General features: G+C 36.5%; 7 protein-coding genes and 1 long non-coding RNA gene across 15 annotated transcripts in view; 5 read left to right on the top strand and 3 right to left on the bottom strand.

Moving 5' to 3' along the window:
* The first annotated feature begins 8,099 nt into the window (after nt 1-8,099).
* Nucleotides 8,100-11,513, top strand: LOC125575062 (SMR domain-containing protein At5g58720-like). Of its 8 annotated transcripts, none has more exons than XM_048747049.1 (11): nt 8,100-9,035; nt 9,167-9,192; nt 9,308-9,394; nt 9,494-9,567; nt 9,842-10,110; nt 10,365-10,441; nt 10,526-10,582; nt 10,669-10,736; nt 10,833-10,939; nt 11,022-11,092; nt 11,244-11,513. In XM_048747049.1, exons 1-11 carry the CDS (start codon nt 8,426-8,428, stop codon nt 11,367-11,369), a joined length of 1,572 nt encoding a protein of 523 aa, XP_048603006.1. In that variant the 5' UTR covers nt 8,100-8,425; the 3' UTR covers nt 11,370-11,513. The 8 variants fall into 8 exon arrangements, with proteins under 8 accessions (XP_048603006.1, XP_048603007.1, XP_048603005.1 ...); XM_048747050.1 differs by having other exon boundaries at nt 9,497-9,567; XM_048747048.1 differs by having other exon boundaries at nt 10,365-10,582.
* Nucleotides 11,514-16,105: 4,592 nt separating this feature from the next.
* Nucleotides 16,106-17,393, top strand: LOC125582142. Its single transcript, XM_048748670.1, has 2 exons — nt 16,106-17,305; nt 17,361-17,393. The coding sequence occupies exons 1-2, from the start codon at nt 16,106-16,108 to the stop codon at nt 17,391-17,393; spliced, it is 1,233 nt and encodes a 410-aa protein (XP_048604627.1).
* A 2,922-nt stretch (nt 17,394-20,315) lies between these two features.
* Nucleotides 20,316-28,840, top strand: LOC106388063 (phosphoinositide phospholipase C 4). The gene is made up of 9 exons (XM_048747052.1): nt 20,316-20,840; nt 26,523-26,716; nt 26,795-26,930; nt 27,007-27,246; nt 27,325-27,563; nt 27,657-27,774; nt 28,028-28,180; nt 28,262-28,348; nt 28,423-28,840. The coding sequence occupies exons 1-9, from the start codon at nt 20,526-20,528 to the stop codon at nt 28,714-28,716; spliced, it is 1,776 nt and encodes a 591-aa protein (XP_048603009.1). The 5' UTR covers nt 20,316-20,525; the 3' UTR covers nt 28,717-28,840.
* A 1,764-nt stretch (nt 28,841-30,604) lies between these two features.
* LOC125581497 (U-box domain-containing protein 4-like) lies at nt 30,605-32,133 on the top strand. The gene has a single exon (XM_048747053.1). The coding sequence runs from the start codon at nt 30,888-30,890 to the stop codon at nt 31,950-31,952; it is 1,065 nt and encodes a 354-aa protein (XP_048603010.1). The 5' UTR covers nt 30,605-30,887; the 3' UTR covers nt 31,953-32,133.
* A 305-nt stretch (nt 32,134-32,438) lies between these two features.
* LOC106407942 lies at nt 32,439-33,047 on the bottom strand. Its single transcript, XM_013848785.2, has one exon. The coding sequence runs from the start codon at nt 33,045-33,047 to the stop codon at nt 32,439-32,441; it is 609 nt and encodes a 202-aa protein (XP_013704239.2).
* Nucleotides 33,048-35,399: 2,352 nt separating this feature from the next.
* Nucleotides 35,400-38,650, top strand: LOC106388090 (phosphoinositide phospholipase C 1-like). The gene is made up of 8 exons (XM_013828079.3): nt 35,400-36,301; nt 36,420-36,616; nt 36,694-36,829; nt 36,903-37,079; nt 37,318-37,644; nt 37,724-37,879; nt 37,984-38,070; nt 38,192-38,650. The coding sequence occupies exons 1-8, from the start codon at nt 35,996-35,998 to the stop codon at nt 38,489-38,491; spliced, it is 1,686 nt and encodes a 561-aa protein (XP_013683533.2). The 5' UTR covers nt 35,400-35,995; the 3' UTR covers nt 38,492-38,650.
* A 2,033-nt stretch (nt 38,651-40,683) lies between these two features.
* Nucleotides 40,684-43,552, bottom strand: LOC106388105 (gibberellin 2-beta-dioxygenase 6-like). The gene is made up of 3 exons (XM_013828095.3): nt 42,887-43,552; nt 41,238-41,568; nt 40,684-41,144 (listed from the first exon to the last, which is right to left on the bottom strand). Exons 1-3 carry the CDS (start codon nt 43,360-43,362, stop codon nt 40,905-40,907), a joined length of 1,047 nt encoding a protein of 348 aa, XP_013683549.2. The 5' UTR covers nt 43,363-43,552; the 3' UTR covers nt 40,684-40,904.
* A 26,528-nt stretch (nt 43,553-70,080) lies between these two features.
* LOC111202545 overlaps nt 70,081-71,076 on the bottom strand; it is a 4,145-nt gene continuing 3,149 nt past the window's right edge. Inside the window, exon 3 of the long non-coding RNA XR_002655443.2 lies at nt 70,081-71,076. This exon is cut by the window's right edge and continues 339 nt beyond it. This is a non-coding gene — a long non-coding RNA (uncharacterized LOC111202545).

The following is a 71,076-nucleotide window of genomic DNA, read 5'->3' on the forward strand; positions in this document are numbered from 1 at the left end:
GTATTTTACAAAACGATTTTTGTATATAAATTTGATTTTTTGGATTTACAAAATCTTTTTGTATATAAATTCGATTTTTTGGATTTTACAAAACATTTTTAATATCTATAAAACTTTTTTTGTGATTAAAAACTATTATTTGGGATTTAAAAAAATAATATATATATATATATATATATATATATATATTATTAAAACTATTTTTTTTAATTATTTAACTATTTTTAATTTATTAAAACTATTTTTTGTTTATTAGAACTATTTTTATATATTTATTAAATATTTTTAATATCTATAAATCTTTTTTTTCTGATTAAAAACTATTATTTGGGATTTTTTTTTTAAATTAATTTATATATTTCTGTATTTATTAAATATATTTTTTTAATTTACAGGTCTCATGATGATCAGACCCGGCCTCGACAGCGTCGTGGTCGTGGTGGTACGGGGAGCCAGTCTCGGGATTCCAGCCATTTTCAGGATTCTCCTTCGCCCCACAGCTCCAACCATACATCTCCCTCTGCTGCACCCGCTCCTGCTCCTCCGGGTCCTCCGGGAGTGATGAGTGTTGCGGAGTTGGTTCAACAGCCCGGTCGTGACCATCTTCCGTATCTCACTCCTTATCCACATGGACGGGGTCAAACATGGTAATTAAACATTTTTTTTCTTTAAATTTGGATTCATTATTAACCGTTTGTTCTTTTTATTAGGTTCAACCGATCCGGGAACGGGATCAGCGCATGGATCAACCGTATGATGTACTCGGCCCTCGACAGGGGACATCCGACTTTCACTCACTTCCCTACCGACAAGCAGCATCTGTGGTTTCGTCAGTTTGCGGTAAGTATTCTAATTTTTTACTTATATTTTTAATCTTTAATATAAATTTTCTACTAATTGTGTTTTTTTTTCAGCAAGAGTTCAACTGGAATTCCGATGAGACGCTCTTTATCTATAACCACTTCGTCCATAAAGTTATGGACAACTATGGGAAGCAGATCCACGAGTGGAAGAAGAAGTGGGAAATCAATAAGGTTCGATTTAATTTATTAAACAATTTTTTAATTTATTAAACTATTATTTTATTTATTAAACTATTTTCTTTTTTTTTTTATTAAAAGGTCCCAAAGTCGATGAACGACACGGTCTGGAAGGAGTTGTGTGCGCATTGGGATAAGGAAGAGACGAAAGAAACTTCTTCCACCAACTCCACCAACCGCAGGAGCGACCGTAAAAGGAAGGACATCTACAAGCATAACTTGGGTGCTCAATCTATTGCCACTCTGGGAGATCGCATGGTAAGTTCAACCGCTTTTTCTTCAATTATTTGAGTTTCAGAATTTTAATTTATTGTGCATTTCTTCTAATTTCTAATGTTTTTTTAATTTATGTTTTTTTCAAGGCGGAAGAAAATGATGGCGAGCCGGTTGATGATCTCGCCCTAATGAGGAGGGCGTATACCAACAAGAAGACCGGCCAGATTGATGACGGTCTTGTGAGGGACGTGGTCGACCTGGTCCAAACTCAGGTGGTAGACGAAGTGTCTCAGCTTCAAACCGAGGATGACGCTTCGACCAACTTGTCCCGGTTTCGAATCAACGAAATCGTTGAATCGGTAAGTTCTTTTTTTTAAAGTTCAATTTATTTATTTCTTGATTTTTATTTTATCATCAATTTATATTATTTAAATTTGCCTATTTATATTTCAGTCGGTTCCAAAGAAGAAGGGACGTTTGGTCGGTTTGGGTCGTCGCTCCCGGTCGGCTGCTCCTTCTTCTGCACCACCGCCATTTGTTGATCCAGAAGTTCTTACGGCTCAGCTGAAGGACAAGGATGATCGGATATCTGCGTTGGAGACCCAGATGGCAGCTCAACAGGCGGGCTATGAGACACAGAAGAGGCTGAACGAGCAGATGATGGAGATGATGAAGAGGATGTACCCGAAAGAGGTGTTCCCGAACATTCAAGACTCGTAGTTTTTTTTTTTTTTTTACCAAAAACTCGGAATGTTTTATTTTTATTTGTAGAACTTTGAATTATCTAATATGTTTTCAGTTTTAATTTTAATTTTATATTTTCGAATTTAAATTTCACAAATTTTATTTTTTTTAAAAAAAAAAAAAAATTTAAAAAATTATTTTTTTCGAAATTCCGAGGAAAAGCACCCTCGGAAATTTCCGACGACCTTTTCCTCGGAAAAAGTCGTCGGAATTTTATAAAATAATCCGAGGGAATGTTCCTCGGAATTTTCCGAGGGACCACGTTCCTCGGAAATTTCCGAGGGCCACTTTCCTCGGAAATTTCCGAGGGCCACGTTCCTCGGAAATTTCCGAGGGCTACGTTCCTCGGAAATTTCCGAGGGCCACGTTCCGAGGAAGTCCTCCCTCGGTATATTCCGAGGAACTTTCCGACGATCTAGTGGTCCTCGGAGTTTCCTCGGAAATTCATTTCCTCGGAATTCCGTCGGAAATTTCCGAGGGATTTCCGAGGAAAAATGAATTTCCGAGGAGTTATTTCCGAGGACTTTTTTCGTCGGTATGTCGTCGGAATAGCATTATTCCGACGACATACCGACGATTTTTTTCCTCAGTATGCCGATGTTTTCTTGTAGTGAAAGGCAGAATCCTAGGAGAGATTTTGCTTTAATAGCATATATATATTACTCAAACATCATAAATAAATATTCAGACATGTGCTAACATTGCGTTTGCCTTGTAATGTAAGTACAGAGTAATTGGTTGCAAGATTTGTTCATATGGACTTGGCAAAGCACCTTTCTATTGTAAGTTGCAACATGATGGTCGGTAACCTGATGCTCAATGTCATACTGGTCAATGAAACTTGAAAGTAATATACTGTTTAATAAGATACTAGATTAAGTTATTTGGGGCTTCCTCTCCTCACTAAAAGGATGGGAGCTCAGGATTATCAACCCCTGCTCGAGCAGATCAGGAACCGCATCAATCTATGGACCAATCGTTTCCTCTCGATGGCTGGTCGTTTCCAACTAATATGTTCGGTTCTCATGAGTATCATCAACTTCTGGATGTCCTCATTTCGATTACCAGGAGAATGCCTCAAGGAAATTGATCGCATCTGCTCTGCTTTCTTGTGGTCAGGACCTACTTTGAATCCTAGAAAGTCTAAGATATCATGGGAGGTAGTTTGTACGCCAAAGAGAGAAGGGGGTTGGGCTTAAGGCCGCTAAAAGAAGTAAACATGGTCAGCTGTTTGAAGCTTGTGTGGCGTTTAACTTCACAGCAATCCTCATTATGGGCTCAGTGGGTCCGGGACAATCTGTTCCAAACTGGAAACTTCTGGACTGTGAAGGAAAATTCTTCTTTGGGATCCTGGATGTGGCGAAAATTGTTGAAGTACAGAGACAAAGCAAAGGCTTTTCACCGGATGAATGTGCAGAATGGACTATCAACATCATTTTGGTATGACACTTGGACAGACATGGGACGTTTAATCGATTTGGTGGGAACGAGGGGATGCATTGAGATGGGTATTAGAGCCACAGCTACAGTAGCATCCGCGATAGCACAACGCAAACGAACTCACCGGGTCGATCTCTATAACTTGTTTGAGACGGCTTTGGAGAATCAAAGACACAAAATGTCAGACAGAGCAGATGTCTCCTTATGGCAATACAGTGAAGACAACCATCGGCCAGTTTTCAATACCAAAAGAACCTGGAACCTCATTCGGCAAGTCCACCCCGAGGTCCAATGGCATTCTGGGATTTGGTTTCAACATGCGACCCCAAAATATGCTTTCTGCACCTAGTTAGCTACTCACAATAGACTAACTACAGGTGATCGTATGGCTGCTTGGAACAGTGGTATTAACCCTTTATGCATCTTCTGCAATCAAGCGATAGAAACTCGTGATCACATTTCTTTCGACTGTGCGTTCTCTACGGAAGTGTGGTCCCTCTTAATGAAAGGGCTTCTACGTTCTTTTTTCACTACGGATTGGGGTGCGCTACTCCAACTAACAACGGACACAACACTGGACATGAAGTCCAGATTTTTGATGCGGTATACTCTGCAAGCCTCGGTTCATTCGGTATGGAGGGAGAGAAATGATCGACGTCATGGGGCCACGCCTATGAATCCTACCTCGTTGGTTAAGATGATTGACAGGCAGATTCGTAACTGGTGTATGACAGTAACAGCTACGGGCCACAAAAAGTATGAAGCTTTGTTGCAATGCTGGTTTGCTTCAAGGGAGTAAGCTCTGTTTTTTCAAACATTTTGATCTTTCTGAGTTTTCATGTAAGAGTCAGTAAAACAGACACACTTGATGTACAAAAGTTAGTTTTCTTTGAATAAATTTTACAAATATTCAAAAAAAAAAAAAAAAGATACAAGATTAAGATTCACGCATTGCGCGGAATGAGCATTATATATATATATATATATATATATATATATATATATATATATATATATATATATATATATATATATATATATATATATATATATATATATATATTATTTTATGTATTAGATGTTTTTACAAATTATAAAATAATAAATATATATTGAATAATTAAAAGTCAGTAACTATTACATATATAATTAAATTGGTGCAAACATATAAACAAATTTTATTAATCCAAACAATATTGTTCTATTTGATAGGATATATAATTACATTTAAATGATATTAACATACATAGTATATTTTTAAAATTAATGTATATTAAATGATATTTTCTACTCATATGATATTTTGATCATTTGTATATTTTATAGAAAAAAACTTAAAATTACTGATAACAAAATTTTCATTGTGGGATTAATATTTTTATTAATTTATAATTTAAAAAAAAATAAGTTATCAATGTTTGTTCAAAGTTTTTATCAAAAAAAAAAATTCAAAGTAAATTCTGAAATTAAATATTTATGTATCTTATATGGTATATATTTTAATTTAAAATGATATATATATATATATATATATTAATAATTAATTAAATTAGAATTTTATATGATTTTGTAATCATTTTTATTTTGTCATAACAAAAATTTTAAACCATGGATCACAAAATTTTAATGTGAGACTTTTAACAGTTTTCGTAATTTAGAGTCGTTTTTAAAAATTAAAAATCTAATATATACAGAAAAATCTAAATTTTATTATATGGTTAATGTGGTTGTTTAATTTATTTTAATAATTTAAAATTAAACAAATATAATAGAAGATACACTATTTTTTTATCAAATCTTTATTATTCAAATAGTAATTGTAATATATACTTTAGCCGCATTAGGCAATTCCATAATTTTTATGTAAGGAAATAATAAAGAACAATAATAATGTATTTATGGTTACTTTAATAAAAAAAAAACTTATTATATAATTAGATGGACCAAACTATTTTTCTAATGATTCTAAAAATCATCTTAGTAATGACAAATGGCTACAAAAAGAAGTAATATTTTTCAATTAATATATAGGGGATAACTATTGATACAACTACCAATATGTTATGAGAAGTGTTTTTGTTTGTTTGTTGAACTGTTGGTGTAGTTCTTGAGATATATACATTTATTAATTGCTGCAAATAAATACATAAGTAGTATTTCATGTTTGATAAAAGTATAGAAGTAAATTTTTAAAGATGTCTACATTTATTAGCTAACAACATAGTTGATAGTTCCATAATTATAACATATTATATTTTGAAATTCATTCATGACCATTATGATTAACTAACACACCCTGGGAAACAATAAAATCGTGGAAAATCTTAATAAGTAATACACAAATTCACTTTCAATAATTTTTTTTTTAAATAGTGAAAAAAATAGAATATGGAGTCTACCTAAAAAAATCTATTTCTTGAATAGTGAGGAAACCATGTAAACATTATTTTTCCTGGTGTATGTACGTTTCCAACCTTTTCTACCTCTTAAACTCCAGATATGAGCAAAAGGAAGTTCTTGTGACGATTATTAGTGAAAAATCATGAAAATATGAAACTTGTGTTTACGAAAATGAAAGTTATGAGAGTTTTTAGATAAAAGGGGAGAGGAAATGAAGATTTGTTGGTGTAAGATGGAAATTAGAATGCTTCTTAAGCTCCAAAATAGTTGTTCATGTTGGTTAGATAAATTGATAATGACATTGTTATAAATAAGAAAAAATGTGTAAGGCATTGTTTTTTTTGATTTTTTGTCAGTTTTCAAACAAAAGACATTAAATTATAATGACATTTTTGTAAATAATAAAAATATATATGAGAAGATTATGGCAAAGTATTGTTGAGAAAACAAACATCAAACAACTTAGTTTTGCATCTATACTATTAAAAGGAAAGAAGTACTAAAAAATCTACTTACAAAAGGTTGTTGGACCTACTTATTAACTATTTATTAAATTTTGGTCCTATCTTTATTTTCTCTTACTATATAAATACTTTACATAATTTAAATGAACTCATTTATTACTCTCCATAATATATTATATAATTACTCAAAATCCCCATAAATATAGGACATATGACTCTAACATGTTTGACATGTTTAACATGTATAATATCTTTACGTGAATTGGAAGTTAAAAGCCTTAATGTCAACTATTCAACTATGAAACATTGATTTAATTAATTACATGCAATCAATTATTAAGATTTGATTTTATATTCTTACATGAATTAAATGATTACTCTTATTATAAAGAAAATCAAATGGGTCTAAACGGGTTAGAAATTTAAATGGAATTAGTCAAAAAGACATGTTTAAACATGCCATGTTTCTTTATTTTACAAATTCTAACAATGCATATGATACGTTTTTATTGAATTTTCACAAATGTAAAATATTCCGCGCTTTAAATATCGGATAATTTGGGTTGTTTGGATAAAAATATAGGATAATTTTCTCTGTTCGGTTTTTATTCTTCAGTTTCAGAGATATATGATATGCTTGGTTATTTATGAAATTCAGTTTAATTTTGGTTTTGTTTTTTTTAATTTGGTAAAGTTCGGTTCACCTGGGTAAATGTGTCCAGGCCTATACATTATTTTATATAAAAATCTATTCAAAAGAATTTATTTAATTTTGAAAATAATCTCGCACTTTCCAAGCGCGGATCAGAATCTAGTTTAACTTTAATTCTTGAGTCATTTTTGCAAAATTATCTTTAAATAAAACGAAAGAAAGTTGAATTAAATCCCTTATATATTAATTGAGAAACATTACAGCATTGTTTTGTAGGCACGTGTCACCGTGAGGATGAAATTAAGAATTCTTAGAGAAATAGGTTGATCCATCTTAATTTATATTATATTTTTTATTAAACTAACTATTAAATTGATAAATAGTGTACAAAAGAATATTCTCGCAATTTCCTTAAATAAAAGCTACATAATTACCTAATATGATTAGCGTATTATGAATAATAAATACTTAATAACATTTTTTGTATCTTAGCTCTTTTTTTTAATTTTATATGATTAAAAATATTAAACAATCACATTAACTATATAATAAAAAAATTAAAAAAAAAAATAAATGTTATATTTTGAATTTTTAAACCGACTATAAATTACTAAAAACGTTAAATATTTCACACTAAAATTTTGTGATCAATGGTTTAACTTTCTGGTAATAACAAGATACAAATGATCATAAATCATATGAATATGAAGTCTCATTCATACGATTAAACTATATAGCATAGAAAAATATTTAAATATGACAATTTCTAAATTTGTATTGAAACCTTCTTATTTTAATTTTAAAATTTGCATTCAAAATATCGAAGATTACAAATTTGCACATTAAAATATATTATATATCTATGTCCATGTCATTGAACTTTAGTTATATACCATATAAAATAAATAAAATGATTGTTTTGATTTATTTACCCAAAAAATATCGTAAATAAACAAGATGTATTATTTTGATTTATTTCTTTACTCTAATTTAATTATATACATTAAATGAATACAGATAAATAATAATTTTATATATAACATTCATTCGCGTAACATAAACTTTTGTGTTTTTTGTACTTTTCCGTTTTTGATTGGTCAAAACTTTTCTAATAAAGCTGCAGAAAAATCAAACTTTCGGAAAAGTCAATTGGTTCACGAAAAGAAAACCGGTTAGCATGTACACAATCATTAAGCAAACCGGCCAACGTGTGAAAGCAAAGGGTGGTCACACAAAAGCGCGTGGTAGTAGATATGGCGATTCCAATTCCCAATCAAATCGGGAAGACGAAGAAGTTCCTCTGATATTGGCATACGAATCTCTGAATCGTGATTCTCGGCTCCATTCATCTTTCCCCCACTCTCTCTCTCCGACGCTTCTCGTCGGAAACTAGGGATTCAGTTTATTCTCCAGATCCGGAGAGAGACTTCCGATTTCGCGGACGGCGTTGATTCGATTTTCGTGCGATAATGAAGCACAAGAGCCAGCAGCAGAAGAGGAAGAAGAAGAGGTCTTCCGGCGGTGGAGCGGCGGCGTCAGACGGGAACAAAAAAGACGTGGAGGAAGAAGAGAGGAAGGACGTTGGAGGAGAATCAGAAAAAGTCGAAAAGCAAAATATCGATTCGTTGATGGAAGCCTTCTGCTCCGTTTCGGTGGAGGAAGCGACGGCTGCTTATAGAGAAGCGGGAGGAGATCTGAACAGAGCAGCGGACGTTTTGTCGAATCTGGTGGATGATGATCCGTCCACGATCTCGGTCGCGAGCGGGTCCTCGGGTCAGGAGACCGGGTCTACCTCTGAGTACGGGGCTGGGTCAAGCTCGAGCTGCGGGGAGGATTTGACGAGAGAGAGGTGGTTTAAGGGAGGGAAGCAGAATAGAGTTATTGCTGCCACGGGGATGGTGTCTTCTGTGATTGCAAAGGATTACTTGAAGAAGAAAGAGTTTCCTTTGGCTGAAAGGTCTTATGAGGTTTGTGGGAACGGGAAGAAAGCTGGGGATAGAGAGAAAGCTGAACAGTTTCTGAGTTCAATGCTTGGAGATGATTGTGAGCTTAGCATGGCTGTTGTTAGAGATGTCCTCTGTGAGTATTGCTCTTCAGTTGCTTCTTACGTTTATCTTTGTCCAACAGTGCTGTGATATGGAAATAGCTGAGAAATTGTTATGAAGAGAGACAAAATTGACATGAAAGTCTCTGTTTTTTTTTTTTTGCAGGTCAATGTGGCTACGATGTTGACATGGTAAGTCTCCTTTCAGGTCTTCAAACTTACATGGGGCAGTATTGGACATGCCCCTGATGTATGCTGATATTGACCCGACGGTTTAGTTTAAAGCTTAATATTCTTTTCTTATTAGGCCTTGAATGTCTTGCTTGACATGTCTTCTTCATCAACTGATGATTCTCTAAGTGGTAGATGTTCCGGCATAGGATTCAGCGATAGTGTAAGTGATTAGTTTTTTTTTTTTTCGGCTTTCTTCACAGATCTGTTTATTATGTATTTGTACACAATAGAATAAAGTGCAATCTTCTGATATATTTAGCAGCCGGCCGAGTCATCATTTGATATTGATACTTCCGAAAGTGAACCAAGTTTCTGGGGAGGCTATAGTCAAAGGTTATTGCTTCTCATTAGTTTTGGAGTTTATTCACACATTGTTACAGCATAACTGGTTCCTTGCAATTTTTCTTTGGTCATCCTTTATTTTGTCTTTTCATCTTCTACAAAAGCACAAGAGAGGAACTATTTCACGGTGGAGGGTTCAGTTCATGAAACATACCATGTTTAAAATTACTTCTGAGACAGCTAAAATATTCAATATAACTGCTTTTGTTCAACATTTTTGGAAGAAGTGGTAACTTAGAATATGGCTTGTTTTTGCTCATGGTAGGGATTACTCGAAAGCTCTCATGAGTTCTGCAGATCCTTTTGCAACTAGCCAAGGAAGTTCTGCAGATCCTTTTGCTACTAGCTACGGAAGTTCTGATTCTGAGCCTTGTCTTCCTCAAAAGGTGTTGGAGTCTCTGTTCAACATTCCCCGGAGTCCTAAACACGAACCAAAGGCGATGAATTGGAGAAATGTCGCAAAGAAAATGCAATCACTTGGTAGCATTGATGGTTCTTCTTCTAGTGGAGAAGGGTCTCAGCCTAATACTTTAGGTATCTTACTATGGTTTCTTGATTTTTGTATCCTGCGTATTTGGCTGCAAATCACAGGCTGATTTTGCTATGAGTTTGCAGGCTCCGAGCTTCTGATGTATGTTGTTTTACCCGATGAAACACTTAGCAATTTTGCTATGGTGTCATTGGGAAAAACATCTGAGGTCTTGACTTGTTTGTGTCGCTCGCAACTCTTGAATTAATCTTTCTTACTCGCAAATTGTTGTACCAATGAACTCATATATGTATTGCAGTGAAGGATGATGGATATCATGAACTTAGAAAAGGTGCAAATGACCAGTGGAATGTGACTAAGTCCTACTATCAAAAAGTTAGTTTTACATGTTTCCATATCTCTAGCAATGGTGGACGCCTTAACAAAACACCATCTAATGAATTTGTTACTTGGTCGAAGGCTGCAGAAGCATATTCGAAAGGAGGGAGGGCTCATGCGGCTTACCTTTCTGAGAAGGTGCACCTCATGGTTTATTATGTTTCATACTATTAGGGAAACGTTTTTTGGAAGTGAGATATAAACTTGTGTCCTTTTTCTCGTAGGGGAGAGCAGCATCTAAACTAGCTCAACGGGCAGATGAGAGGGCAAGCAAAGATATATTCGTTGCGAGGTTAGCTGTTTTAAGGCATTATGGGAGTAATGCTGATACGCTTTCACCTTTCATCTTGTTGTGGACTAAGCCATCGTTGCATCTATATAAATGCAGAAACAAGGGCATAGAGAATGTGATAACCATTGATCTGCATGGTCAGCACGTTAAACAAGCAATGAAGCTCTTGAAGATGCATCTCTTACTCGGATCATATGTCCCTTGTAAGTGTACTGGGTAAAATAAACTACAAGTTATAAAACCTGAGATGTTCCTTTCGCTTCTAACAATTGTGAAATGAACCAGCCATCCAGACACTACGAGTGATCACAGGATGTGGGTCTCATGGGTTTGGGAAGTCAAAAGTGAAACAATCGGTAAGTTTATTCAACACCCTGTCACATTTGAACTAAATGGTATGCAAACTCTAAAATGAATATACGCAAATGATATCAGACCCGATTGATTGTGTGCACAAAACCAAGAATCTAGTGTTGCAGTTACAGTATAGTGATTATTGATGATCAGGTGACAAACCTGCTAGAAAGGGAAGGAGTTAGGTATTGTGAAGAGAACAAAGGGACATTGCTGATCAAGCTTGAGGGATGTAGTAGAGAGTTCAGTTTCTTAGACACAGAGAGTGACTCTGAGTAAGTTAAAACTAAAATTAAACTCAATGTTTTAGCTTTAGATCACAAAACTATGTCTCTCTGTCTATATCCCATGCTAGCTCTGTGTGTTAAGTAAATGTTGACCAAAACCTCGCTTAATCCTTCTATTTTCAAGTTATTTAAGATTTATGAGACACTTTGGCTGACACAGACAGTATGTACGAAGGACACAACTTCTGCGTTCTGACATTTGTGCATCTGACACGGACAAAAATCTCAAGCTTTATTGTTGATTGAGTTATAAGCAAACAGGAGAAATAAAAACCAGATTGGTATAATCATTAATAAGTGGCCAAGATAGGTGTTTAAACACAAAAGTCATCAAGCACTAAAGCTCACATGATCAATGGAAGATGAGATGGAGAAAGCTCCACGAGTTGAGTTACAGAGGAAGCTCACCACTGTCGACAATCCCAACTTTACTCTTAGGAGTTCCACTCTGATTCCCCACGGCTTCCATTTTTGTACACCACATCCATTCCCGTCACTACCTTCCCGGACATTACATGCCGCCAAACCTGTATAAAGTTCCAAGCTCTCTAATCAAAAGGAGGAAACACACTTGTGTTTGAACTAGCCGCTGATTCTGTACACCAGCTTGTTGAACCGTTGCAAAGAGTACATAATACAGAGGAGGAAGGCCTCAACTTGACCAGTATGCTTGAGTTTAAAGTTCTCATCAGCAAAGGTCTCACAATAAATAGATTCTCCTCCCACTCCATTGCCATGGGTGAAATCACCTCCCTGGAACATAAAGCTTGGGATGATCCTATGGAAGGAGCTCCCCTAGTAATGTAGAGCCTTCCCTTTCTTTCCTATACCTTTCTCCCTTGAAAATAAATGAGAATACGGTTTATCTAAGCATTCATCGATTGGCATAGGATGAGACTGAACAAAATATTTTGTTCTCTTGTGCACAAAGCTCTGAAATTTTCTGCAGAAACAAAAAAATTCAGGAAGTAAGTCCTCTGATACATTATATATGTTGATCATGTATACTTGCAAAAAGGGAATCAACGGTAGAAGAAAAATGTCAAGGGGTAAAGGGTGCCTGCAGTTTTAGGGACAGTCTTTCCAAATAGACCCATGACAATACGACCTGGACAGAAAAACATCAACCGGTCTGAGATGTTTATAGTGGAAAGCAATGGACCACACAAGAAGAAATAAAGAAAGGAAATTCATTTCTTGCAGTCTTCTAATATAAAAGCACTAGTAAGTGCACCAAAATCATGAATCATAAGAATTAAACTAAGAAGCAAGGTCATACGGGCTTCTTTCCCACCAACTTCAACATCAAAGTAAACCTTGTGTGTGATCTCTTTTGAGTTCTCCTTGGACTTTTGGCCTTAAACATGGAATCAAAGATCCAGAAATCAATATAAACACTGTCAGCCGTTTCATACTGTTTACCTCATTCCAATTCCCTAGCATCTAGTCTAAAGAACTCAACAGAAATATATTTACTGCAATCGATCAATTAGCATGAGAAGAAAAAGGCTCAGATAGACAGACAGGCAGACACAGTGTACCTGAATAGAGCATAGGGTTCCCAGAAGAAGAAGATTCCTTATAAGCAGCGGCACTGAGCTAGCCCATATGGCCATCTTGCACCATGCAAAGTGTTTCACTCCAGGATACCGCATCTCTAATTCCACCTGCGCATAACAAAAACACGTCAATATCCAATCATATTTTGCCACCTGACTTGTCGGTGTACAAGTGTACAGTACTTGATCCTAGATAGCATAGTTTGGGCCTCAGGACTATCTACAAAATAATGGGCTTTCTAATTATTGTATGGCCTATTAATCGATTACTCACCTGGCTTGTTAGTTACCGACTTCTCGCTATAAATTTTTGTACGTGGTACTTTGATGTCATAATGTTTGTTTTTATCCCTGTTCTAAAGATCGGCCACCTAGCCGCCTCGGCGCTACGCGTCACTCTTCCACCCCGATTTATACCAAATCAGTTTTAAAAATCGGATATCCAATTTTTTCCGTCTAGATCGCCTAAATGACCGCCTAGCCTCCTAATCTATTTTTTTATTATTATTTTTTATTATTTTTTTTCATCTTTTTTTTATTTTAAATAATAATTTTATTTGTTTATTTGATCTAAAATTTTATAAATATCATTTATATTCATAATTTTGATGAAAATTACACTATATTAAGTTTATATATTCTATTTGTGTGTTTTATACAATCTTAAACATGAAAATATATTAATGTTATACACAATTAAAGATTAACATGTTTTATAACATATTAAACCATCTAAAAATTCTGTCCCGCGTAAATTCCGATTAATTCTCGATTTTTTCTTTATGTACTAGGCCCAACCCGACTGTCCGACTAGCGCCTAGCGCGTTTCCGAACATGGGTTTTTATCCGTTGTCCAAAACAAACACATAAGCATGTCACATTACTCCTGTCCAGCTAAGATTATTCTGGTTTCCAAGTGGTATTAATAAACGTAAAATGTCAATCTCATTTAGCTAAGCACGTTTCTATTCACATTAAATATTTGATATATAATAAACTTGAATATTGTCAACTTTATCTGGCACAATCTCCCCGTATATTTTCTGTAGTAAGATCATAAGACAAGATCTTTTATAAAAATTCCAACAGATTGAACAATGCTGATCTCAACTTCTCAAGCTTAAAAGTACCAATTAAAAAAAAAACGGCTCTTTCTCTCTCTAGAAAGTGCGATTACTAAGGAGATAAGGCTTCCGGCCCTAGATCCGCCGTCGGTGGGCAACACGCTCTCCGGCGAGAACTCTCTGCCCCCTCTCTTCTGTTTCCCTGTGATCCTCCTATGTCGCAATGCTCGTCAGGAAAAAGAAATCTCGTCCACTGTTTGCTCTGTCTTTCAAATCCCGCCGTCTAGCTTCGGCTGCGACAAAACGAGCAACTATGGTAAAGAAGAAGAACATGTCGATCTCTCTCGCCGATCTGGGCGTAGCTGCAATTGGGGCCTCAAACCCTTCGACATCGGTTTCCTCTTTGTTCGGTGCTCCCGTATTCTCCGGAGTCTCTCCGGTTTGTAGCTCTGGTTCTTATGATTCTTCTCTGCTGTCGAAGGAGGTTTCTCCCTCTATGGTGGTGGTTACTGTGCCTCCTCCTTCTGAGCCTGCAATTGTCTTGGTTGGTTCTGGATCTGCTTCTCCTGGCTCGAAACCCGATGACGGTGTTGTAGCGCCAGAGAGAAATTATGCTGCTTTACTCAAGAGCTCTGCTCAATTGCGGGAGCTGGGTACACCGACGGAACATGTTTCAGGAGCGCCTTTCGTCCTCATCCCAGATGAGAATATCGAGGCTGCGAAACTGGAATTCAAGGACTTCATTTATGCTCGCTTCCATGGAGACCATCCGTCCATGGGTAAGATTATCGGCGTGGTTAACGCTGTGTGGGCGAGAACGGGCCCTAGAATCTTTGTCCATAACATTGGACAAGGTATTTATCTCCTCCGAGTCACGAACCCCAAGACGCGTGAGGTTCTTCTGTCCAGGACGTGCTGGAACATAGGAGGTCTACCTATGTTTGTGGCTCCTTGGTCTCCTGACTACTCACCTGATGAGCCTCCACTCACAAGTGCCATTGTCCCGGTTGAGATGCGCAACGTTCCGTATCTGTTGTTCAACCAAGAAAGCCTGAGCCGTATTGCCACAACCATTGGTAAACCGGAATCTCTTGCTCCTGAAACTGAACGCAAGGAGAATTTTGAGGTGGCTAAGTTGTACGTTAAGGTGGACCTTACTGCTCCTCTTCCACAAAAGATAGTTTCGGGGTTCTCCAACGGTACAGAGGTTCAAATTGATGTATCGTATCCTTGGCTTCCAGCTCAGTGTGAGGTTTGTAGGCGGTTTGGTCACAAGAAAGAAAAGTGCACGTTCGGTGTTGTACAAGGCGCAAGAGAGCATCAGACTGTTAGGAAAGCTGTCATTGAGACATCTAGGCGAAGATCACAGTCCCGGCCTAGTCGTTCAAGAGCCAAGATAGGTAAGAAAGAAGCTCCTCGTTATGTTCCAGTGATTCGCCCGCAGAACGGAGAGGTAACTGATGATTGTGCTGAGGTCGAGGTCGAGGTAGACCCTGTTATCACATCTCCAGCTGAGGGTGAGGTTGAGGTTATTTCGGAACCTACGCAGGCTGATGAGGTAACAGTACTGGAGGATGGTGAAATAAGCCAAGAAAAGGCTGAAGCTGCTCCACTCCCCGTCACTTTGGACGTTCAGGAGGTGCTTGTAAAGAGTAAGCATATATCATCACAGCCTGATCTCGCTGCATCAGTCGAGGTTTCTAAAGCACTAGAGGAAGGGTTGGAAGTGGTATCTCCAGTATCTGCAGTGGCTACGGATGGTTCAACGCCTACGTTGGGAGTGGATGCAAATCAGGCTCAGCAGGATATAAGAGCTATCAAACCAAAGGTTGTTGTAAACCCGCCAGACACTACATCGGCTGCTGATAAAGATACAACAGATTCAGAACCAGTTGCAGGTGATGAAGGTTTCTCTCAGCCTCTACCTGTTGTGCTGACTACAGATCAAGATAAAGACATTGATCCACCGGAGGATCATGAGAACCCTTTCTGCCTGGTTAAAAACAGGAAGAGTGGCCGCAAGGTCACCAAACACAACTAAATCTTTAGATATGTGTTTTTTTGCGTGGAATGTTCGTGGGCTGAATAGTGATAGACGCCACACTATGACCAAAGATTGGATTAACATCCATAGGCCTTATTTTGGAGCTTTTTTGGAGACTCACATTTTGGAGAATAATAAAGAGAGAATTTTGCAGGCAATTCCGAGGGGGTGGAATTACTTTGGGAATTATGGAGATAACGATTCTGGACGTATTGTAGTTGTATGGGATCCGAGGGTTACTCTAGTTGTCTATAAGGCTTCAGCTCAATCAGTCACGTGCGGGATTAACATCTTGTCTGAAAACGTCTCCTTTACTGTCACTTTTGTGTATGGTTTCAACTTGGTAGAGGAACGGGGAAGTCTCTGGGTTCATCTTGCTGACCTTCAGGCCACAACTCCGGTCTCAGTCCATCCTTGGTGTGTTCTAGGAGACTTCAATCAGATGCTGCGATCTTCACATCACTCAAATCACCTGGTTGCTCACACTGATGACTCCGGTATGGATGAAGCTAATATCGGATTACAAGATGCTCAGCTTTTTGAAGCTCAGTCTAAAGGTTTACCGTTTACGTGGAGAAACTGTCAAGATAACAATCCAATATCCACGAAGATTGATCACGCCTTCATAAACCAACCTTGGTCATCATCTTTTCCTGACTCCTTTGCGGACTTCTTAGATCCTTCTCAGTCAGACCACGCGCCTTGCTTCTTTCGTATGCCAGCTATGAGGAGACAGATAATCAAACCGTTTAAATTCTTCCATCATGTCATAGACCACCCGGAATACGCTGAGACGGTTACTGAAGCTTGGAACTGTGGGCAGATTACTGGTACAGATCAATACAAACTGGTTCGATCAATGAAACTGCTTAAGAGGCCGCTACGTCGCCTTAATAAGCGTCATTTTAGTGGTATTTCGCAAAGAGTCAAGGCGCAGAAAGAGAAAGTGGATGAGCTTCAAAGGCGTTTGCTCACCTTACCTGATGGGGATACGGCCCATGAAGAGTACCTCGAGAGAGATAAGCTGAATACTTTGCTCAAGGCGGAGGAAAAATACTATAAACAGAGGTCTAGAGTTCGCTGGGCTAGTGTTGGGGATCGCAATACCCCCTTCTATCACAGTATGGTTACTCACCACGCTTCAGGGAACCATATTCATTTTCTCAAGGATGCCAACGATAACTTGATCTATGGAGTGGAGGAAATAAAAGCTCACGCCGCAGACTATTTTAAAGGGATTCTTGGTTCTACTGATCTTCCGGTCTCATCGGCTACGTCTGAGGAGCTTAGGAACCTGCTACCTTTTCGTTGTACAGAGCTTCAACAGAACTATCTTAAGCGAGAAGTAACAGCAGTTGAGATTAAAGGTACATTATTCTCTATGCCACTGAACAAAAGTCCAGGGCCAGATGGTTACTCGGTGGAGTTTATTCGAGCTTCTTGGGATATCGTGGGGGTGGATATTATCAATGCAGTACGCGAGTTTTTCAAGAATGGTCGCCTTCTTAAAGACATGAACACTACTGCTATTGCTTTAATTCCTAAGAAATCTGAGGCCTGCTCTCTTGGTGACTACAGACCTATCAGTTGCTGCAATATAGTCTACAAGCTCATCTCAAAAATCATAGCCAATCGCCTTAAACCTATACACTCGAAGTGTGTAAGTCCGAACCAAGCGGCTTTCTTGAAAGGTCGCAGTCTAGGGGAAAATGTTCTTCTTGCATCTAAGCTCATCAAGGATTACAATAAATCATCATGCCTCAAAAGTGTTATGCTGAAGGTAGACATCCGCAAAGCTTTTGATACTGTCTGTTGGGATTTTGTGATCAAGGTTCTAGAAGCGCAGCAGTTCCCTCCCATGTTTGTTGCTTGGATCAGTGAGTGCATTTCTTCTCCCAGATTTTCTGTTGCTATAAATGGTGAGCTGGCTGGGTTTTTTCAGGGTAAGAAGGGACTTCGGCAGGGAGATTCTATTTCTCCTTATTTGTTTATCATGCTGATGGAAGTTCTATCTCTACTATTGAACAAAGCTGAAAGCGATGGTGCCTTCTCTCTTCATCCGCTCTGCACATCTCCAAAGATCACTCACTTATTGTTTGCGGATGATCTCTTAGTCTTCTCCGATGGCTCCCGTGATTCTACAGCTGGTATAAAGAATGTATTGTGCAACTTCAAAGAGTGGTCTGGGCTTGATACTAACGAGTCAAAAACAGAGATCTTCTATGGGGGATATTCATCAATTCAAGCTTTAGACCTGAGTGTTCTTTCTGGTTTCAGGCGCGGTGAGTTCCCAACAAGGTATTTAGGCTTGCCATTAAGTCCCAAAAGAATCTCTGCAGCGACTTTGCAACCATTCCTGGATCGTATTACCTCCAAACTTCATTCATGGACTGCAAAGTTTTTATCTTTTGCTGGTAAGGTTCAGATGGTATCTTCGGTTATATATGGTATGGTGAACTTTTGGAGCTCTGTTTTCGTTCTGCCGAAATGGTTCTATACAAAAGTGGACTCGCTCTGCTCTGGTTTCCTATGGAAAAATAGTACCTCCTCAGCGGCTGGTGCAAGAGTTTCTTGGGCAGATATATGTCATCCCAAGAAGGAGGGAGGTCTTGGTCTTAGAAGGCTTGAGGACTTTGAGATGGTGTTTAGGTTGAAGAGAGTTTGGCTCTTTTTCACTGCCTCGGGTTCCTTATGGGTTCCTTGGGTGAAAAGTAATCGGTTCGGAGACAGAAGTATATGGCTAGTTAACGACTCGCCAAGGTTCTCCAAAACTGTCCGGAGCATGCTAGGGCTGAGAGAGCAGCTCCACACTTATCTCCGTTGCATTGTCCGCGATGGAAGAACAGCTCTGTTCTGGTTCGATTTCTGGACCGACCTTGGTCCTTTAATTCTCCTCTTCGGAAGCTCAGGGCCTGTCTCGCTCAGGATTCCCCTTAATGCTACGGTTGCGCAAGCTGTACACAATGGTCACTGGAACCTACCTCCTGCTAGATCTGATTATGCAGAGACGCTACAAATTGTTTTATCAACAACTGACGTTCCAAGTGACTCCAACGGAAATGATGTCTATCTATGGCGAGCTCGTTCTGGTGGTTTTGGTGCGTCTTTCTCCTCTCCGGCTACGTGGGAGAGGCTTCGTACTCCTAAGCCCCAAGTCCAGTGGCACTCAACGGTGTGGTTTAGGGAGGAGATTCCCCGGTGTTCCTTTACCACTTGGACTGCCATTCTTGGTAGACTCCCAACTCGAGACAGACTGATCTCCTGGGGACTTTCTCTTCCTCCAGGTTGTGTTTTATGTTCAAATGCTATTGAATCTCACTCCCATCTTTTCTTTGAGTGCTCGTTTGCTGCTGTTGCTTGGAATCGTTTTCGTGGCAGGTTTTTGGCGTCTCCCCCTCCTTCTGTCGCAGCAGTGGTGGATCTCTGTCGTCATCTTCAAGGTCCGCATGCATCTAGGGTTGCAGTGGTGATGAAGCTTCTCAACCAAGTCATTATCTATAACCTGTGGCGTGAACGGAATGCCCGCATATTCAGAGACGTATCGATGACTCAGGAGGCATTCTACAAGGTGGTGGATCGTGGCATCAAGGATCGGTTGCTGTCTCTCCCGTCAGTCTCTGCTTCCTCTCCCTCGCTTCTCGAATTGTACTTTTGGATTGCCTCCCCCTACAGTTAATTCCCCCTCGGTGTTGTTATTGATGTTGTAGTTGCATCGCCTCGTTACTCTCTCTTCTCTTCGCTCCTTTTCTTCTCCTTTTTGTAATAAGTTGTGTCTCTTCACAACATTGTAAAACTCAGAAAATGGTTATAAATCTTAACATTTAGACCCAAAAAAAAAAAAAAAAAATTCCAACAGATAAAAGTCTGATAGCATATGTTATTTTACAAGCCTATTATTATTAACAAGATAAAACCTTATACTTTTTCTTTGGTGCCTAAAAGTAGAGTGGATATGAAAACAAAACAGAAGAAAACAAAAACACTTTAGATCTGTCTCTCCCCCACCACCAGTATAGCCACTACCTTATTTTTTTGTTGTTGCCTTGTTGTTTCAACATATCTGAAATCTGTTTTCTCACCTTGACAGAATCTGAAACCAAACAAAAGTAATCTTCTTTAATTTCTTCTTCTTTATGTGTTTATCGGGGAATTAACACCTGGCGATGATTTACACTTTTACTCCTTTGAATTCACTCATTTTTTTTTTTACTTTGGATAAAATAATAATTAACGAGGATTATAAAATTATTACAAACAAAACGAGATTCACTACATTGTTTTTGTTTTCTTGTGTTCAGATGCGAGCGTGTTGAGGTTTGACGAGGAAATATTCCGAAATATTTTCAATAAATTTAAAAGAAAAACATTAAATGCAAGGAATGATCTGCCTATTTAAGTAGAACCAGTAAAGGCATAACCTTTCCACCTTCTCCGATCTAAAAAAGAACGATCTTCATTACATTACACACAGAATCCAAGAGATGGGTAGTTACAGAATGTGTCTCGTCTTCACGAGGAAGTTCAGAGTCACCGAGCCAGATCCTGTCGATGACGTCAGACACGTCTTCCAGAAATACGCAGAAGGCGAGGCTCACATGACGCCGGAGCAGCTACAGAAGCTCATGGCGGATGAATCAGGAGGAGGAGGATCGAGTCTCGAGGATGCTGAGAGAATCGTCGACGAGGTGCTTCGACGTAAGCACCACATTGCAAAGTTCACCAGACGTAACCTCACCATCGAGGATTTCAACTATCTTCTCTTCTCCACTGAACTCAATCCTCCCATCGGCGATAAGGTAGAAGCTTTGTTTCTCAAGTCAACTCTGTTTTTTTTTCCTGAGAAAATGGGCAGTAAAAAGTCTTGATTTTTCGATTGAATTTGCGTTTGTTTCTTTTACCAGATTGACAAAGAAAGCTTATTACAAGATTCAGGAACATCTGATTGTTTTTTTATTAACATTTCTAAATTAAGAAACTTCCTATTCTAGGAGCTGTTTACTTCTGAAGATCTGTTATTCTCAATGTTTGAAATAGCTAGGCGGGCGCTAGTTAGGTGTTTTATATATTGATTAGGCGGCACCTAGACCGATTTTTCAAGTGCCTAAATCGTTCTGCTTATTGTTAGTCAAAGAAACACGTTTATTGTGTTGGCCGGTGATGGACGGTGAAAGAGGAACTTCATTTTGTCAATAATTGTGGCTTTGTGGCTTTCACATATCCAATCTTCTCCTATAAATAATAAACGTAAGGAGAAGAGGAAAGGCATCCCAAACAAGAAAAACAGAGAGAAGAAGAAGAGAAGAAGAAGAGAAAAAACGTGTGAGAGAAAAAAAAAAAAAAAAAAAAAAAAAAAAAAAAAAAACTTTTTTTTTTCACAAAAAATCTTCTTTAAGAAATTACGAGTAATTTCTGAGTGTATTTGGGATCGGGGTGTGAGTAGTGAGCTTGTAAAATTTCTCTGGTTAATAATAAAAGATCTATAGCAGGTCCGGAGACGTAGGCAACATTGGCCGAACTCCGTTAATAATTTTGTGTGTGTGCTCTTTTTCCCGCTCCCACAAATTCTGGTTTACCGCAAAATTTGACTGCGTATTTCCTAACAACTGGTATCAGAGCCTGAGTTACGGTGATCGGTCAAATTTTTTTCGGGATTACTATTCACGTGAACAGTACTTCGTGAATAGTGAATTTTGTCGGTAACATCGGTTTGTCGACGAAGGTGTTCTAATACACGGTGGTTCCAGAAACGATGGGAGGCGAAGACGGTTTGGCGCACAGTATCGGGAAATTTGACGGTACAGATTATGCATTTTGGAGAATGCAAATTGAAGATTATCTGTACGGAAAGAAGCTTCATCAACCGCTGAGCAAGAAGCCTGAGAAGATGGATCATGATGAGTGGGAGCTCCTTGACAGACAAGTTCTGGGTGTTATAAGGTTAACACTGTCGAAAAACGTTGCTCACAACGTTGCGAAGGAGAAGACCACGGAAGGGCTCATGAAAGTTCTCTCTGATATGTATGAGAAACCTTCGGCAAACAATAAGGTGTTTCTCATGAAGAAACTCTTTCATTTGAAGATGGAAGAAGGTGGCCTGGTTGCCGCACATGTGAACGAGTTCAACACGATTGTCAACCAACTGTCATCAGTTGAAATCGAGTTTGAAGATGAAGTGCGAGCACTGATTTTGTTGGCATCTCTGCCAAATAGTTGGGAGCCAATGAGGGCAGCGGTTAGTAACTCTGTGGGTACTCAAAAGCTCAAATTCAATGATGTTAGAGATCGTATCCTTGCTGAGGAAGTTCGAAGGATAGACTCTGGGGAGGCATCAACGAGCTCTGCTTTCAACGTGGAAAACAGAGGGAGAAACCCAGATAGAAATAACCGAAGTAATGGCAGATCGAAGTCAAGGAATGGACGGGGTCAGTCTAAATTCCGACAGCCTGCAGAGTGCTGGAATTGTGGAAAGACAGGTCACATCAAGAAGAATTGTCGAGCACCACCGAAGGAGGAAGACAACACTAGAGGTGGAGCCAATGCAGTGACACGTGAAATCGCTGATGCATTGGTAGTGTCTGTTGATTCTCCGAGGAAAAGTGAAGCTCGTGATGCAGCTGGAAATAACACCAAAGCGTCAATCTCCTATGTTGATAGCCCAGTCGATTCATGGGTTCTTGACTCAGGAGCGTCATTCCACACCACACCGCACCATAACATCATGGAAAATTATATTGCGGGAAATTACGGAAAGGTATATCTTGCTGATGGATTACCTTTGGACATAGTTGGTATTGGAGATATCAACCTGAAGATGTCAGACGGACGTGTGTGGAAGATTACGAAGGTTAGACATGTGCCAAAGTTGATGCGAAATCTGATCTCAGTAGGTCAACTTGATGATACGGGGCACGATGTTAATTTTGGTGGTGGAGCCTGGAGAGTCAGAAAAGGTTCCATGGTGGTTGCTAGAGGTCATAAAAGAGGTACTCTTTATATGACGACGAGCTATGAAGACACTGTTGCTGTTGTTGAGGATGTCAAACAGACCAAGTTGTGGCATTGTAGATTGGGGCACATGAGTGAGAAAGGGATGAAACTCATGGTAGAAAATGGCGCTCTTCCGGATCTGAAGACGGTGGATCATCAGATGTGTGAAAGTTGCATCCTTGGGAAACAGAAACGAGTTAGTTTCTCTAAAGGAGGAAGAGAGCCAAAATCTGAGAAGTTAGAGCTGGTGCACACTGACGTGTGGGGACCCGCTCCTGTTGCATCGCTGGGAGGTTCGTACTACTATGTGACCTTCATTGATGACTCCACAAGAAAGGTGTGGGTCTACTTCATGAAGAACAAATATGAAGTGTTCTCGGTTTTCAAGAGATGGAAAACCATGGTTGAGGTTGAGACGAATCTCAAGTTGAAGTGCCTAAGGTCTGATAATGGTGGTGAGTATATCAGCGGCGAGTTCACGAGATACTGCGCTGATAACGGGATCAAGATGGAGAAGACTATTCCTGGAACGCCTCAACAGAATGGAATAGCAGAAAGGATGAACCGAACCTTGAACGAGCGTGCAAGGAGCATGAGATTGCACTGTGGATTACCAAAGACGTTTTGGGCAGATGCAATCAGTACTGCAGCCTACTTAATCAACAGAGGACCGTCTGTGCCGTTGGGATTTAAGATCCCTGAAGAAGTTTGGAGCGGAAAGAAAGTAAACCTTTCTTATCTAAAGGTGTTTGGTTGCTTAGCTTATGTTCATATTGATGATGCTGCAAGAAGTAAACTTGACTCGAAGTCTAAGAAGTGTTACTTCATCGGTTATGGTAACGCGGAGTTTGGTTACCGGTTTTGGGATGATGAAAATCGGAAGATCATCCGCAGCAAGAATGTTGTGTTCAACGAAGAAGCGTTGTACAAGGATAAGCTAAGAGAAGGCTCGGAGAAGAAAGAGCCTGGAGCTGTTGACTTAGAAGATATCCTGACACCGGAGTTGCCACAGGATACCGCAACAGCAGAAGAAGAAATCTCTCAAGACGAGAGTGGTGAGGCTGAAGAAAGTGATGATTCTGAAGTGGTCCCATATACACCAGTCACGGAGTTACGACGGTCAAGCAGAATCATCAGAAAGCCAGTAAGATTTTCTCCATCGCTCAACTACATTCTGCTCACAGACAGAGGCGAGCCTGAATGTTATGAGGAAGCTATGCAAGTTGATGAGTCGATCAAGTGGGAGCTTGCAATGAACGACGAGATGGACTCGTTGTTATCCAATCACACGTGGGAGTTAGCAGATTTGCCTAAGGAGAAAAAGGCATTGCATAACAAGTGGGTCTACCGAATAAAAGAAGAACCTGATGGAAGTAAGCGCTATAAAGCGAGGCTTGTTGTGAAGGGATTCCAACAAAAAGAAGGCGTTGACTACACTGAAATCTTCTCTCCTGTAGTCAAGATGGTGACCATCAGAACGGTTCTTGGGCTGGTAGCACAAGAAGATCTGCATCTTCAACAGATGGATGTGAAGACGGCATTTCTTCACGGTGATTTGGATGAGGAAATTTATATGAAGCAACCCGAAGGCTTTGAGATCAAAGGGAAGGAAAGCCTTGTTTGCAAGCTAAAAGGAGTTTGTACGGCTTAAAACAAGCTCCAAGACAGTGGTATAAACGGTTCGACAGCTTTATTAAAGGCGTTGGTTTCTTGAGGTGTGAAGCTGACCACTGTTGTTACTTCAAGACGCTTGAAGAGTCCTACTTGATATTGCTCCTATATGTCGATGACATGCTGATAGTAGGAGCAGACTTGCACGAGATCAATAGCTTGAAGACGAAACTCTCAGAAGAGTTTGCGATGAAAGACCTTGGAGAAGCAAGACAGATTCTAGGGATGAGAATCAGTAGAAGCAAGGAAGGTCTTAAGCTATCACAAGAGGAGTATGTGAAGAAAGTCCTCAAGAGGTTTAACATGGATGACGCGAAGCCAGTTAGTACTCCCCTGGCAAGTCACTTTCGGTTATCCAGAGAACAGTCTCCAAAGACGGAAGACGAGATGGCATGTATGGATAAAGTTCCATATGCTTCTGCTATAGGAAGCCTGATGTACGCGATGATATGTACAAGGCCAGACATTGCACATGCAGTGGGAGTCGTCAGCAGATTTATGAGCAATCCAGGGAAGGAACATTGGGAAGCCGTTAAGTGGATTTTCAGATATCTAAAAGGAAATCCAAGTTTATCGCTATGTTTCACGAAGTCTAAGACGGGATTGCAGGGATATGTTGATGCTGACAATGGAGGTGACATTGACAGCACGAAGAGCACAACCGGGTATGTCTACACCTTTGGCGGTACTGCAATTTGTTGGGTTTCAAAGTTGCAGAAAATTGTATCTCTATCAAGCTGTGAAGCTGAGTATGTTGCTGTAACGGAGGCAACAAAAGAGATGATATGGCTACAATCTTTTCTAGAAGAGCTAGGCCATGACCAAGAGAAAGGTGTGTTGTACTGTGACAGTAAAAGTGCCATCGATTTGGCAAAGAATCCGGTTTACCATGCTCGGACGAAGCACATACATCGTCGGTATCATTTCATCAGATCAGCGTTGGAAGATGAAATGTTGGTGCTTGAGAAGATCCCAGGAAGCAAGAATCCGGCAGACATGTTGACGAAGGTCGTGCCGTATGACAAGCTGAGGTTGTGTGCAACCTCAGTTGGCTTGTTGGAGTAACAAGCTGGGGAGACCTGCTACATTGATCAAGGTGTGAAGACAGATTGAAATCAGTCTTCAAGTGGGAGATTGTTAGTCAAAGAAACACGTTTATTGTGTTGGCCGGTGATGGACGGTGAAAGAGGAACTTCATTTTGTCAATAATTGTGGCTTTGTGGCTTTCACATATCCAATCTTCTCCTATAAATAATAAACGTAAGGAGAAGAGGAAAGGCATCCCAAACAAGAAAAACAGAGAGAAGAAGAAGAGAAGAAGAAGAGAAAAAACGTGTGAGAGAAAAAAAAAAAAAAAAAAAAAAAAAAAAAAAAAAAACTTTTTTTTTTCACAAAAAATCTTCTTTAAGAAATTACGAGTAATTTCTGAGTGTATTTGGGATCGGGGTGTGAGTAGTGAGCTTGTAAAATTTCTCTGGTTAATAATAAAAGATCTATAGCAGGTCCGGAGACGTAGGCAACATTGGCCGAACTCCGTTAATAATTTTGTGTGTGTGCTCTTTTTCCTGCTCCCACAAATTCTGGTTTACCGCAAAATTTGACTGCGTATTTCCTAACACTTAGAACATTTCCATCCCCACTCCATAATTTACTGTAAAAATAGAGTAGGAAATGGAGTAAGGATGGAGATGGTCTCAGGTGCGATTTACCGACTAGGTGCGGATGCCTAAAAGGATTTTTAGAATTATTCTTTAGTGATATTTGATATTGTGGTTAAGTATAATCAACTATTAGGTGTTTTTTTTTTTACTTTCTTTCAGGTCCATCAGAACATGGATGCTCCTTTGTCTCATTACTTTATATTCACAGGCCACAACTCCTACTTAACCGGAAACCAGCTCAGCAGCAATTGCAGTGATCTTCCCATTGCAGATGCATTGAGACGAGGTGTGAGGGTGGTTGAGTTGGATCTATGGCCACGTGGTAACGATGATGTCTGTGTTAACCATGGAAGGTATAATTTCACTTTTAGTCAATAATATGGATGTGTTTTCCTTGGACCTTCTTGATCATGTTGAGATAAAAAATGTAGGACCTTGACCAAACCAGTGAAACTTGGGAAATGTTTGGAATCTATTAAAGCTAATGCATTTGCTACTTCAAAGTATCCTGTCATTATTACTCTTGAAGATCATCTCACTCCTAAACTTCAATCTAAAGTAGCCAAAGTATGGTTTCATTCTTCTCTTCCGTATATGATTTAATCTATGTATGTGAACACTGCAACTGTTTGCTGCTATGCAGATGATAACTCAAACGTTTGGAGATATGTTGTATTACCATGACTCTGAAAGCTGCAAAGAGTTTCCTTCACCAGAAGAGTTAAAGGGAAAGATTCTAATATCGACAAAACCACCAAAGGAGTACTTAGAAGCTAACGATGCCAAGGAGAAAGATAATGGAGAGAAAGGCAAAGATTCAGATGAGGATGTATGGGGCAAGGAGCCAGAAGAACTTATTTCCACGCGGTCTGAACTCGAGAAGGTTTGTAACTTTCTCACGACTACCAAACACCATACTCTTAGCATTCAAATGGTTATGTTCGACTCTGAATGGTTTCAGGTCGCAACTAATATAAGTTATAATAGTCAAGATGATGAGGATAGAGGTTCTCGTGATTTTGATGCGTCATGCCCATTACAAGCACCAGAATACAAGCGCCTTATTGCCATCCATGCCGGGAAGCCAAAGGGCGGTTTAAGGATGGCTTTGAAGGTTGATCCAAACAAAATCAGGAGGCTTAGCTTGAGTGAACAATTACTTGAGAAAGCTGTTGCATCATATGGTGCTGATGTAATAAGGTATATAAATATATACTTGTATTAACTAGTGTTTGTTTGTTTGTAGCATATGAAGTTAATAATGTAATAATAGAAATCTCACAATATGAGCAGATTCACACAGAAGAATTTTCTGAGGATATACCCAAAAGGCACAAGGTTTAACTCTTCAAACTATAAACCACAGGTTGGTTGGATGAGTGGAGCTCAAATGATTGCATTCAACATGCAGGTTTGTCTCAAAATCTTCATTTTCTTGTATTTGTCATATGCAAGGCCGGTCCTAAGCATAAGCTGGTGAAGCATTGGCCTATAGCCCCAAAGAATTTAAGAAAAAAATTATGTATAAGCCTCCAAATTTGTTTGAAAAAAAAGAGTTACATGAACTTTTACTAAATTGTTTGTAGCCCCCAAAATTTCAGGGCCGGTCCTGATCATATGTGTTTCTTTTAACCATTTATGAAGCTAAATAATACTTGGTGCAGGGGTATGGAAGAGCATTGTGGCTGATGCAAGGAATGTTTCGAGCGAATGGAGGTTGTGGTTATGTCAAGAAACCAGATTTTCTAATGAGTGTAGGTCCTAATGGACAAGTTTTTGATCCCAACGAGAACTCCTCTCCAAAGAAAACATTAAAGGTTGGTTTTACTTGTAACCGTTGGTTCCTTCTCCGATGCCCTCCTCCATACTATCATATGCTTAACATCTAACAATGGCAGGTGAAAGTCCTTATGGGAGATGGATGGCACCTTGACTTCAAAAAAACTCACTTTGATCTTTACTCTCCTCCAGACTTCTACGTTAGAGTATGTCTACTTCAATCTTGGTTTCTCCCCTTTTATCTTGATTCTTGAACTAAGAGCTTTTGATCAATACACAGGTGGGTATTGCTGGAGCACCTGCTGATGAGACCATGGAGAAAACAGAAGTAAAGTATGATACGTGGACACCCATATGGAACCAGGAGTTCACATTCAAGCTAACTGTTCCTGAACTTGCTCTGCTCCGTGTTGAAGTGCATGAGTATGATGCAAATGAAAAAGATGACTTTGGAGGTCAGACTTGTTTACCAGTGTCCGAGTTAAGACAAGGCATACGAGCTGTTCCACTCTTCAACCGAAAGGGAGTGAAATACAGCTGCACACGGCTTCTTATGCGCTTCGACTTTGTCTGAAGACGACCATTTTTGGTTCTTGTATCCTTCTAGATTCATGTATCTTCTCTTGTTTATTTGATATGTTCTGAGAAATATATAGATCCTTTTGCATTCCTTTAAATATCTTACCAGTTTCTTGGGATATGAAGTTTTAAACCAATAAGAACCAAAGACTAATAACTTCTTGTGAGTTTATATCACATTAATAAGCATCTCTCATCTTAGATCTTAGCATACAATCTTATAATAAAAGTATGGAAGCAAAGGTGATACCAATAGTTGTTATAATAAAACTTCATATCCCAAGAAACTCGACCTCTAAGATGAGAGATGAGAGATGCTTATTAATGTGATATAAACTCAAAAGATGAGAGATAGGGTTGTGTGAAGATCTGCAGAAATCAACATAGAAACTCCACTTCATATCCAGGGAATAGATGGAAGAGAAAGAGGAAGGCAAAGAGGCATACCAGAAGCAAAAAAGGAAAGCTTAGGAGGTATACAACATGGAGTTGTGTTTCAGTGACAAGTTGAGGATGAAGAGAGGAGCTCCACCTCTGGATGTGGTGTGGTGGCAGCGTTTGTAGAGTATACCTTTTCTGCATCTGCATACCCTGTGATCTTAACTTTTGAAGATCATTTGACACCATATCTTCAAGCCAAAGCAAAACCCAGGTGCTTTCTTGATCTTACTGAAACATCATTGCTGTGTTAGGCCCCAAATTATTGAAATCCTTCTCAAACCGTTTATAGCTCCCAAAATCTAAGGGCCGGCCCTACCTTCACCCAAAAGATCTCAAGTACAAAGTAGTAGTATTCACTAAACTTCCCAAAGGGAACCTGAAAAAGGAAAAGGATTCTGAGTCAGATGTATCAGGAATGGCATCATCAGATGTTTCAACCGCGCGACAGACGATGAGAAGGTACTTAGGAGTTTTATTTTGCTCAGTGTCTATTGTTAATTTTATCTCTTTGCTTGTAATGACTTGTGTAGACTCTGAGGAAGAACCAAGCTAAAAATGAAGAGAATGGATTTTTGATCAAGAATCCAGCAACTACAGTCCCCTGATATTTGATTCCTTCTGGAAAACCCAAAAATGGATTGAAGAAAGCACTTAGGGTCGATGATGGTGGAGTTAGATGGAGCACAAGTTCAAGAAAGCCATTGAAATGTATGGAACCGTAAGTCATACATGCAAATTCAAAAGAGACTATTGGTTTTGAGCTAGTTCTATACTTGAGTAATCATAATATCCAAAAGGCCACTTGAGTAACCTCCTCCAACTACATGCCACTCAGCGGTTGGATGCACGGGAAAAGGATGGGACTCTGGTTTCCAGAGAGCATGTTTCAACATTTTGTATGATTGCAAAGGCGATAGACTCGTTGCGGTTACACTTCTCATGCGGTTTCAGTTTGCTTAAAAAAGAGATCTTTTTTTTTCTTTTCTTATTGTCATCCTTGAACAGAGTTGGAGCAGAGAAGCTTTCACTGTTGACAAAAAAATCAATTCTCAGTAATAACTTGTGGATGAAGCAACACGATATCCTACATATAAGAAGACAAAACAGATTAAATAGCTATAGTTGGATAATGCTTTCTTAAATAGCATGCAGTTGATATATGAGCTTTTATTAGTTATGTTGAATGTAAATGTCAACGCAAACAAACATTCATAGGTTTGATGTGGGTAACTTGACTAATCTATAATAAAAATAGATTTTACTAAAACTCGATGCATGCATGCATTGATGATTAGTAATATGTTGTCATGATAATGAGGTTGGAAAAATGTGATATGCAAGAGATGAAACCTACAGTTGTTCTGCTAGTTAAACTTTAATCAGTATACTAATCTTTAGAATCCATCAAAAGAGCTTAATAGTAGAGGCTGATGAAACCTTGTATTAAAATTGTTAATTGTGAAATGGTCAAACTTGGTTTAATAATAAAAAATGTTCGTTTGATTTGGTCTTCTTCTGACAACCGAGTTTTAATTTTATAGTCGGAATAAACTGACTTTACACTAAATACGATGATCTTATTGGTGGGATTTAGTTTACTTAATTGAATAAAATCTCTTAACCTCTAACAAACAAACAAATATTCTCTCACACTGTAAAACTCAATCCCGTTTGATGCTGTGAGAATCAAACACTTCAGCCAAATCAAAATTCGATCACACGGCGATGGAGAATCGTACCGGTTTAACCTACATGAACCGGAAATTAAGCGGTTTAAGCGTAACCGACGATTCCTCTTCCGCGTTCAGCGACTGTAACAGCGACAGATCCGGCGAGTTTCCACCGTCTTCCTCCGAGAACCGCCGTCTCTTCCTCTACCGCGCAGCTGAGAATCCCGACGATTTGATCCGTTACCTCGTATCGCATCTCGACTCTTCCTCCTCCTCCATCGACGAGCAGAAGCAAGCCGCCATGGAGATCAGGCTCTTAACCAAAGACAAACCGGAGAACCGGATCAAACTCGCCAGAGCCGGCGCGATCAAACCGTTGATCTCTCTCGTCTCTTCCTCCGATCCTCAGCTTCAGGAGCACGGCGTCACCGCTGTGCTGAACCTCTCCCTCTGCGACGAGAACAAGGAGCTGATCGCTTCCTCCGGCGCGATTAAACCGCTCGTTAGGGTTTTGAAATCGGGAACGCCGACGGCGAAAGAGAACGCCGCCTGCGCTCTCCTCCGCCTATCGCAGATCGAAGACAACAAGATCGCGATCGGGAGATCCGGAGCGATTCCTCACTTGGTGAACCTTCTGGAAACCGGCGGGTTCAGGGGGAAGAAGGACGCGGCGACGGCTCTTTACTCGCTCTGCTCGGCCAAGGAGAACAAGACCAGGGCCGTGGAATCGGGAGTTATGAAGCCGCTCGTGGAGCTGATGGCGGATTTCGATTCGAACATGGTGGATAAATCGGCGTACGTGATGAATCTGCTGATGTCGGCGCCGGAGTCGAAGCCGGCGGTGGTGGAGGAAGGAGGAGTTCCGGTGCTTGTGGAGATAGTGGAGGTGGGAACGCAGAGGCAGAAGGAGATGGGCGTGTCGATATTGCTGCAGCTTTGTGAGGAGAGTGTGGTGTATCGAACCATGGTGGCGCGAGAAGGTGCGATTGCTCCTGTGGTGGCTTTGTCGCAGAGTAGTAAGAGTCGAGCTAAGCTAAAGGCGGAGGCGTTGATTGAGCTTCTAAGACAACCAAGACAACAACAACAACAACAACAACGGTTAGATTCTAACAGAAGCTAGAATGTGTGTGACTGAAGATCTTTGGTATTGTAAAATATCTTTCGAATGGCATTCCACATTTTTGTGAATAGTGTGAGCGGGTGTGTATACAGATGCTTGATTTGAGCTTTAATTAATGGGCCTATATAGACCCATCTCACGTGCTTTATCAATTAATGGACGGGCTTAGTTTGTATTTTGATTATGATCACTCAATGTTCTAACCCAATTATGTAACTAGGTTTGGAGATCAACTCTGCTCAGCTTTGCTAACTCAACTTTTTTTTTTTTTTTTTAACTACCCTTCTTCATTTATTTATAACTTAATTTACACGCCCAACACAGGCTTTGTGCACTAAAAGAAAAACTCAGCCGGCTTACAAAGCCCAACTACTATAAAAAAACTCCTCCATCCTAAAAGAACGTTCCTAGAATCCGCAAAAAACTTCAAACTGCAAAGACTGATGGCCAAGTAGCAAGCACCGAAAGCTGACCTACTGGAACTATCTACCTTCGAGCCAACGGGTCCAATCTGAGCCGAATCGTCTGCTGAATCTCTGCAATCAGAGTGTCTGAAGGCTTTTCCACTGTTGTGTGAATCCTTTGGTTCCTCTCTTTCCAAATCACATACAGCACAACTTGAAAAATGAGTCTAATAATGAGAACCACATTCTTATCTCTCGAGGGAGCTTTAAGCCATCTCAACACAGCTTCAAAACCCGTCGGAGGAGCTAGGTGCAGCCGAGAAAGAAAGTAAGACCAGACCTTGTTACTAAAGTGACAATCAAAGAATAGATGTTGTCGACTCTCATCGTGTCCCACGCAGAGAACGCAAGTGGATGGAACCGTCAGCCCCCAACCAATAAGCCTATCTCTTGTAACCATTCTGTCTCGAGCCGCCACCCATGTCATAAAGGCATGCTTGGGGATTCTTCCATTAAACCACACAACTTTATGCCAAAACATTTCTATTAGATAGGGGTGAAGAGCTCTCCACGTATTGCTTGCTGAGAAGCTACCATTACCCCGATCAGCCTCCGGAAACCATACGTACTTGTCATCAACTTCAGAATCTATCACCTCCTGAGCGTTTGGTAACACCTCTTTTAGTAACATTATTATTGGATTTCTGCTTCTGCTTCGATCCAATCACCAACCTTCCCGAGACAGAGCGTCTGCTACTAGTACTACTGCATTTATATTTAACCCCGAGACCTGAGGTCCTCTTTCTCCAACCAGCTCTATAAGAGGGCCTAAGGAAGTCCAATTGTCGTGCCAAAAACTTGCAGTAATGCCGGAGCCCACTTCACAACAAACCATCGGTCTAGCCAGAGGCCTAAGCTTACAAATAGCTTTCCAAATCCAACATCCTCTCCTAGCAGGGTCAAGAACCCAAAAATTTTCTCTCCCAATTAATTTTCTTCGAACCCACGAGACCCACAACGACCCTCCGGCTGTGAATATAAACCAAATCAACTTCAAACCGAACACTTTGTTTCAATCTGCTAAGCGTCTCAGCACTTTGTTTCAATCAACTTTAGTACAAATAAATCTACTTGACTGATTTATTAAGTTGAAAGTTGAAACTGTTAAACGTGTAATAACTTTTGAGATGTCATTATAAGTTGTAAGTCTTTTGGATGTAGTACTAGGAGAATTGAGATTCAATACTTTTTTTAAAAGATTCAATACTTTAACTGGCAATATACATAATAATCACGTAAAAAGTTTAAACAGTGAGACTTTTACTTTGTGCACTCATAGTCATCTTTTAAAATTTCTTATTTAAAGAGAGATTTTTGATTATTTCCTTTTAATAACTTTAAAGCTTTATAATTTAGGTATGATAGCAATAACTTTAAAGCTTTATCCCTTTATTATTATTTGAGGAGCATTAAAAATAAATAACCTTTAGTTCATGTGTTTATTACAAGTGTGCCATTTCTTACGTGGCAACTCCACAAGCTCCCTCACCTATTCTATTTAAAACCCCTTTGTTAACTAGAGTAATTACACAACATGCCATTGATCAAAACTTTATAATTTCCTTAGTTTTGTCTACATTTGTCACATATATACGTTGATACGTATTACATCAAACCTTATCATTTATTTCTTGCGTTAGTTACCTTAACCGAAGTTCTACGTATTACATCAAAGATTTTAAAATTATGTTAATTACCTTGACTGAAGTTTTTTCATTAATTTGTTTCAATACAAAAACATTACTGACATACGTAGTGGTCTAATTTTTTATTCAAAATGAATATAGATGCGAAAAAATTAATGTACGATTATCAATCAAAGTTTGTTTTCTGAAAAATCCTAAAAAGTATTTGATGATCAATACGTGCTCAAGTGATTGATTTTCTTAAAAATACGAAAAAAATATTTGTTCTCTTAAAAATATATCAAGAGGAAAACTTTGTTTTAAAATAGTGAAACAGAAGAACCATGCATATGGCATATACTTGCCCCGTTTCATTAAATTGTTAGATGATCTCCGCCTTGCGTTGTAGAAACTAAGGTAAAATACGATTTTCTGGCATACAATTATAAAAACTTACCTTATATGATCTATCGTAATTAAGATTTTAACGCCAGCTTGCATAAAGCAAATAATGGCGGAGCAAATTGCCCATGATTTAAACGTGATTTGCAAGGAAGAAATTGATTGATGATTGGGAAAAAGGAAACTTCTAATAACTTTGATATATTTTTAAATTACAAATTTGGTAAATTGATGGTAATAATACGTGATTTGTGAGGACTTGACTTTTGTATATAAGGAACGTAGATTAAGGTTCAAATTATTGTAATCAATTAATAATCATGAACTTTCTTGAATTTGTTCAATTGCGATTGATAAAAGGAAGTTTGCATTAACTATTTACAATATTAAAATAATTCTCGACTAAGATTGGAGCGCAAGTTATGTGTAATATTCGATTTAGTTACGGCCATTATTTTGAATCCATATGACCGACCGCATGGCGATTCCTTTTTAGTATAAATATACGGCTTCTATAATTTAGAAAACTCACCACACTTTTCTTCTCGACTTTGCTCATATCAAAACATTCTCTCAAGCAATCAAATGGCTAGCTTTAACTCTGTTTCCGATTTGAAACCATTCAAGACATTGTTTCTTTTATATTTTATTAGTCTATTGCTTATGTTTCGTTTTATTTTATATTTATAATTTATTTTATGCAAACAAATATACAATTTTTAAACAAAAATTCTGCAGCTTAATTTAGATTGATATACTAAATTTCGTCTAACCCTTACTTTATAACATATAGTATTTCTTGCTATGACTTTAATTTTTATTATGTCTACAAATTAAAAGTGATAATATTTTGAAATCTATTTACTCCGCGCAGGGCGCGGGTTATCACCTAGTAGTTTAGGTATAATGAGAAAAAATATATGGATCCATATCTAACTATTCCGACTACAATGGGCCTAAACGAAAAAGTATTATTGAGAAGATAAAAATAAAGGCATAAACGTAATATGTAGCTAGCTATACACGTGACGTGTGATTGAAAGCAAGGAAGAAATGATGCCACCGTCGCACCACTTCATGCGCCGCTAGAGATAATCAAGCCATGAAATCCGGGAACAACCGCCGCAAAAATGTCTTATTATGTAAATCATTCCTGTTTTTTTTTAAGTATTCATCTTTCTATATATGGTGACGACTGACGAGCATAACACCAGCATCTCAACCATTGGCTCTACACTCTTACCGTAATTTTAAAAAACTTTTGGTCAACGGTCTGTTTTCTGTAAACAGCTGAGTTTTGCTTTAAATACTAACTTCATTTCGGACAGCCGACACATAATCATCTCTTATTAAGTTTTGTAATACTATATTTTAATAGTGTAGAATTATATATTATGACTAGTTCTTTTCTCAGACCAGTAGTAATTATTTGAGGAACACATGTGTTTTACAAACACATAAAGTCTCTCTACCTTACCTTTTCCTTCTTGGATCATCATCTCTCTCTCTGTTTATTTTCTATCTGGTTAAACTTCCACAAGAAAACAAAAGAATGAAGGAATCATTCAAAGTGTGTTTCTGTTGTGTAAGAAGCTTCAAAGTGAAAACAAGCGAGCCACCTCAAGAAATCAAGACACTCTTCGAGGATTACTCCGGAGACGGCAGGATGTCTGTAGATGAGATGCTCACGTTCGTCATCCAAGTTCAAGGAGAAAATCACGCTGATTCAAACTACGTGAAGGATATATTCAACAGGCTCAAACATCACGGCGTTTTCCACCCTCGTGGGATTCATCTTGAAGGATTCTACCGTTATCTCCTCAGCGATTTCAACTCTCCGTTGCCTCCTTCCGGCCAGGTAAAGTTTAGAGGATTAAGATCTCTTTATTTTTGGTTTACTTAAATATGTTTCTATGGGATGATTATTATTATTATTATTTTTTTTTGGTGTAATATGGGATGATTATTGTTTTCAGGTTTGGCAAGATATGAATCAGCCTTTGTCTCATTACTTCTTGTACACGGGACATAACTCTTACTTGACTGGGAATCAACTGAACAGTAAAAGCAGCACCGAACCCATTGTGAAAGCTCTTAAAAGTGGAGTTCGTGTCATCGAGCTTGATTTATGGCCTAACTCTTCTGGAACCGAAGCTGAAGTTCGTCATGGCGGGTCTGAATCTTACCATCAATCAAAACCCTTCTTGAATAAATTAGTTCTTGATTTTTTTTTTTTTTTGTTGATATCAGGACGTTAACAAGTACCGAAGATCTGCAGAAATGTCTTAACGCAGTAAAGGAGAACGCGTTTGAGGTGTCTGAGTATCCTGTTGTACTTACCTTAGAAGATCATTTGCCTCCAGATCTTCAGAAGAAAGTCGCTAAGGTAAGATTCCGACAAAATCTTAGGGATCTTGTGTTAGGACACTGAGCATGGTTGATGGTGGAAATGTTTGTAGATGGTGAGTAAGACTTTTGGAGGAACATTGTTTCGATGTACAGAGGAATATAAAGAGCGTTTTCCTTCACCAGAAGCACTCAAGAACAAGATCTTGATCTCAACAAAGCCACCAAAAGAGTATCTTCAGACCCAAGTCTCTCAAAGTGCAACAACAGATGAATCTGTAAAATCTAAAGTAAGAAAATGACCAGTTTTGGGCATAGTCGGGTGAAACATTTGTCTTGATCTCCAAATTTTAAAGAGATATTATACATAGGTTGCATGGTCCCCAAATTGTCAAAAAAGTATTTTTATTAAAACTAACCTAAAATGTTATGGTTCTTCTAAATCTCAAATCCGGTCCATAACAAAATAGAGCTAAAGTAACCATTAGTATTTTATTAAATGAGTTAATGATGGTTGTGTTGTGACAGAAAGTTGCAGATGCAGAAGAACTGATTCAAGATGAAGATGAGGATACTGTAGCGGTCGAATACAGAGACTTGATCTCAATTCACGCTGGGAACCGCAAAGGAGGGTTAAAGAACTGCTTGAACGGGGATCCTAACCGAGTCATACGGTTAAGCATGAGCGAGCAGTGGCTAGAAACTCTGGCTAAAAACCGTGGACCCGATTTAGTGAAGTTCACGCAAAGGAATATTCTGAGGATATTTCCAAAGACTACACGTTTTGACTCATCAAACTATGATCCACTCGTTGGATGGATTCATGGTGCTCAAATGGTTGCCTTCAATATGCAAGTAAGATGCCTAGATGTTCAATGGAGAGGAAAGATTAGTATATATATAGTTATTATACTTGGTGTTTGTGTAAATGCAGAGTCATGGGAGGTTCTTGTGGATGATGCAAGGAATGTTTAAAGCCAATGGTGGATGTGGTTATGTTAAAAAGCCTGATGTTTTGCTCTCCAATGGTCCTGGAGGTGAAACTTTTGACCCTTCTAGTAAAAGTCTCCAGATCAAGACAGTACTTAAGGTTTTGTCTTTATCTCTGTTTCTTCTCTGTCTCCTTTTCATATCTTCCTTGGCCTACAAGAAAGCATCTTAGCTTTGTATAATGTGAATGTGATGTATGATTAGGTAAAGATCTACAATGGAGAAGGATGGAATCTGGATTTTCCTCAAGATTATTTTGATAGATACTCTCCTCCAGATTTTTACGCAAAGGCAAGTGTTCACTCATAAGAAGCAGCTAATAAAATAACTAAAGAAGTTCAGTTTTTAAGAGCCCTAACAGGTTTCTTGTCTTTCAAGTCACCCCTCTTACGTGCTCATGGTTTTATTTCAGATCGGAATCGCAGGGATACCTTTAGACACAACGAGCTACAGAACAGAAACAGACGCAGACGAATGGTTTCCAGTTTGGGACAAAGAGTTCGTGTTCCCATTGCGTGTTCCAGAGTTAGCGCTTTTGTATATCACAGTCAAAGACTACGACAGTAACACTCAGAACGATTTTGCCGGACAGACATGTCTTCCGTTGTCGGAGATCAGGCCCGGAATTCGTGCCGTCCGGCTCCATGATCGTGCCGGAGAGGTCTTGAAGCACGCGAGACTGCTCGTGCGGTTTGTCTTGGAGCCTCGTTAGACGTTTTGTTGATGTTACGTCAATAAATGAAGTGTCCTACTAAGTCACAGGATAAGTAGAAATGAAAAAAAAAAATTGATTAAGATCAGTAAATTTGTAAAATGTGTGATTATTGTTTTAACAATTTGTTCAAGTTGATAATAAAATTTGTTTTAAGCAGTCGATGTGGTCCACTAACCACTAATACCAATTGATTTCATTGTGGCAACTCACTAAAGCAAAGTTGCATTATGACAGTATTGAAGATTCATAGTAAAGCAAGATTGCTTGATTATGGCAACTATCACTAAAGTCCTAAAGCAATTGCTTTTGTTACGTTATAAAACATTTTTTTAAAGTCTAGTTTAAAAATTACATTTATCCCAATAGAAAAAAAAAACAGTAAGTTCATCGTTGAATGGTTGTAAAGTGACACAAAGAATTTTTTTTTTTTTTGGTAATCGGTGACACAAAGAATTACTAATAAATTCTCTAAATTCATCATGCCAGCTCAAAAATATTTGAGACTATCAAAAAGAATATTCGGCTTTTTGTATGTTTGCTTTTCTTTTGTTCGAGTCTTTTTTTTTTCTTTTCTATATTTTATTGACGACATATTCATGAAAATTGTGAATATTCCCTGCAGGTCTAGACCAACTTGACTCGTTGAATCGGTAAATTCTTTTTTTAAAGTTCAATTTATTTATTTCTTGATTTTTTTATTTTATCATCTTTTTATATTATTTAAATTTGGCTATTTTCTATTTCAGTCGGTTTCAAAGAAGAAGAAACGTTTGGTCGGTTTGGGTCGTCGCATCCGGTCGGTTCCTCCTTCTTCTGCACCACCGCCCTTTGTTGATTCAGAAGTACTTACGGCTCAGTTGAAGGACAAGGATGATCGCATATCTTTGTTGGAGACCCAGATGGCGGCTCAACAGGCGGGCTATGAGGCACAAAAGAGGCTGAACCAGCAAATGATGGAGAAGATGCAGAGGATGTACCCGAACGAGGTGTTCCCGAACGTGCAAGACCCGTAGTTTTTTTTTTTTTCAAAAACTCGGAATGTTTTATTTTTATTTGTACAACTTTGAATATTATCTAATATGTTTTCAATTTTAATTTTAATTTTATATTTTCAAATTTAAATTTCAAAAAATTTATTTTTTAAAAAAAAATTATTTTTTTTTGAAATTCCCAGGAAATGAACCCTCGGAAATTTCCGACGAACATTTCCTCGGAATATACCGAGAGACTCATTCCTCGGAATATACCGAGGGACTCCTTCCTTGGAATATACCGAGCCTCGGAATATTCCGAGGGACTTATTCCTCGGAATTTTCCGAGGGCTCCGTTCCTCGGAAATTCCCGATGAAAATTCCGAGAAACATTTCGTCAGAACTTCCGAGGATTGGACATCAGAAAGTCCATCAAAATATCCCGAGGAAGTTTTCCCTCGGTATATTCTGAGGACCTTTCCGACGAACTGGTGGTCCTTGGAGTTTCCTCGGAAATTCATTTCCTCATAATTTCGTCGGAAATTTCCGAGGAAAAATGAATTTCCGAGGAGTTATTTCCGAGGACTTGTTTCGTCGGTATGTCGTCGGAATAACGTTATTCCGACGACATATTTCGATGACATACCGACGATTTTTTCCCTCGGTATACCGCTGTTTTCTTGTAGTGTCGGGTTCTGATGCCTAAATCGAACGAAAACAAAAACGATTCATTTTATGGATCACCGGATCGCTAGATAGATCATAACTGAACCACAAATCAATAGACTTTATGGATCATTAATTATTAGATCGATTGTAGTTAAACCGTGGATCAATAAATTATAATATATAGTTATATATAATATAATATTATTAACCATTGAAATATAAATATACCAAAAGTTCATGTTTTATTTATGAATTATAAATAAACCTTTCAAAAATTTATTTTAATTAGTTTAAATTTTCACGAGCCAATGAAAAATAAATTATTTGATTATTTTTAATACCAAAATAGAACTTTAGCTAAAAATTAAGACTATAAATAACTAAATAATGATTATTTTAAATCTAACTTAAACAAACTATATAAATAAATAATAGATTATCCATATAATTATATCAATAAATTTTAGTTTTCTCTATTACATGATATGATATAACGATAATAAGATGAGACAGGACAAGTATCTAAGGTTTTGTTCAACCATGATTATATATATATAAATAACAGATATTATTTTTTTAAGTAAATGAGATACAAAGCAAGAGTCTAGAACTTCAATTGATTATTGTCCTTTTCTCATTGGTTTTATTTTTTGGTTTTAATTCTTATCTGAAAAGGTTATAACAAAATGATATAATAATATATAAATCAGACACCCAAATTGAGTCTAAGCGCTGGACATGCTCTTACATGCTAAAATTTTCCGACAAGACTAGAGAAAGAGTGGAGATTCAGGGGTGAATCTAAGAAGGCCGATCTTGGTCCCAAGTGACTGAACATCGGCCTGAACTTGAGCTTCAAACTCTGAGTACGTGAATGGCTTATAGTTTGATGACTTTATCACATAATCTCTCTGTGGGAATACAAAATAACACACCGAGTGTCTCTTTGTCGTCATATCCTTTTTCTTCACTCTATGCTCGACACTCTTGTACTCGTTGTCGCTTATCGCCTGAATATTTATTAAATTCGTAAATCGTGATATATATATACATTGATCAAATGAATATATAATTGACCAAACTCATAAATACGATTAGTTTACCTGCATCATATCTCCTAGATTGACGATGAGAGTATCAGCAACAGGTTTTACACGGAACCATTCTTCATCTTTCATGATCTCAAGCCCTCCAGTTTCATCTTCTTTGAGTATTGAGATCACCGAACTATCTGTGTGGACTTCCATTCCCAGAGCTTCTCCAGCTGTCTTGTCGCTAGGAGGATAGCGGTAAACTCGTATGAGCCCTGTTGACTCCAATAAATATCCTGACCTCTGGTGACTGGATAATTCTAGGTTCAGTGTTTGTGCTATAGCTTCAAACAAGGATACAGCAATTCTAGTTATGTGCCTTCCATATTCCTCTATCAACACTCTGCACGCTCGTAATAGACTCAAAAGAAGTTAGAAATACTACCAATGAATTTGAAATAATGGTGGATCCACAGTGAATACTGGACAAGAAAATCTCCAGTCTCAAACTTCTACGATTATTGAAATAAATTTTTATGTGGATATACGAGGTGTTTGAAGAATGTATATGTCAAATTTGGTTTTTAATTTGAGAAGATATATACGAACAAAATACCCCCAACTGCATAGTACAAAAGAAAAGTTTTTTTAGTAAAATGACAAGGTGCATAAGTTAAGTAACGCATTAAATTGCTGAACATGCGTTACAATAAGTCAGCAAGATTGACATGCTGAACATGCGTTACGTGCATGTGTGAACACGCCGGTGACATGTGCAGCATGGTATACTATATTCCGGGCCAATAATTTTTTATGTACTTGTAATTTTATTTAAATTCAAACAATGTTATTGTGTTTGATCATGTATATTTTTATTAATGTTAAAATGCTGCAACGGCTAACCCATTACTTCTTATAACTTCTTTTGTTTCATAATATAAGTTTTTTAGTTAAAGAAAAGCTTTTTAGTAGTACTGTTTTAAAATATGTCATTTCATATTTTAATACTTTTTTGAATAAATTTAAAATCTGTATTCACCAAAAAACTGCTTTACATCAGGTGCTGCATCATGTTTTTAGAGATTGCAACAGAAAGGTATATTTACTCCCGACTACCAAACCAGTAACGAAGACTGCCACCCAGTTTGCTCCCTCCCATCACAGTTAATACTTTTAATACTTTAGTATTATTTTTCATTTTTATGTTTGATTTTAATCCATTATAAACAAAATTAGTCGAAATTTTGACCAAAATAAAAAATTTAGTAGTCAAAAACTTTAATCAAGTTGTTAAATTTCACAAAACATCTAATAAGATCAGCACTAACTATTAATTGTCTGCATACGAGAAAGTAAACATCTCGTCAATCAATCCCCATGCACGACTCACTATGTCACACTGTTTCTCATCATCTGTACAGTCGACAGCCCCACTCATACTACAAGTCTACAACTCATATTTAGAATATCTTAATCTATAACATTGATATCATACGCACATCTCGAAATTTTTTTATATACATAACTAAATAACCACGTTCATATATAGAAGTTTTATAACGTTTGTTATATAGGCTAATAATCGATATGTACATTAGCTAGCTTTCTATATTTTAATTATTGAGCACTAATAAGTGTTTGACTGATTGATTAATTTAAGTTAAAAATCATTAATAATATAATCAGTACCTAGGAAAGAACAAAACGAGGTCATACGTTACCTGAAAGATTCTAACTCTGAATGTTGAGCATCATCGTCACAGGAAGTAGAAGCTGGAAGCTTCGAGAGAGGAACGTTGAAACCTTCGACCATACTTACGTTCGAAGCTTGAGCTCCCCTCTTCAGTGCATCTCCTGAACGATTCAAAGCAGGTGTTCCCCAGAAATACGACATCGGAGAGTTAACGGCGGCGAATAATTTCTGTTTGTTCTCAAACGGTAGACTCAGCAACGATTCCGAGATCTCTTGAAGCTGTGACATCAACGGCAACGGTACTCCGTGATTCTTTAGACGGAATATTCCCCACTCTCTGCATGCCTCTGTTAGTATATCCTTGTCCAAACACTCAAAATCGATAACCGGGATGTCTATATCCTTGTCCTGGACAAGAACCGATTCGATCTCCGCCGTACCTGATGGAGCTCCGTCGTTGATTACACGGCGGAAAGCCGGCGGATATGACTCGGTGATACTCATCTGTCCTCTCTCTCTCTAGATCTCTATCTCTCTTCTTTATTTATCCTTCAAAAGTTCCAATAAAATTACTTGGAAACAATTAAAGTATTTGTGTATATATTGGGTGCATTTACTTTTGTTAAGGTTATTTTGTAATATAATATGAACTTTCCTTATGGTATAATATTTCTTGCTGAAATGTGGACATTGTTACTTGTCACGGATTGATATTTGCGACCAAATAAGGCATAGATTCTGTCTACACAAAAAAACAACTTGCATGCTAGCTTGATACGTGTACCGTATATTCATAACTGTCGGTCCATCTTTCATAAACTTCCAATTTCTTTCTAAATTCGTCAAAACTCTGTTTTGTGTTTTATAGTGAAATCTAGAAGAAGTTATTACACTAATACCACAGTTTTTTTTAATTGGTAAAATGCACCAACACAGCAGTTGTTTTGGGTTTTCATTTTCTAACGGTTTAGCCAGGAACTCGGTAAAGGAGCTGATCAATGAACCAAATGTAATAAAACTGGTGCTTTAGCTTATCTTCAAAGAATCTCCAGTCGAGTTGCTGAAGAATACCGTTGAAAGTCGTTGTAATATGAGATACGATTCTGTTGTGGATATTACAAATAAATCATCATAAACGAAATAACGAATATATATTTTGTAATTTTATTGGAGTAAATTTATTTTACTCTGTGTTCTACTTTTATTTTAACAGCAGGTACAAGGTACAGTAACAATGAAAATGGCTCATGTGTTCTACTGATTGTATATGCAGATATGTAAACCGAAACTAAACGAATATATAACTTTAGATAGAATTAATATATATACATTAGTTTTATAAACGAACATAAAATATATTTCAAATACAATTTGGATATAGTTTAATATATATGAATAGTTTTAAATATAAAAAATTAAAACATGTTTAAATATATAAAAATGATAAATTTATAAATATAAAATTATTTTTCAAACTATTAATCTAAAGTCATTTCTCTCAAATAGCCTATTTTAAATTTTGTCACAAAAATAACTTAAAAAATGGCTAAAAGAATGTTCATTAAAAAGGCAAAAGATTGTTGTACCTTCTTTTTGCTTTATAGATATAAAAAAAAAGAATAATAAAAAATTTGGATAAAATAGAAAATAAATTTTTTAATTTGTTTCATTTCATCGTCGTCGTCGCTATGGACTTCGACGACGGCAACCTCGAGAATATCTCCACAATTAGTTCGTCAGGAATCTGCAACGAGTCTCTTGTCATCGATCTGGTAACGCACCCATAAATAGTTAGACCCGAGACGTTCTGCTTCTGTTCCGGTGGTTTCGTGGCGGAGACACTTCCCCTGAGTTCGTATTGCGTCTTCTTTCTTGGGCAAAGAGAGAGAAGTCAAGAATTACAGCATGATAAAGCCCAACATTTAGTAGGCCCGTATCAATAAAGCCCCTGCTGTTCATGGTGTTAACTTCATTTGTATGCTAAATCACTCTAAAATTGTGAGAACTTTTCTATTGACAAAATAAATGATATCTCAGTGTCCCCACTCCTATAAATCATATACTGTAGAAAGAAAACCGAAGATCCAAAACAAAACCGAATCAAAACCGGACTAAAACTTTCAAATATCTGAACGGTTCCTATATTTCTATATCTAAAATAACTCACTTGATCAGAACTGAACCAAAAACCAAATTGGTACCCGAATATAAAAAAAATATTAGATAACCAAATATATAAAATATATATATATATATATATAACATAACCAAATATATAAAAATCTATCAAAGATTCTGAAAGTAGTTGAATTTTTTTAAAAAAAAAAATATTTGAACAACCCGAAAGTATTAGAAAGTGTTTGAATGTTTTATCTGAAATAATCCAAATTCTATGACGTTTATCTGAATTATCTTAATTATTCGATAATTTATCCAAAATACCCGATAATTTATCTAAATTACCCAAAATAATCAAAGCGGAACTAGAACCAAATGGGAAGCAGGTTTTTTCCTGAGCATTTTGTGGTTCCTAATTTTACTATCCGAAGCAAACCAAACCCAATAGCGAGGATTTTATTTTAAATTGATTAAACAAGTTTTATAAATTGAATGAATGTTATTTAGTGCCAAGAAAGATCGTATTTGTATAATTATTATTTTATGTGGTTTAATTGACATTATTATAATTGTTTTGTGTAATTTGTCCTGCTAATAATTTAGTTAATTTTATAATTGGTTTAAATTTTTTGTCTATAATTAGTGTTAAACAATTATCTTTAGATGATATATATTTTGAACATTGAAAAAATGATTGATGGCTACCTGAAGTATATATATATATAAATTAAACAAATCATAATATATATATATATATATATATATATATGTTATGTTATGCTATTACTGAATTATTATGTTATTTAAATATATTATATAATGTTTTATTAGTTGTATTTATTTCAATTTTTTTTCATATATTATTTGAATGTTTTAGTCAATTATAATGTTTTATCTTGTTTGGATACAATATTAATTTTTGTGTTGTTTAGAATATTATATGTAGTATAATATTGTTTACATAGTTACTTTATAATAGATTATAGAATGTGTAATTAATTTAAAATGTTTTTAAAAAATTGGATAAAAAAAAATGTTTCTGTTTTGATACTTAGTTGATTTAGAGTCCAACAAATCAGATGGACAATAAACCCAAAAACACAAACCGCAACAAAACAAAACAGGTTTCTCCTTCAATTTTTTTTCTTACTGTAAATATCATATTAATGATGAAAAGATTTTACAAAAGTAGGAATCTTAAGTTATGACTTCCCAGCAAAAATAATAAAAACAGGAAGGAATAAAGAAGAGAAACAAACTAGCTAAGAAAGAGGAAACTAGATTGTCATCTTAGCCAGAGAGCCATGAGAGAGCTGAAATGCTTCTTATGCTTCCTCGATGTTATTGTGTTTTTCATTTCACGGTCAGTCCCACGGAAGACAGCAGCCGGAGGAATAGAGGTTAGGTTATGAATGACGTTGTTCCTCTGCTTCCATAGGTGGTAGATTGTTGCATGAGTGGTGAGGTTCCTGAGGAGACAATGCCGCTTAATTTTTCTTGCCTCACCACTTAATTTCCACAAAAGTATTAATAGATTACTTTTTGAGCTATTCCAGCCTTGAATAGCCATTTCAATCGTTTATTTCTGATTTTCTAGGTATATTTGTACACTACAAGAAAACAACGGTATTCTGACGGACATTCCGACGGAAAATGAAATCTTCGGAATATCCCGAGGAATTTCCGAGGATATTCCGAGGAATTTCCGAGGATATTCCGAGGAAACACAAAATTTGGTTTCCTCGGAATTTTCTCGGAATATACCGACGGAATTCCGAGAAAATATCAATCCGTCAGAATATTCTTATGGAATACCGAGGAAAAATGTATTCCTCGGAAAAAACCGATGAATTCCGAGGATATATTATAGCCGTTAGAGAGCCGTTGGGGGATTTTTAAAATTCCGAGAAAATTCCGACGAACTAGCCGTTGGCGTCGGAATTCCGTCGGAATTTCCTCGGTCTGTCGGTAGGATTTCAACTATAAATACAAGCACCCCTCTTCCTCTTCATTCACTTCATATCTTCATCCTCCCTCTTACTCTCTTTACACACGAATTTGATTCATAAAAAACATGTCTTCTTTAAATTATTTTCGTTCTTGGATCGATCGACCTCATTTGGATCCGAACACGAGATTGCTTACGGAAGAATACCAACGAGGTATAACCGAATTCATGGGGTTAGTTCACCGACAACCGGAAGCAAAAGCATGTATGTTAAGATGTCCTTGCTCTAATTGTAAAAATAGAAAGGTTATTAAAGAGTGGGATGTTTGGACTCATCTATATTTGAGTGGGTTTACACGAAGTTACAAAATTTGGTATCATCATGGGAAAACTGATTATGAACATGGTAGTACTAGCGAACCTCAGCCAGCGGTTAGATTAGAAGAACCAATTAGAACGGATGTAGATTATGGTGTAGGTACTGAGCAGATGGTAAATGATCATTTTAGAGGGGAAGATTTACCCAATGCACAAGCTAGGAGATTTTATGATATGTTGGATGCTGGAAAGCAACCATTGTACGAAGGTTGCAGAGATGGTCATTCAGCTTTATCATCTGCTACAAGATTGATGGGCATTAAAACAGATTATAATTTGGCTGAAGACTGTGTGGATGCGATTGCTGATTTTGTAAAAGGTATTCTACCCGAGGATAATGTAGCTCCTGGTTCATACTACGAGGTTCAGAAACTCGTAGCTGGTCTTGGTTTATCGTATCAGGTAATAGATGTATGCAGCGACAACTGCATGATTTATTGGAGGGCGGATGAACAGCGGGTTACATGCAAATTTTGTGGGAAGCCTCGTTATAAAGATACGAGTGGAAGAGTTCCAGTGCCATATAAAAGGATGTGGTATTTGCCTTTGACGGAAAGGTTGCAGAGGTTGTATCTGTCTGAACGCACAGCGCAACCAATGAGATGGCATGCGGAGCACTCAACAGATGGTGAGATCAGACATCCTTCAGATGCAAAAGCGTGGAAGCATTTCCAATCAAAGTATCCCGACTTTGCGTATGAGAGAAGAAATGTCTACCTTGGATTATGTACTGATGGTTTCAGCCCGTTTGGCAAGAGTGGAAGACAGTATTCTCTATGGCCAGTCATTCTTACACCATACAACCTACCCCCAAACTTGTGCTTGCGACGAGAGTTTTTGTTTCTCTCGATTCTCGTTCCCGGACCAGAGCATCCTAAGAGATCACTTGATGTGTTTCTTCAGCCACTAATATATGAGTTGCAACAACTATGGGCTCAAGGTGCTGAAACATACGATGTTTCGTGTAAAGAAAACTTTCAAATGCGGGCAGTACTAATGTGGACAATAAGTGATTTTCCAGCATATGGTATGTTATCTGGATGGACAACGCATGGAAGGCTATCATGTCCATATTGTCAAGATAACACTGATGCTTTCCAACTAAAACACGGAAGGAAAACGTGTTGGTTTGACTGTCACAGGAGATTCCTACCACCTGATCATCCATATCGTAGGAGTAGGAATTTGTTTACGAAGAACAAGAGGGTGTTTGACAGTCCACCTCCGGAAATTTGTGGGAAAGATTTGAAGACACAACTAAGAGATTTTGGTGCAGAAAGGACGCCAGACGTCGGTGGACATGAGCGTTTTCCGGTAGATGCTGTTGGAGACCTACATAACTGGCACAAAAAAAGTATTTTCTGGGATCTGCCATACTGGGAGGATCATCTGCTAAGGCATAATTTAGATGTCATGCATATTGAGAAGAACTTTTTTGACAATCTCATGAACACGATTCTTAATGTTCAAGGTAAAACAAAGGATAATTTGAAGTCAAGACTGGATTTAGTCGATATATGTGCTCGTTCAGAACTTCATGTTGATGAGAATGGTAGGGCTCCTTTTCCCATATACCGACTTGATGCAGAGGGAAAAGATGCGTTCTTTGATTGGATTTCAAACGATGTGGAATTTCAAGACGGTTACACATATAATTTGCGTAACTGTATCGACAGAAAGGAAGGAAATTTTACTGGCTTGAAAAACCACGATTGCCATGTAATGATGCAGCGCCTCCTTCCGTTTGCCTTCAAGGAACTATTACCACGAAACGTTCATGAAGCAATTGCAGGGATAAGTGGTTTCTTCCGCGATTTATGCACGAGATCAGTGACTCTTGAAGGTATTGAAAATTTGAAGACTAACATAGCCGTGATTCAATGCAACCTTGAGAAGATATTTCCTCCCTCATTTTTTGATGTTATGGAGCATCTTGTTATTCACCTGGCAAGAGAATTGGAACTTGGCGGTCCTGTGCAGTATAGATGGATGTATCTGTATGAGCGGTATATGTTCCTTTTGAAGAAGATGGTGAAAAATTTAAGTAGGGTGGAAGGTTCTATAGTCGCACAGATGATCAATGAAGAAACTTCAAACTTTGTCGAGTACTACTTTCTAGCAGAAGTTCATACCAAAAACAGAAGACCTGCTCGGCATGATGATAGAGGCGAACGGGCAACATATCTGTTACGGTTCCAGACATTTTCACAGACGTTGGATGACTTAGCGGAAAACCAAAGGACCGTCGACTTACTGAGCAGGAGCGCAGTAATTTGCAAACATATTTGCTCACCAACTGCGAAGATGTTCTTCAATATGAGAGGTAAATAAATTAGCTTACAAATTTTTATTTTAACAAGTTGAAATTTAAATCTTAATTAATTACATTATTGTCATCATATGTACAGGATTTTCATGGCAGAAAAGCGGTTCGAATATAGATACGCCACAGAGGACGAACTAGAAGAAATGAAGCAGAGAGAATTTGCTGGATGGATGTTTACTTATGTGAGTGCTTTAAACAAATTAAAATATCATTTATCACATATTTATACTAATTCACATTTATTGATATAACATATATATGTGCTATTAATAGGTGTCTGCTGGTTTGGCCAGAGGTGAAACATTTGACGATTGGATACGCGAGATGGTCGTTGGACCAAACTTTGTTGTGAAGTCATATCCGAGATTTTGTACTCGAGGATATGCATTCACAACTCAGAAGAGGAGACGTTCGAGTGCGACTTATGATGTTGGCGTTTGTTCTGCATCAGGAGATGATGTATACTACGGACACATACATGAGATTTTGGAAATCAAGTATTTGGGCATGATTGGATTGCGCTGTACTGTTTTCTATTGTGATTGGCACGACAACACTCTAGATCGAGGTGTGAGAACAGATGCATTTGGTGTTACATCAGTAAATTCGAGGCGAAAGCTGCAATATTATGATCATTTCATTCTTGCTTCTGAGGCCGATCAGATAATTAAATGTTAATTATTCAGAATGATTCATCATCATGTGTATTAATTTATAATTTTACTAATAATTTTTTAATGTTACTAGTTTGTTATATCAAGTACCCCCGGGTAAGAAACATAGATGATCCATGTGTTACTGTTACAAGACTCAACCCGAGAGGCCGAGTTCAGGGAAGTTCTGAGCTGGAAGACCCACTACAACCAAGCACCTCCGGCAACTTAAGTGCAGCAGAAGATTTAGCTGGAGTTGGCCTTGTAGTCGATTTAACCGACTTCGGAGAGGAAGCCGTCGTTCACGTAGAGGATGAACCAGTGATTGGAGAGTTTCACCAAGATCCAGATTCAGATTCATCTGGTGATGATGACTCGGAAACAGACTAGCATCGACTTTCTTTTTTTTTTAATAGAAATACCGAGGAAATTCCGAGGGAGGATAGGTTTTCCTCGGAATTTCCTCGGAATAGACCTTGTCGATTTAGGGATTTGATTTTAGAGTCTTTTTCCTCGGAATTTCCTCGGAATATTCCGACGGAATTCCGAGGAAGATAAGGGTCTCCTCGGAATTCCCTCGGAATATTCCGAGGAAATTCCGAGGAACTAGGGGTTTTTAACCGAAAACAACGTTTTGCGGATTGAATAACACGTACATAACCTTCATTAAGTGTCTTAACCAGATTATGAAGTCAAACTTTGGTGTTTTATCCAATAAAAAACACTTTTACGATTGCATGAACGAAAACCACACAACATAAGAGAAACACTTATACACTTTAATAAACGGTAAAGGGAATACTTACAATTATTTTTGAAATTTTGTTATTTCATGGTTTATGATCATCTATACAAAGAATCCACAATGGTATGCATTACAATTGTATAAGAAATGAAATATGACAAAAAAAATCGATGTTTTGAAACCCCAAACCCTGTTTCCTCGGAATTTCCTCGGTAATTACCGAGGGTATTCCAAGGAAACATGGTTCCTCGGAATATTTTAATTTAACCGGGTAAACCAAGCCGCCAAATATTTCGCGAAAATTGAATTAATGATTTCCAAGGAAATTCCGATGGAAATATTTAATCATTCCGAGGAAATTCCGACGGATATTTTCCGTCGGACGCCTCCTTTTATTAGGTCGAACCAGATCTTCTTCCCCATTTCTCTCTTCCTCTCCGCCGAATCTCTCCTTCTCTCTCGCGATTTCCGCCGAACTCTCTCTTCTCTCTCGCGATTTCCGCCCTAATCCTCCTCAATTTCAGTCACTGATCATGTATGAACCCTATACCACTCTCTTAGGTTAGATTTGTTAGGTTTTTAAGTAGATTTGATGATTTTGGAATGATATTTACAGATTTTTGTTAGGGTGAATGGTAGGATTGTGTAAAATCGAGTTTGATTATGGTATTCACTTGATTTGGATTTTTTTTTTTAGTTTTTATTAATTTTGTGGTTATAAAAATCTAATTGATAATTATGTATATATAATATGAAAACTTTTTTGTATATAAAATCTATTTTTTGCATTATAAAATCATTTATAAATTTATTAAACATTTTTAATATCTATAAAACTTTTTTTGTGATTAAAAACTATTATTTGGGATTTAAAAAAAAAATATATATATATATATATATATAATATAAATTTCTATATTTATTAAACATTTTTAATATTATTAAAACTATTTTTTGTAATTATTAAACTATTTTTTATTTATTAAAACTATTTTTTGTAATTATTAAACTATTTTTTATTTATTAAAACTATTTTTGTAATTATAAAACTATTTATATTTTTGTGATTAAAAACTATTTTTTAAATATGTTTTTTTATTTATTAAAATTATTAGAACTAATTTTTAAATATGTTTTTTTTAATTTACAGGTCTAATGATGATCAGACCCGGCCTCGACAGCGTCGTGGTCGTGGTGGTACGGGGAGCCAGTCTCAGAATTCCAGCCAGATTCAGGATTCCGCTTCGCCCCACAGCTCCTACCATAAATCTCCATCTCCATTTCCCGCTCCTGCTCCTCTCGCTCCCGCTGCTGCACCCGCTCCTGCTCCTCCGGGTCCTCCGGGAGTGATGAGTGTTGCGGAGTTGGTTCGACAGCCCGGTCGTGACCATCTTCCCTATCTCACTCCGTATCCACATGGACGGGGTCAAACATGGTAATTAAACGTATTTTTTTTCATTAAAATTTGATTCATTATTAATAATTTGTTCTTTTTATTAGGTTCAACCGATCCGGGAACGAGATCAGCGCATGGATCAACCGTATGATGTACTCGGCCCTCGACAAGGGACATCTGACTTTCACTGACTTCCCTACCGACAAGCAGCTTCTGTGGTTTCGTCAGTTTGCGGTAAGTATTCTAATTTTTTACTTATATTTTTAATCTTTAATATAAATTTTCTACTAATTGTGTTTTTTTTTCCAGCAAGAATTCAACTGGAATTCCGATGATACGCTCTTTATCTATCACCACTTCGTCCATAAAGTTATGGACAACTATGGGAAGCAGATGCACGAGTGGAAGAAGAAGTGGGAAATCAACAAGGTTGTTTTTAATTTATTAAACAATTTTTTAATTTATTAAAATATTTTTAATTTATTAAACTATTTTCTTTTTTTTTTTATTAAAAGGTCCCAAAGTCGATGAACAACACGGTCTGGACGGAGTTGTGTGTGCATTGGGATAAGGAAGAGACGAAAGAAACTTCTTCCACCAACTCCACCAACCGCAGGAGCGACCGTAAAGGGAAGGGCGTCTTCAAGCATAACTTGGGTGCTCAATCTATTGACACTCTGGGGGATCGCATGGTTAGTTCAGCCGCTTTTTCTTCAATTATTTAAGTTTTGAAATTTTATTTTTTGTGCATTTCTTCTAATTTCTAATGTTTGTTTAATTTATGTTTTTTTCAAGGCGGAAGAAAATGATGGCGAGCCGGTTGATGATCTCGCCCTAATGAAGAGGGCGTATACCAACAAGAAGATCGGCCAGATTGATGATGGTCTTGTGAGGGAAGTGGTCACCCTGGTCCAAACTCAGGTGCAAGACGAAGTGTCTCAGCTTCAAACCGAGGATGACGATTCGACGGCTTCGACCAACTTGTCCCGGTTTCGAATCAACGAAATCGTTGAATCGGTAAGTTCTTTTTTTTTTTTAAAGTTCAATTCATTTATTTCTTGATTTTTATTTTATCATCTTTTTATATAATTTAAATTTGGCTATTTTCTATTTTAGTCGGTTCCAAAGAAGAAGAGACGTTTGGTCGGTTTGGGTCGTCGCCCCCGGTCGGTTCCTCCTTCTTCTGCACCACCGCCCTTTGTTGATCCAGAAGTACTTACGGCTCAGTTGGAGGACAAGGATGATCGCATATCTTTGTTGGAGACCCAGATGGCGGCTCAACATGCGGGCTATGAGGCACAAAAGAGGCTGAACCAGCAAATGATGGAGATGATGCAGAGGATGTACCCGAACGAGGTGTTCCCGAACGTGCAAGACCCGTAGTTTTTTTTTTTTTCAAAAACTCGGAATGTTTTATTTTTATTTGTACAACTTTGAATATTATCTAATATGTTTTCAATTTTAATTTTAATTTTATATTTTCGAATTTAAATTTCAAAAATTTTATTTTTTTTTTTAATAATTTTTTTTGAAATTTCGAGGAAATGAACCCTCGGAAATTTCCGACGAACATTTCCTCGGAATAAGTCGTCGGAATATACCGAGGGACTCCTTCCTCGGAATTTTCCGAGGGCTCCGTTCCTCGGAAATTCCCGATTAAAATTCCGAGGAACATTTCGTCGGAATTTCCAAGGATTGGACCATCGGAAAGTCCATCGAAATATCCCGAGGAAATTCTCCCTCGGTATATTCCGAGGACTTTTCCGACGAACTGGTGGTCCTCGGAGTTTCCTCGAAAATTTATTTTCTCAGAATTCCGTCGGAAATTTCCGAGGGATTTCCGAGGAAAAATGAATTTCCGAGGACTTGTTTCGTCGGTATGTCGCTGTTTTCTTGTAGTGGTAGGTATTTCATCTTCATTATACCATTAGTGAGTGGATGCATGATGTATAATAGCGATAAAGGAAAACGTAGATGTATGATAGTTTATTCAAGACCGAGGTAACCATTGTGTACATTTTCCAACTGTACATGGTAATAATTGTAAAGAAAATATATCATATTGAACCCAATCTTATTAACCCAAAACTGAACTAAACTTTTTTCTTGGGTGTACCGAATTAAACTTCTATAACAATTTTAAAGAAACTGCTTATATATGCCTAGCCTACTAAAATACAGACTCTCGTTCATTAGTCTAGCATGAAACTAAAATTAATGTCTATATAAGCTAACCATTAATAGGTCAAAAAGTAGAAAGAAAGAAGGCTAAAAATGCTTGGAAGTTGGAAAGGAAGCTCAAAATAAGGAGCATGTGCGGTTTGCAAGTGCAACTCCAACCCAAATATTATGGGAAGAAGTGTGACTTCTGGTCAATAAAGTTTCTTAGACACCGTTTGTCCAAAAACAAAAAATAATGACTTATTATTGGGTTCACCAACCAATAAGATTGTGTTATTTCATATTCGATATCTTTTAAAAAAAGAAACAAAATATTGTCAAATTATATTATATTTTTAAATTAAAAGGTAAAAAAATAAAAAAATAATACTAATTACAAAAAATATATTTTTAACGTCGTTGGCAAAACACTAAACCCAAAATCATAATCATAAACCCTAAATACTAAACCCTAAACCCTTGGGTAAACCCTAAACCATTGGATAAATCCTAAACTCTAAATCAATATCACTAAACACTAAAACACAAAAGGGTTTAGGGTTTAGGATTTAGGGTTTAGAGTTTTAGTGTTTAGTGTTTTTTTATTTAGAGTTTAAGATTTATCCAAGGGTTTAGGGTTTACCCAAGAGTTTAGGATTTCTCCAAGGATTTAGGGTTTATGGATTAGAATTTATGGTTTAGTGATTAGGATTTAGGGTCTAGTGTTTGCTGAAAAAAAAATTAATTTTTTTTCTGTAAATACTATTTTGTTTTACATTTTTTATTTTAAAAAAGTAATATAACTTGACAATATTTTGTTTCCTATTTTAAAAGATATCAAATTTGAAATAATGAAATCCTATTGGTTGGTGAACCTAGAGGTTCACCCTAGGGGGTGAACCCAAGAATAACTCAAAAATAATAATTACTAGATATTAATTTGTATATTCGGTAAAATAACCCAAAAAGGTAATTATAAAAATGTCTATTCGTTAATCGTATACTGGTTTAGAAAATTCAACTATACTTTATGTTACTAGATATAAATTTGACCCGTCTATATATTAAATTTCGTTTTGTGATTTTGGTAACCCAAGATTAAACCCCATTTTTATATATGATAAAATAATTAAAGTTGGTTATGTATATTGTTTCAAAATTTGAATTTAAAGAGTTGTTTTGATATATGATGATGACTAAAAATATTATTTGTAAAATATTGTTGAATTTTTAAATGTAAACCCTAAAATTAGTACATTATCATTTGGTATATGATTTGGTGATATATAGTTGTAAATTTTTGTTAGATATTAATTTGACACGTCTATATATTAAACTTCGTTTTGTCATTTTGGTAACCCAATACTAAACCCCATTTATATATATATGACAATAATTTAAGTTGGTTATGTATATTGTTTTAAATTTTGAATCATCATATTTGAATTTAAAAAGTTGTTCTGAGGTTTTCTCTCTTGGACACGGAGTCCAAGACAGCCGCACAACAAATTTCATCCACCAGAATGAAGGTCTCTCTCCGGTGCAGCTCCTCCTTGTTCTAACCACAAGCCTCTCTGCCGCTCCGACGACGTCTCACTCACCATCCCAGAGCTTTCACTCTTCTCCAACAATGGAGTCGTATGCAGTTGTTTCATCTGAGTCTCTCATACTGCCTGAACCACCAGATCCGGACCTTGACATGGTGTTTCCAATGGATTCTCCAGTCCCTCTTGTCCCCCTGGCCCTCCTCCGGTTCTCCGCCTCAAATTCATGCCCTATCCTCGGCGGGGCCCGTCGCTTATGGATCTAAACCCTCGACCTCCGCCTGAACCTCCAGACCCACAGGATCGAGCCACCCTTTCACAATCGAAAACCTTCACTATCATCATCATCGAATAGTTATTCCCTCATCTCAAGCTCGCTTTGGTAGATCCGAAGAACCTTCTAGTTCTTTCGGTCTCTCAATCCTGGTGGGCTCTTCCGTGTGACGTCGTCAACCTCTTCATTTCAACTATACTCAAGCCGAGGACTTTTGAAGTTTTTGTTGTCTCGTCTGATGGTTTGAGGCTCACAGAGCCGGATCTAGCGTCGTCTCTCTTCCCTGCTCCATCCTTTCCATCATCCATGTCTCGCCTCCTCCGCCCTCCAGATCGTTTAAGCTCGGTTTAAAACGATATCTTGGAGATCCATGCCATCAACCACCGCAAACATACCTTCTCTCACAACAAGTTGTAAATTTGGTGTCCGATGTAGGTGGGAATCCACTCTGGTGTCCATCTTTGAACAATCGGTTTGTGAATCTGACGTCCGATGTTGGTGGGAATCCACTCCGGCGTTCAGCTTTGAGCCTTTTGTTTGTGAATCTGGTGTCCGATGTAGGTGGGAATCTACTCCAGCATCCAGCTATGAGCCATCAAAAGCTAGTAAGGTCATGTTGTCGGCGCACAACTCTCACTTCCTCATCTACTGTGGAGAAGTAGGAGAAAAAAAATTTAGATTCTTTTTCGAGTTTTAGTTTCAGTTTACTCACCAGTTTGTTACCTTGTGGAGCGGTCTGTACGGAGCCTGAAGGTGCAATCAAGATTACTCCGGTTTTTTTCGTTAGTGACGACTGTCTCTCAACATCACTTGTGACTATCTCTCAGCTGTCCGACTTTGTCGTGGAAGCTTTATCGACGCATTCAAACCTGGTGTTGAATTTGCTGTCAACTTCATATGAAGATTTATCATGCTTGTTTCTATTGGCTATTGTAGTTTATAAATTGTTTTAAAGAGGATGTTTAATTCCCTCATGGCTATGTAGTCCTTGAATTTGAATTTAATGGAAGTTTGTGTTTCAAAAAAAAACAAGTTGTTTTGATATATGATGATGACTAAAAATATGATTTGTAATTATTGTTGAATTTTTAAATGTAAATCCTAAATTAGTACATTATCATTTAATTTGGTATATGATTTGGTGAAATATATTTTGTAAATTTTTTTTAGATGTTAATATAATTATTTTTGCATCTCATAGTTATTCACGTTTTGATTAACGTGATATGGTATATCTGAATAAAGAGAAAATGATTTTATTATATGTATAGAGGAAATGATAGGTGTTATAATAAAAGAACAACAATTAAGTTAAATCAATTAAAGAAAGACAAAACCAGAAAATGTACCATATAATATAACACTATATAGTATAAAAGGTATAAAAGATACGTAAGATACAACAATGTAACATACATGGTCTGAATAAGTTTGATAACATTTTGGAATATTCCTTAAATAGGTTTATTTTGGTGGCCGATTCTAGATTTTAATTAATAATAGTTTCCTAAAATTAAATAATGGCATGAATTGTAAATAATAAAATAATTCAAGGGCATAATTCTATTAAATATTCTGATTTAATAGTATAGACTAGATTTTGACCCGCACTTTGAAAGCGCAGGAGTATATTTATTGACAAATTTATTGATATAGCTGTTTGTTAACTAATTTGTTTCGCCATAAACATTTTCGATTTTCGTTTTGACTCCAATTTGTTTTTATTGGATTTCGATTTCAGTTTGGTTGTGGTTTTTGGTTTAGAAATATATAAACAATTTTGGTTATATATGAAGTTGAGTTTTGGTTAAAGTGATTGAATATTTTGATATTTTGTGTGGTATAGATATATAAAATTTTCGATTTTTTTAGTTCTGGTTATATTTATGTTTTAAATCATTTCAAATAATTGAGGTAAAATAAAAAAATTCTCATACTGTGAATCACCAATATAATACAATGGGAGAAATATTTAGAATTTTTTTTTATTTACGTATCTATTTATTTAAGGTATAAATAATATAGCAAATAATAACAAATAAGTTGGAGGATCCTCTCTTTATTATCGACTATCTCTATCTTTTAAGATTAGTATTCGGAAAATTCAGTCACCATGTCAAACAGAATACATTCTCTTCATGTTCATCAAGTTAATTTAGTTACATCGGAAAATCTTCTTTCTATATATTATCTTTTGAATTTATTGTATGTAGCAATTACGAAAATGGATGTTATAGAAAATATTCTTTGAATTTATTTGATTTGAATCCGAAAATTTATGAGTTTCTATTTATTATATTTTATATTTATATTTATATACCAAATTTGGTAAATTTAAATATTTAAATATTATTGACTGTTTAAAAGGTCAATAACATTGAAAATAATGATTTCGAAATATGCTAACCATATACTATAATAGTATAATTAATATTATTGAAAGATAATATTTAATACATTTCGACAATTTCATATAAGAAAATTTTAAATAAGACATAGGCATTATATTGAACTCTAAAAAATTTGGTATAGTTTTTTGGACAACTGGTTTTTGATGGTGTTAATAGGGTTTGAATAGAATTAGGGTTTGAATAGAGTTCTAGGGTATAGGGTTAGAACACAAACGTATATGGATTGGTTAGTAAACATACGCGAAATGGACTTAAAAACGATGGATATATTATTTAAATTATTGAGCTGTTATGTTTAGTTGGACAGAAACATGTTACTTTTCTAATTGTTGGGCTTTCAATTTCTGAAAACCATTTAAAACAATTGAAAAAGGTAATAGAAATTTTTGTAATTAATTGAAAAAGTCAGGGGCAAAATCCTAAGAACGATTCAGCTTTAATAGTATAGATGTAGTTGACTTTCTGTTGGATTTTAGTTGTTTAAATTATTTTATTTTTAAAGTAAACAATTTATTTACTGAAAATCACCACAATATGTTATATAGCTAATATTTTTCGGTGAGAAAAAGGTAATTGAGTTTTTAGTGAAAACTATCAACAACCTTTAGAAAATACTAGATCTTTTGAATGTACATTTTAAGTAATTTTCATACATTTGAGAATATTTCTTTTTATAAACTTATAAAAATATTATTCTGAAGTATGTGCAACTGCAAAGAGTTGAAAGATCATAGTATGTATTGAGTATCTTTCAAGCAAGTTTAATTTTTGAAAAAAAGTATTCTAAAATTTGGATTTAAACAAAACGATTTTTCTAGAATAACTTTTTAAGAAATCTTTTTAGGCATTCAGAAAAATAGTTTTTAAAAAGGTGTCTAACTACTGCACTTCGATTATTTAAACACTAAAAGATGTTTAGTAACGTTGTTTCTGTACCTGATATCCAAAATTGTATGACATTCGCTTAGACCAAAATCTATGTTCTAAAGTATTTCTCACACTTAAAAAGCTTATTTTCACATTATTTGAAATAATAAAATTCTTCGCAGTAGCTTAGTAGTATCACTATCACCAACTCAATGTTTAAAACTAATATGTAACCAGAGGCATATCACATGGCGATGAATGATGTGTAGACAGTTAACTAAAATCTTGGTTGTTTTTAAGAAATGTGCCTATGATTCAATTTTTGGTACATTACTTGCTTTGATGATCTAATAAAAAGGATAAAACCTACTTAATATATATGTATATATTGATAATTTATTGTATTTTATTATTCATTATGAACAATTTTACTTTCTATTTAGTAGATATTCTATTTTTCTCTAAAAACAGAACAGATGTGTGTATAAAATATGAAACAATATTAGCGATAAGTTTGGATTATAAACGTTCAGTCAGGAAATTTTTCTATCTCAAAATAAGATCTCAAACTTAATATAAATATACCTAAATTCATTAATTTTATATGCTGCTTTTTGGTTTATGATAACAACTAAATGAGAAAATTTGGAGAAATACACTACAATAAGATTTTAATTTGAAAACTACACCATTGTGTAAATTTTTTTTGAAAAAATACACTTATGTATATATAAATTTACTAAATTGTCCAATTGAAATATTTCTCAGCTCCTAATTTATTTTATATTTAAAGTAACGGTTTAAAAAAAAAGATTTTTTAAAAAAGACATATTTATCTTAAACTATTCATCTTTATCTACACAATATACTCTTTTAATATATCTTAAACTTTTTTTTTGAGAAAAAAAAGAAAGAAAGCAACCTTCTCTGTATCTTTCATTTCTGAAAAAAAAACTTTTTTTATATAGTTTCACAGATTCTTCTTCTTTCTTCTCATTTCAATAAGAAATTTGCTAATTCATGAATCAGATTTCAGTTTCTAATTATGCTTCTATTTTATTCTTAAAATACTTATGTTTCATGAGTGATTAAATAACTTTGTATGAGATCAATAGTGCTGACACAGTAAAATCGAGTGGCAGGAGTTGTGGTGAGTATCAGTTTTCATGCAGTCATGTAAGAATAAAAAGGGTGTTACAATTTAAAGACATTTTTATGTTCTATTAAACCGAAAAGCCACTGTGAACCACAAAGTAAACCAATAATCCATATAACCATATAAAAGACATGTTGAAGTGGAAGTTATATGTATTCTAATAACTAAACAATATCTAGATCTATCCCTAAAGTAATTGATAATTATTACCTTTAAATACTCTGGGATTGATGCTTGTAATGAGTACAACTTTGTATTTCATGACTGTCATGCTATGTAAGTCTCTAAACTGGACAGCCACATTGTCCATTAATGTCAAGCGGAAAATTTTTGACCTGCAGGAAATGTGTGAATATATATAAGTTGGCCTTACTCAAAATTTTAAATAAACGGTTGGGTTTAATGTACATTTAAAAAAGAAAAAAGTTTGGTACCTATTTAGTAGTAGACAAATTCTGACCTCCGTTGTTGTCCTCGGATTTTTGAGATCATTACCTTGAAACATTCTTATTTGTCCAACCACATATGGGATAATGTTTGTCTTGAATGTCAAATTTTACTTTTTAAGAAATGATCAAATAAGTGGTTGTTTACCTGGTAAGTAGTTGGTAGCAGTGGCTATGTCCGTAAATTGTTTGTATCGGAGAGGATGGAATGTGGTAAGGGGCATCACCGGGACTTTTTCCTCTATTTGTACAATCGTTGTCGATTTTGTGATTTCAATAATGTATTGCTGAGTAGTGAGCTTGTATCGTTGAGTGTTTTCAAGGAGGGAAAAATATTGAAGTTGATATATCTCGTTTTCTTGCAGGATCTAAATTGTTTCTTCTGGAAGTGTATTATCAAGCTTTCCTTTGTATGTGTCCCCCTATTTTCATAATATATAATATAATCATTTGTTTTGGTATTTTTATTGTATTGATAAAATAATAAAAGTATCACGTACCTTGATGTCAATACAAAGGAATGATGTTCCAAGATAGTGGTTATTTTTTTTATGATTGAAAATACGCCACATACGACATATACGAACCAATTTTGGTGACATTGACAACTCCTTTTCTCTGAAAAAATAAGAGAAACACATTACTTATATGGGGAATTAATTTAGATTATCAGGTCACCCAATTTGATATTAGATGAGAATAACATATTTCTTTCACATATTTCATAGAATACAGTTTTATGAACAATAACTTCATGAAACTCCTAAAGTTTTTGCTTAAAACAAAACCTAACTAAATAAGTCTCTATTTTCTGTTAGGCAACAGATGGTTGACCGTTTGTCATTTAATCACATTATCTAATATTGGCCAAGACGCAACTTGGTCTTCCAAGTAAAAATAAAAAAGCCTGAAGACATGTAAACCATTCTAAAAAAAAACATTGCCACAGATTGCAATACACTTCGACATTCATGGGTAGCACTATCTCTAGGTGACCATATCAACTTTCTTATGATTAAAAGATTATCAATGTGTGTTAGTCAGAGACTGTTAAATGATCCAGAACTCTCACCTTTCTACAGAATATATAATTGTCGATGAAGACCTATCAAAGATCTCTCGAATTTATGTTTTTCACTTTCTGATTCAGGAAGCAAAAGCCAGAAAAAGGTAAAATGAGATTTGTATCATATGCCAAAATCGGGAACATTACTTCTAGGCGCGGGTAAAACTCAATTTACATGTATTAACAAAACCGGAAAAACCGAGATGATACCTTTGTACGTGAATGGACCAAAACCGAGAAAGCTTGAGTCTTTCAGATTCTAACAAACAGAGCAATGGAATGAAATATCATAACTTCCACCACTAAAAACAGAGCAGAACATGATAAGATCTCATCAAAATCCCTACACTCTGGTGAAACCAATATTCACAGATGAGTACTGAATGACCAAAACAGAGAAAGCTCAAGCCTTTCATATTATAAAAACAGAGCATAATCGAATGAAAATAATAACTTCACCACATAGAAACAGAGCAGAATATGATAAAATTTCATCAAAAGCCATACACTATGGTGAAACCAATCTACATAAGACTGACCAATCTGAGACTGACCAAATATTACTGTACCAGTACCTGTTCTCAGCAGGTGAGAATTGGAGAGAAGCGTCTGGGTTGAGGGAGGCGTCGAAGATTTACTGGTTGATAAAATTAGTTAGGTTGAGTGGTTCTTCTTTGTTACTAAGCAAAAGAATATTTCATACGGGTAATTGTGGCAAATTTCCTAAAGTGTGAGAAGCCTAAATCTATTATATTAAAAAAGAATCGATCTTGAAAAATCTACTTATACAAACATTGGTCTACCTATTATTTCGCTGTTACCATATATTACTCTAACCATGATTTATTCTCTTTTAGTCCATGTAAGGTCGCATACGTGTTTTATAAACGAACCTATATATTAATGTTTCAAATTGGCTTATAGTTTTCAATTTCAAATTGGACCTATATTATTAATGTTTCAAACGGACCTATATAACAAACAGACCTTCTACGTGTTTTATATATATAAACACTTTCTTATATATTAATGTTTCATAATGCAGAATGCTGCCATGTGAAATACAAAAAAGAGAAGATGTATATATGAAAATGCTGTAGTTGGTATAACTTATAGTACACGAAAAATAAAAATGCTTCTTCAATATATCGATGTCATTCATATTACAACCATGACAGTATTATTGAGTTAGAACACTAAGCACCTTATTCACCTCAAAATCTAATATACAAGCTATCTATACCACCTTATTTATGCCACCTTATTCACCTCAAAATCTAATATACAAGCTATCTATACCAAACCAAACCATTTTAGCGCATACTTGGTATGATTCAAACAAATTATAACGTTGGTATAGCGAAAAATTTGACAAAAATTCAAATTTTAAACTTAGCGATGTTATTGCCTTAATTGTTACCAACTATCTAAAAAATCAATTTAAATGTATTGTGCAAATCTTTTTGTTAACAATATATTGTAGATACAATATTTAATAACAAAATCCGGAAATATTTATATTGCTTCGTCTACAAGTTTTATTTAATATCACAATTAGTTATATTTTCCTTATACTTACAGAATTTTCGCTAACCTACTTTAATTGGATTAGCATTAACTCTTACAAATTAAAAAAAAAAATTAAAAAGTATATTCTAATTACAATATACTCGCATAATATTCCTTATTCCACAAAGTAACATATTTATCAAATCTTTAAAATATTGTGACCTACATTTGCGTAACCTAAATCTGCTGTACCACCTACTAATTATAAATATAGCATCAGAATACCACAATATTCATCAAACCTAGGGATACAGAAAAAAATGGCGAAAAATATGCAGCTAACTTTCTTGAACGATATCAAACCACGCAAGACTGCATGTCGCATCCAAGTGAAGATCATTCATACATGGAGACATTTCATGAAAGACGTTGGAGAATCTATGGAACTAATCCTATGTGATGCAAATGTAAATTTAACGTTCTATATCGATTTGTGATTTCTATATATTGATTTTGTTAAGATACAAGCTAACGGATATAATTCTTTTTATCTTTTTAGAGGGAACAAAAATCCATGCCTCGTGTAATAAGACATACATTGCTGAATTTGCCAAACATGTCTGTCTTGGAGTATAGATGTCTAAGTATATATTTAATCTTTTTAGTGGGCAAAGATTAGGATGTTGACTGTGGGGAAATTTTGCAGAGAATCTTCACACAGCTAGCCAGTAAACATAAGGCATGGTGATATGTCTTCTACGATTTGCTAAGATTGAGCAATATAGAGGTATCTAATATTCAACTTATGTTTTGATCTACACACTTATATATTGCAATAATAGATATTAACCTAGAACACGGCATTTTGTTCAACTCAAAAGGTTCTTCATATTTTATTTATTAGGTGAAGTTCAAATCTCAAATGCTTATGATGCAAGTCAGATGTTTGTCAATCCTGAAATACCAGAAGCAGGTGAGTTTAAACAAAGGTCTTTAACAATCTTATAATAACAAATATATAGAAATCTACTAACATATTAAAAAAAACTAATATCTCTAATACCAATCCGGTTGCATGTTTTGTCGGAGAGTGCTTCAGATATTCTTCAAACACATCAATATTCTCAGCTTATATATGTCCAGATATGTTCTTAGTATGTGTCGGAAACAACAATCAAACTGTTCCTGTATTTTTTTTGCAAAGGTTACCGGTTCATATCGGAGAGGAACGAGTCTGTGGTGTCCTCCTGCGTCGCTGAATCGCCATCGATCGGAGAAGACTTTCGTTTTTATTTTTGCTTTGTTCGATATGTCCAGATGTTGTCGTAACATAGAAGATCACGCATGGGCTTGGGCCTCGATATAAGAATTGAATTTGTTAACATTTAAACTCATTTTGCTAAAACCCAATATTTAAAAAACCCATTCTTTCAAAACCCATTTTAATAAATCATAAATTAAAAAGTTAGATTTTAATTTTCAAGTATAATTTAAATATTGACTATGTTTAGAAAAAAAAAGGTTTATAATAACTACAGATTAAATCCCTTTTATATTTTTGGTTTTCTATTTTGAATATGATATATATATATATATATAAATGTGTGCAACAATCTTTCCAATAGCTACAGATATAATTGCATTTCATAATTTCTATACTATTAAACAAACAAACATCATTTTAAAAAACATTTCAACCAAATTTCAAAAACGCAAACGCTTGATCACATCCATATAAATCATGATGACTTTAAACTTAAAAAATCAATATAAACACAATAATAATCTACATAAACTTTGGTTTTAGCCGGAAAAAACCCGCGCTTTCTAAGCGCGGGTCAAAATCTAGTATCTTTATTATTTCACTACAAGAAAACATGAGATTAACGACGGCGGTATTCCTCGTGAATTCGTCGTAAAAGAGGCTTTACAAAGAATTAGCGAAGAAACACGTTTCATCGTTACTCGTTCGTCGTAACGCATATTTCCTCGCCAATTCGTCGTAACTTAGCGAGGAAAACATTTCGTCGTAAAGACGAAGTACATCATTTCGTCCTAAAGACCACGTAATCATTCCACATAAGGAGGTCGCTATATTTCCTCGTAAATACCTCGAAAGGTGTTTCTCGTAAATTACACGTAAATATCTCGAAAGTATTTCCTCGTAAAATACACCTAAATACTTCGAAACTATTTTCTCGTAAAATACTCGTTTAACTTTCCTCATAAACTTTCCATGTAAATAAGTCGTAATTTAGCTATGAATTTACTTCGTTTTTTATTTTACAGAATTTAAAAAAATAATTAAAAAATAATTAAAATTATTTAATTTATTAATAAAATTATAATTTAAAATAAAAATCAATACGAAAATATTTTATATATAAATAAGTTTTGAATTTATAATACAACAACCAAAAAAAAGAACTAAGGGTCGTTCATCGCTTGCTAGAATTCCTCACTCCTCGCAACATCCACCTCGTTATGTTGTTGTCGGATGACTTGCCCGGAATGGGATGTTGTTGTCGCATGTTCCTCAACATGGACTCTCATTCCGGATTTGTGGCCGCTATAACATCCAAGAAGCCCTCGACTCCACCCATACGAGCTGTGAACGCAGTTTTTGTCGAGGCCAACTCTTTACGCAGCTCAGTGACTTCCTCATCCCGTATCTGACCATAAGACGATGTCGCTCTCGGAACATCGTTGACGGAACCAATCCCCAATATACGTCCATTTTTCTTAGGGACAACCTTAAAAACAAAAAATAAAAATTGTTAGTAAAACTTTAAAGTTAAATCAAATGAATAATAAAAAAAATTAAAATTTTAAAAATTTTACCTCCTCGTAAATCCTATCCACTTCAAGTGTGGATAAGGTGACGGGTAATCCGTCGGTGGACTGCTGGGTCAGCTGGGTCTGGCGGTCGTCAACCCGAGCAACCAAGTCATTGAAGATTTGCTCGGACTTGTCATCTAGAAATTGGCCCGCCTTGTTCTTGTGGGTCCTCTCGTAAAGTTGCAAAAGAGACGGGAGTCTTTTTGGCCTAAAATACATTTAAGAAAGTTAGAATATATATATTAAAAAAATAATTAAATAAATATCTAATTACCATTCCAAACGGACACCGGCGTGGGGTTTTTGGCCCATAGAGTGAAGCATCGGCCCGTGGCCGTGCTCATCTACCGTGTTACGGGAGGCAGAGGGAGACTGGGCGATTCTAATGGCGTCAGGATCCCGCCAATAACGGATGAGGCCATTCCACACATCCGTGGTAAGCTCAGCGGGTTTGCCACGCTCATACCCCTTCACGATCTAGTCACCCTTCCAGTAGACTGTGTCCAACAAGCGAACTTTCTCCTTCGCGTAAAATGCTTTCCTCACCCTTTCATTAACCCCCATGAACCAATGATATTTTTGCTATAAACAAAATTAAATTAATAATTAGTTTAAAAAATATATATATAAATCATGAAAAAAATTAAAGTATATATAATTAATTAATAGTAACTTACAGCGTAAATTTTGAACCACGTCTTTCTGACGTAGATCAGCGTCTTTTTCCAGTTCGGATGTGGCATGGAGAAGTAACCTTTGATCGTGTCGGTTACGTCCGATGCAAGATATCCGTCATCCCCAAACCTGAAAAAAAAACAAATTTAAAGTATAAATTATTTATTAATGTTATAAAAGAATTTTAAAAGAATTTAAAAAAACAATTAATGTAACAAACCACAAAGTTCTGTCCGGTCGGTCGGGGTCTATGACTGGTAAACCTTCTCTGCCTGGCTGACCGAGAAGGTCCTCTGCAGTGTACTGCGAGTAAGGAGCACTCAGAGGCACCATCAAATCGGGATGAATCTCGGCGGGCATCGGAGGAGCCATCGGAGGAGGCACAGGAGGAGGCATCGTTGGAGGAGCCATCGGAGGAGGCACATGAGGAACCGATAGTGCACTAGAAGAAGGCAATCGAGAAATTCTCTGAGAATACTGAGTCTCGGGAACAGTGTCCGGACCCGAAGAACCGAGAGCTGAAGAAGAATCGGGAGCCAAAGAATGCGGGTCTAAACGACTACCAGGCTCACCGAACAACTCTCTGTAATGGGGAGTAAGCATGTTCTTTCGAATGTCCTGCAAAAAAATTTAATCTTTGATGTTAACATCAACAGTATTAAAAAATTCTATAATTGACAATTTCTATAAATCTAGCTTAATTTCCAACATTAACCACCTAATCAACACTAATTAACGTAAAATCCGTAAACCAATCTAAATTTCCTACACTAACCACCTAATATATCCTAAACTAATCAAATTAGAGAGGAATTAGAGAGAGTTACCATTGCTACGAAATAGAGAGGAAGTGGAGAGGAAGTTGAGATGAAATGAAAGTGTGAGCGCTCGTGAGTATATATAAGAGATTAGATATCCTCGTAATTTCCTCGTAAATTTACGAGGAATTACAAAGGCCCACGTTTTGTTTCCTCGTAAAGTTCACGTTAAATTACGAGAAAATAGCAAGGTCCATGTTTTTATTTTACGAGGAAATAGCAAGGCCCGCGTTTTCCGGTTACGAGGTCTTTACGACGATTTTAGATTACGTGGAATTAACGAGTCCCGCGTTCTTTATTTTTTAATTTCGTCGTTATTTCCTCGTTATTTTACGAGAAAATTACGAGGATTATGTTTAAATCCCTAAAATCCGAAACCCCAAATCCCATCTTCCTTATCTTCTACTTCATATATCCAAACCCCAAACCCATATTCCCTTTAACGAGGAACTCGCGAGGCCCGTATTTGGTTTCCTCGTAACGTCCTCGTTCATTTACGAGGAATCAGCGAGGCCCGCTTTTTTATTTACGAGGAATGAGATGAAATTAATTGGTCGTAAAACCTTTCGAAATTTCCTATAAATACTCTCCAGTTTGCTTCTCAGATCAAAGATAAACTCACCAATTTGCTTCTCAAATCAGAGATAATTATTCACCATATTGGTTCTCAAATTAGAAAGATTTGAAAAAAAGACGGAGAAGAAGATACTGGAACACATGTGGGCGGAGACAAGGCTAGACTTACGTAGGCCTTGCCTTGTTTCTTCCCACATGTGATTCCAGTATCTTTCTTCTCTTCTTTTTTCAAATATTACAACGATAGTCCCTAATTGGTCGTTCATTTACGAGGAATTAGCGAGGCCCACTTTTTCATTTACGAGTCCTCTTGCATCTGATGGATGAGTTATCTCACCATCCGTCTGAGTATGCTCGGCATGCCATCTCATTCCTCCGGCTGTCTGCTCAGATTGATACAATCATTTCAATTTGTCTGTAATTGGTAGGTACCACATCCTTTGGTACGGTACCCTATTACGTCTCCGTCCTTGCGGCTTGAATCGTGGCTTCTTGCAGAATCGACATTCTTCTAACTTCTCATCATCTCCCCAATAGATCATGCAGTTGTCGATGCAAACATTTATCATCTCCGAAGGCAACCCAAGACTATAAACCAGTTTCTGAATCTCATAATAAGAATCAGCAGACACATTGTCTTCCGGCAAATACTCTTTAAACAAGTTTGCCCATTCATTCATGCAACTTTCAGGTAGATTGTGATCAGTTTTAATATTCATCATTCTAGCAGCCAACGACAATTTAGAGAGACCTTCTCTACAACCACTATAAAGTGGTTGATTTACCGCATTAAACATTTTATAAAACTTTTTTGAATCTATGTTAGGTTCTTCATCTTCTTCATGAGCTACGAATGCATCATCTACCATATCATGAACCCTATCATAATCTACCATATGATCCTCCTGATGGTAACTATGTTCATTATGCAAATGATGATCAACCGGTTCTTCCTGAAAATTGCTATTACTACTACTAGCTTCATTCTGATCATAATTATAACCTTCTCCATGTTGAAACCAGATATAGTAATTTGGCGTGAAACCTCTATTTATTAAATGCTTCCAAACATTTTCACGATTTACAAACTTCGAATTGTTGCATTTCCGACAAGGACAAAACATCTTACCGCTTTCTTGGGCGAGCGGTGTGGAATCTGCTTGATGCATAAATGTATCCAGCCCCGCAAGATGTTCTTTCGTCACTCTCCCGTTAGCATCTCTATGCATATACATCCACCACCGCAACTCGAAAATATTCTCGGAGCCCGACATTTTTTTTTTCTTTCACGTTTTTTTTTTCTTGTTGGTGTGTTTAAAATGATGTTCAAACGTCCATATTTATAGGAAATTTTCGAATCTGGTAGTTGTAATTTTGCTAGGAATTTACGACAAAATTTAGTTAGGTTTCCGAAAACAAAACGTGTTACAACTACAAAGTTGGTGGTTTCAAAATTTCCTCGCTAAGTAGACGTAAAATATTTCCTCGTAAAGTACACGCTACATTTACGTCGAGTTTACGAGGAAAGCGTATTTCCTTGTAAAAGCCACGTGACATTACATCGACTTTACGACGAAATGATTTCGTCGTTATTTTACGAGGATATAACGTTGATTTTATATTTCTTCGTAAGTTCCTCGTAAATTCGACGTAAATTTACGAGGATTAGTTTTCCTTGTTAAGTTTCCTCGCTAAACTTGTGTTTTCTTGTAGTGTTTTGGTAGAAAATCCTACCAAAATCATAGTGTATAAATGTGTAGAAAACCCCAACACACCAGCCATAACACCAGCCATAACCTAGGAATTTTGACAAAACTTAGCCGATCAATAATATCTTGATAGGCAATCATAGTATAATTGATTTAAAAAGAAACAGAAAACTCTAGCCAGACCAACATAATATGGATTATGTGAAGGTGAAAACTGCAGATTATATATGTGTGTCCCGACATGTGGGACAACTTATGTTATGACGAATCCTACCACATATAAATGTTTAATCAGTTCCTTCTCTATGATCTTGCTCAGATTTAACAACACTAAAATGATCAAACATCAAACATCAAGAAAGAAATCAGTAAACATAAGTATAGAATCTGAAAATGAAAAGAAACAAAGCATAGTCTTTTAATAAACCAAAACAGTACTTAAATTGCAGCAAAAACCATCACTTCATAAGAGGATAGGTTTGCAAGGAAAAAAAATCTGAAAAGTATAAACTGAAAGGAAATCACAAGTCAATACTTAAACTGAAAAACAAAGATTTAAACATCAATGAAGCCTGCAATATGTGATAAGATGAACCGAAGCTCTA

Source organism: Brassica napus, chromosome C2 (genome assembly GCF_020379485.1).
Source record: "Brassica napus cultivar Da-Ae chromosome C2, Da-Ae, whole genome shotgun sequence".
Classification (NCBI taxonomy): Eukaryota; Viridiplantae; Streptophyta; class Magnoliopsida; order Brassicales; family Brassicaceae; genus Brassica; species Brassica napus.

Bases quoted from the DNA above. Each gene is read 5' to 3' on its own strand.
- LOC125575062 (XM_048747044.1), top strand. From the start codon at position 8,426: ATGAAGCACAAGAGCCAGCAGCAGAAGAGGAAGAAGAAGAGGTCTTCC. The intron at 9,193-9,307 runs GTAAGTCTCCTT...TTTTCTTATTAG, and splicing joins GTGGCTACGATGTTGACATG to GCCTTGAATGTCTTGCTTGA. The intron at 10,111-10,364 runs GTATCTTACTAT...TATGTATTGCAG, and splicing joins GTCTCAGCCTAATACTTTAG to TGAAGGATGATGGATATCAT.
- LOC125582142 (XM_048748670.1), top strand. From the start codon at position 16,106: ATGACCAAAGATTGGATTAACATCCATAGGCCTTATTTTGGAGCTTTT. The intron at 17,306-17,360 runs GTCTCATCGGCT...TTCGTTGTACAG, and splicing joins TTGGTTCTACTGATCTTCCG to AGCTTCAACAGAACTATCTT.
- LOC106388063 (XM_048747052.1), top strand. From the start codon at position 20,526: ATGGGTAGTTACAGAATGTGTCTCGTCTTCACGAGGAAGTTCAGAGTC. The intron at 20,841-26,522 runs GTAGAAGCTTTG...ACTTTCTTTCAG, and splicing joins ATCCTCCCATCGGCGATAAG to GTCCATCAGAACATGGATGC. The intron at 28,181-28,261 runs GTTGGTTTTACT...TAACAATGGCAG, and splicing joins CTCCAAAGAAAACATTAAAG to GTGAAAGTCCTTATGGGAGA.
- LOC125581497 (XM_048747053.1), top strand. From the start codon at position 30,888: ATGGAGAATCGTACCGGTTTAACCTACATGAACCGGAAATTAAGCGGT.
- LOC106407942 (XM_013848785.2), bottom strand. From the start codon at position 33,047: ATGTTACTAAAAGAGGTGTTACCAAACGCTCAGGAGGTGATAGATTCT.
- LOC106388090 (XM_013828079.3), top strand. From the start codon at position 35,996: ATGAAGGAATCATTCAAAGTGTGTTTCTGTTGTGTAAGAAGCTTCAAA. The intron at 36,830-36,902 runs GTAAGATTCCGA...AAATGTTTGTAG, and splicing joins TTCAGAAGAAAGTCGCTAAG to ATGGTGAGTAAGACTTTTGG. The intron at 37,080-37,317 runs GTAAGAAAATGA...GTGTTGTGACAG, and splicing joins ATGAATCTGTAAAATCTAAA to AAAGTTGCAGATGCAGAAGA.
- LOC106388105 (XM_013828095.3), bottom strand. From the start codon at position 43,362: ATGAGTATCACCGAGTCATATCCGCCGGCTTTCCGCCGTGTAATCAAC. The intron at 41,569-42,886 runs GTAACGTATGAC...ACGAGCGTGCAG, and splicing joins TCAGAGTTAGAATCTTTCAG to AGTGTTGATAGAGGAATATG. The intron at 41,145-41,237 runs GTAAACTAATCG...ATAAATATTCAG, and splicing joins ATCTAGGAGATATGATGCAG to GCGATAAGCGACAACGAGTA.